The sequence below is a fragment of the Bos mutus genome, chromosome 7 (genome assembly GCF_027580195.1).
Source record: "Bos mutus isolate GX-2022 chromosome 7, NWIPB_WYAK_1.1, whole genome shotgun sequence".
Taxonomy (NCBI): Eukaryota; Metazoa; Chordata; class Mammalia; order Artiodactyla; family Bovidae; genus Bos; species Bos mutus.
This window is the reverse complement of record NC_091623.1, coordinates 82,572,505-82,644,593: the sequence shown is the minus strand read 5'-3', so window position 1 is coordinate 82,644,593 and position 72,089 is coordinate 82,572,505. Positions and strand designations below refer to the sequence as shown.

The 72,089-nt window shown below is 38.9% G+C and overlaps 3 protein-coding genes and 1 pseudogene across 3 annotated transcripts; all 4 read left to right on the top strand.

The window, feature by feature from the left end:
- Positions 1-1,313: 1,313 nt before the first annotated feature.
- On the top strand, positions 1,314-2,261 carry LOC102283010 (olfactory receptor 2M5). The gene has a single exon (XM_005892752.3). It carries the CDS (start codon positions 1,314-1,316, stop codon positions 2,250-2,252), a length of 939 nt encoding a protein of 312 aa, XP_005892814.3. The 3' UTR covers positions 2,253-2,261.
- A 28,442-nt stretch (positions 2,262-30,703) lies between these two features.
- Positions 30,704-31,671, top strand: LOC102283296 (olfactory receptor 2AJ1). The gene is given in 2 exon segments (XM_005892753.2): positions 30,704-30,998; positions 31,001-31,671. Coding segments are annotated over 2 exon segments (966 nt in total).
- A 17,193-nt stretch (positions 31,672-48,864) lies between these two features.
- On the top strand, positions 48,865-49,797 carry LOC102283576 (olfactory receptor 2AJ1-like; annotated as a pseudogene).
- Positions 49,798-54,486: 4,689 nt separating this feature from the next.
- LOC102283856 (olfactory receptor 2T29) lies at positions 54,487-55,434 on the top strand. The gene has a single exon (XM_005892754.2). It carries the CDS (start codon positions 54,487-54,489, stop codon positions 55,432-55,434), a length of 948 nt encoding a protein of 315 aa, XP_005892816.1.
- The last annotated feature ends 16,655 nt before the right edge of the window (positions 55,435-72,089 follow it).

Below are 72,089 nucleotides of genomic sequence, written 5' to 3'. Positions count from 1 at the left end.
ATCTTATTCTACTACTAGTTATTAATAGTTAGGATGGATTTTAAATCAGTATTTAGTAATTAATTTTATCAAGTTTTTGTTCTAATGTGTATACTTTTTCTTTAATCTGTTCAAATGCTTAGACACATCCATTCTTACTTTATAAACAATCTAATGTTAATTGTGCTTACATTAAATTTGGACAATTATGAGGCTTTAATACACTGTTAGAGTCACTTTGATCTTTTTTAGAATTTTTAAAACTATTTTCATGAGTACTTGTTTACAGTTTTCCCATCCTTATACTGTTTGGTCAGGTTTTTGTAACTAAGCCCTATGAATCTCAGTAGAGATGAGTAAAGTCCTCTTGTAACCCCAGCAGGAGTATGTCTAGGAATTTAAAGGGTTATACAGGTATCAAGGAGAAGGATTGTACACAGCTCAGAGAGTCTTAAAAGAAAAAGTTCCTAAGCCTGAGAGAAAGGAGCCCTAAAATTTCTCTGTGTCGATCATGCACATAAATACTGTAACTAAAATTTTAGGTAATATGAATTTTACAATATCAGGAACCCTGCTAGTTCATGTAGAAATACCTTTTTCCCTTATTGATACTTGGTATGAATTTATTGTATCGAAACCATGTAGATATAATGCATTTATTTGCCAGAGTATAAAGAAGGGTCGATTACATTAAAAGCTTAAAATAACCTTAAATGTACATAACACAAAACACAGTCCTAATGACCAGTTTATTTGTATGTTTATAATGCCCAAGGCCAGAAGCTTTGATTAAGCAGGAGCATTTAAAAATGTTTTAAATCCTTGTATAAATTAAATTAGTACTATTTTTCATGAGCAAATAAATACTATATTATATGACCTGGAAATAAATGTAAATTATTCCTCAGAAATATTGCTAAGAAAATCATTGAAAAGATAAAAATGGAAATATCATCATTTTCTAAAAACAGCAAAAAACTGAAAATGTGCAAGTGGTGATCGTGATTTCTCAACCCAGTAACAAACATTATCATTCTAAAGAAAAAACTGTAATGATCAAAAATTGTTCTTAATATAAGAAAATATATTTCAAACATTAATGATAATGAGTCATATTTAAAAACTTACACTCTGGTTTCTAAAGTACATTAGATCGTGGTTCGGGGTTACTGAAAAAAAATGTTAAGAATTGATGCAGATAATCATGGATAAACACTTTATGCTTGTCATTTTTGTTATAAATTATTTTAAACAAACTTTAAAAAACTGTTTCAGGACTGACTTTTTTTTTTTTTTTTAAATCTCCTCCCTTTGTGTTGTCATTGCAGAGAGCCATGTGGGGAGGGAATGAGACAGAATCCACAAATTTCATCCTCCTGGGATTCTTCCCTGAATTTAGATACACCACAGCTTTGGTTTCCATTGTTCTCCTCATCTACATGGCTGCCTTCATTGGCAACACTCTTCTGGTCCTCCTCATTTGGTTGGATTCCCGGCTCCATACTCCCATGTACTTCCTGCTCAGTCAGCTCTCCTTAATGGATTTGACTTTGACCTCTAGCATCATACCCAAGATGGTGGCCAACTTCTTCTCTGGATGGCAAAGCATCTCATTCCTGGCTTGTGGGACTCAAATCTTTTTCTCGCTGACAGTAGCCATTGGAGAATGCATCCTTATAACTGTCATGTGTTTTGATCGCTATGTGGCTATCTGCAATCCCCTGCGGTACCCTGTCATCATGAGTCCTAGGATGTGCTGGCAGGTGGCTGCCATGTCTTGGGCTGGAGGTGCCCTTACTTCCTTTGGCCACACTGCTTTCATCTTACATTTTCATATCTGCAGCCCCAGAGAGATTCCTCACTTTTTCTGTGAAGTCATGGCTGTTCTTAGGATTGTCTGTGAGGACATCTCAGCCTATGAGAAGGCTGTAGTGGTGACAAGCATCCTAGTCCTGCTGCTGCCCTTATCTCTCATCTTGTCCTCCTACATTCTCATCTTCCTTGCTGTACTCCGAATGAACTCCCCAGAAGGCAGGAACAAGACTCTGGCCACTTGCTCCTCTCATCTCTGTGTGGTGGGTCTCTATTTTGGTCCAGGTATGTGCATCTACATGAGGCCTGGTTCTGCCAAGACTCCAAAGTTGAACCAGGGTCTCTTTCTCTTTGGGACTGTCCTTACCCCTCTCCTGAACCCTCTTGCATACAGTCTTAGAAACAAAGAAGTTCTATGTTCACTAAAAAAGTTGATGGGGAGGTTTCAGTCCACCAGATAGAGGGCAGAGTTTTCCTTTTAGCTGCAAACAATCTTAGTGATGCACTTGCAAAGAGGCATTTTTTAATTAAAATATTATCCCTGTAAGAATTATATTTTCTAATCCCTGAAAAAGTCAACCAGTTTTTAAGAGCTGCTTCCCTCAATGACACCGCACTCCAGTACTCTTGCCTGGAAAATCCATGGATGGAGGAGCCTGGTGGGCTGCAGTCCATGAGGTCGCTAAGAGTCGGACACGACTGAGCGACTTCACTTTCACTTTTCACTTTCATGCATTGGAGAAGGAAATGGCAACCCACTCCAGTGTTCTTGCCTGGAGAAACCCAGGGACGGGGGAGCCTGGTGGGCTGCCGTCTACGGGGTTGCACAGAGTCCCTCAACCTGACTTCATCTAGAAGAAAAAACAAATGTTTGATATCCTTTCCTTTCTCCATCTTGGAATTTCTATTCAATCATCCTAGATGATACACTGATGAGGGAAAAGATATTATGCTCATCAGCCCTCTAGACCATTCATACTTGATAACCTCGTGTACCATAATATTTGCCAAGTTTCTTGTTGTTTCATGAGAGAAAGGTCAATATCTGCACCTGTAAAATGAAGAATATTGTCAAGCACACAGGTGGTGCTCAAAATCATTCACTTGTTAAATTAATGAGCATTTTAAAGTTTCCAGTGTTGTTTTGTTCCACCAAACAGGAATGTAGTACCTCTAAATAATATGAAAATGCAAAGTCTTCAATCCACATCACTGTTTACAGAGTAGTTCTTTGATCATCTGCTTTAGAATTACTTATTGCCTTTATTAATAGTATCTATAAAGTTCAGTTCTGTGTCCATCTCAGACCAGCAGAATTAGAATATACTATGTGAGCCTCAGGAATCTGAGTGGAAGACCTTCTTCCATTGATTCTTTCATGAAACACTGGGTAGGAGCCACTGATCTATTTAATGACTTAGTTTCCTAGAGCATCATTACAAAATGACTTTTCAGTCTTAAAATTTCCTGATCTGTTTATAATGAAGTATAGAATGAGTTACATAGATGGCAAAAACTGTTATTTAAAAAAAAATAGTAGAGGCTTCCCTTGTGATTCAGTGGTCAAGATCCAGCTGCCAATGCAGGAGACATGGATTTGATCCCTGATCTGGGAAGATCCTACATGCTGCGGAGCAATTAAGCCTGTGAGCCACAATTACGGTCTACAGCATGGAAACCACAATTACTGAGCCCATGCACCACAGCTCCTGAAGCCCATGTGCCTTAGATCCTATGCTGCACAATAAGAAAAGCCACTGCAGCGAGAAGCCTGTGCACTACAAGGAAGAGTAGCCTCTGCATGCTGCAACTAGAGAAGCCTGCATAGCAATGAAGACCCAGCACAACCAAGTAAATTAATTTATTAGCATAGAATGAATTAATAGTGTAGAAACTATTTCAAGCATCTTTTCTGACCACAACAGCTTGAAACCAGAAATTACCACAGGAAAAAAAATGAGGAAAAAATAATTACATGGAGACTAAATAACATGCTACCAAATAAATGGCTCAATGAAAACACTAAAAAGAAAAATTTTAAAGAAATTAACAGATACCTTGAGGCAAAAGAAAATGAAGCACAGCCATATGAAATCTATAGGATGGAGCAAAACCATTTCTTGGTAGTTCATAGCAATAAAGGCCTTCCTCAAAAAACAAAACAAAACCAAAAACCAAGAGAAACTCAAACTACCAAACAGACCACTTAAAATAATTAGATAAAGAACAAACAAAACTCAATGTTATCTAAAGGAAGGAAATAACAAAGATCAGGGAGGAAATAAATAGATATTAAAAGAAAAAACAAGACAAAAATACAATAAAACCAAGAGCTGATTATTTGAAAGGGTTAACAAAATTGACAAAACTCTGGCCAGGTTCACTACGAAGAAAAAAAGAACCTCAAAAAATAAAAACTGAAAAAGGAGAAATCTCAATTGATATCTCAGAAATAAGAAAAGAAAATACTATGAGCAGTTACATGACAACAAATTTTTGAAAGGCTAGAAGAAATGGACAACAGTCTGAGAAACATACAGCCCACCAAATTGAATCAAGAAGAAATAAATAATTTAAATAGAACAATCACTAGACATGAAATAGAATCTGTAATTTTAAAAAACAAAAACATTCCCCACAAAAAAGTCCAAGACCAGATGACTTCACAGGTGAATTCTAACAAATACACAAGGAAGAGATTATACTAATCATTCTCAAACACTTTCAAACTGTTGGAGAGAAGGGGCCACTCCCAAAGATATTCTATCAATCCACAATTACCCTAATACAAAAACCAAAGATACCACCAAAACAGAAAATTAAAGGCCATATCTTCAATGAATATAGGTCCAAGAATTCTCAACAGTATATTACCCAATCAAATGCAACAAAACATAACAACAATCATACATAACCAAGTAAAGTCAACCAAAAAAATGCAAATAAGTAAAATATCTAGGAATTGTTGTTTAGTTGCTATGTCATGTCCAGTTCCTTGAAATCACTTGGGCAGCAGGCTTTCCTGTCCTTCACTATCTCCTGGAGTTTGGTAAAACTCATATCCATTGAGTTGGTGATGCCATCCAACCACTTCATGCTCTGTCATCCCCTTCTCCTCCTGCATCTTTCCCAGCATCAGCGTCTTTTCCAACGAGTCAGTTCTTTGCATCATATGGCCAAAGTACTGGAGCTTCAGCTTTAGAATCAGTCCTTTCAATGAATATTCAAGGTTGATTTTATTTTAGGATTGGCTGGTTTTATCTCCTTGCTGTCCAAGAGACTCTCAAGAGTCTTCTCCAGAACTACAATTTGAAAGCATCAGTCTTCAGATTAAGCATTCATCCTTTTTATGGTCCAACTCTCACATCTGTACATGATTACTGGAAAAACCATAGTTTTGAATATATGCGCCTTTGTCAGCAAAGTGATGTCTTTGTATTTTAATACGCTGTCTAGGTTTCTCATAACTTTTCTTCCAAGGAGCCAACTGTCTTTTAATTTCATGGCTGTGGTCACCATCTGTAGTGATTTTGGAGCCCAAGAAAATAGAAATCTGTCACTGTTTCCATTTTTCCTATTTGTCAAGAAGTGATGGGACTGGATGCTGTGATCTTAGTTTTTTGAATGAGTTTTAAGCCAGCTTTTTCACTGTCCTCTTTCACTTTCAGCAAGAGGCTCTTTAGTTCCTCTTCAACTTTTGCCATTAGGATGGTATCATCTGCATATCTGAGGTTGTTGATATTTCTTCTGGCAATTTTAATTCAACTTGTGATTCAACCAGCCTGGCATTTTGCATGATGTACTCTGCATATAAGTTAAATACACAGGGTCAGGGTACTCCTTCCCCAGTTTTGAACCAATTTGTTGTTCCATGTCCAGTGCTAACTGTTTCTTCTTGACCTGAATGCAGGTTTCTCAGGAGGCAGGTAAGGTGGTCTGGTATTCCCATCTCTAAGAATTTTCCATGGTTTGTTGTCATACACACAGTCAAAGGCTTTACCATAGTTAATGAAGCAGAAGTATATGTCTTTTCGGGAATTCCCTTGTTTTTTCTATGATCCAGCAGATGTTGGCAATTTGATCTCTGGTTCCTCTGCCTTTTCTAAATCCAGCTTGAAATCTGGAATTTCTCACATCACATACTGTTGAAGTCTAGCTTGAAGGATCTTGAGCATCACTTTGCTAGCACATGAAAAGAGTGCTATTGTATGGTAGTTTGAACATTCTTAGGCATTACTCTTCTTTGGAACTGGAATGAAAACTGACATTTTCCAGTCATGTGGCCATGGCTGAGTTATCCAAATTTGCTAATATATTGAATATAGCACTATAACATTTATTTCTTCTATAACTACAGGATTTGAAATAAGTCAACAGGAATTCCAACACACCAATAGCTTTGTTCATAATAATGCTTCCTAAGGCCCACTTGACTTCTTACTCTAGGATATCTGGCTCTAGGTGAGTCACCACATCATCATAGTTATCCAGGCCATTAAGACCTCTTTTTGTGTAGTTCTTCTGTGTATTATTGCCTCCTCTTCTTAATCACTTCTGTTTCTGTTAGGTCATTGCAATTTCTGTCCTTTTTTTGTGCCCATCTTTGCAAGAAATGTTCCCTTGGTATCTTTAATTTTCCTGAAGTGACCTCTAGTCTCTCTCATTTGGTTGTTTGCCACTATTTCTTTGCATTGTTCACTTAAGAAGGCATTCTTATCTCTCCTTGCTATTCACTGGAACTCTGCATTCAGTTGGGTATAAATTCCTTTTCTCCTTTGCCTTTTGCTTCTCTTCATTTCTCAGCTATTTGTAAGGCCTCCTCAGTTCAATTCAGTTCAGTTCAGTCGCTCAATCGAGTCCAACCCTTTGCGACCCCATGAATCGCAGCATGCCAGGCCTCCCTGTCCATCACCAACTCCCAGATTCACTCAGACTCACGTCCATTGAGTCAGTGATGCCATCCAGCCATCTCATCCTCTGGCGTCCCCTTCTCCTCCTGCCCCCAATCCCTCCCAGCATCAGAGTCTTTTCCAATAAGTCAACTCTTCGCATGAGGTGGCCAAAGTACTGGAGTTTCAGCTTCAGCATCATCCCTTCCAAAGAAATCCCAGGGCTGATCTCCTTCAGAATGGACTGGTTGGATCTCCTTGCAGTCCAAGGGACTCTCAAGAGTCTTCTCCAACACCACACAGTTCAAAAGCATCAATTATTCGGTGCTCAGCCTTCTTCACAGTCCAACTCTCACATCCATACATGACCACAGGAAAAACCATAGCCTTGACTAGTTGGACCTTTGTTGGCAAAGTAATGTCTCTGCTTTTGAATATGCTATCTAGGTTGATCATAACTTTCCTTCTAAGGAGTAAGCGTCTTTTAATTTCATGGCTGCAGTCACCATCTGCAGTGATTTTGGAGCCCCCAAAAATAAAGTCTGACACTGTTTCCACTGTTTCCCCATCTATTTCCCATGAAGTGATGGGACCGGATGCCATGATCTTTGTTTTCTGAATGTTGAGCTTTAAGCCAACTTTTTCACTCTACACTTTCATGTCCATCAAGAGGCTTTTTAATTCCTCTTCACTTTCTGCCATAAGGGTGGTGTCATCTGCATATCTGAAGTTATTGATATTTCTCCCGGCAATCTTGATTCCATCTTGTGTTTCTTCCAGTCCAGCGTTTCTTTTTCCTTCTTGCATTTCTTTTTCTTTGGGATGGTTTTGGTCACTGACTTCTGTACAATGTCACAAAACTCTGTCCATAGTTCTTCAGACACTCTGTCTATCAGACCTAATCCCTTGATTCTGTTTGTACCTCCACTGTATAATCAATTGTAAGGAATTTGATTTAGGCCATACCTGAATGGCATAGTGGTTTTCCATACTTTCTTCAATTGAAGTCTGAATTTTGCAATAAGGAGCTCATTATTTGAGTCACAAGGGTCAGATTTTTGGCTTCCCTGATAGCTCAGTTGGTAAAGAATCCCCCTGCAATGCAGGAGGTCCTGGTTCAATTCTTGGGTTGAGAAGATCCCCTGGAGAAGGGATTGGCTACCCACCCCAGTATTCTTGGGCTTCCCTTATGGCTCAGCTGGTAAAGAATCTTCCTGGAATGTGGGAGACCTGGGCTCGATCCCTGGGTTGGGAAGATTCCCTGGAGAAGGGAATGGCTACCCACTCCAGTTTTATGGCCTGGAGAATTCCATGGACTGCATAGTACATGGGGTCACAAAGAGTCAGACATGACTGAGTGACTTTAAATGTAAATGTAATATATCTGAGTCATAGTCAGCTCCACATATTGTTTTTTTTCTGACTGTATAAAGCCTCCCCATCTTTGGCTCAAAGAATATAATCAATCTGATTATGGTGCTGAACTATGTGTATTATGGTGATGAACATGTGTAGATTCATCTCTTGTGTTGTTGGAAGAGGGTGTTTGCTATGACCAGTGTGTTCTCTTGACAAACTTCTGTTAGCCTTTGCCCTACTTCATTTTGTACTTCAAGGCCAAATTTGCCTGTTACTCCAGGTATCTCTTGACTTCCTACTTTTGCCTTCCAATATCCTATGATGAGAGCTTCCCTGGTGGCTCAAAGGTTAAAGCATCTGCCTGCAATGTGGGAGATCTGGGTTCAATCCCTTGGTTGGGAAGATCCCCTGGAGAAGGAAATGGAAACCCACTCCAGTATTCTTGCCTGGAGAATCCCATGGACAGAGGAGCCTGGTAGGCTACAGTCCATGGGTTCGCAAACAGTCAGGCATGACTGAGCGACTTCACTTTTACTTTTCATCCTATGATGAAAAGGACATCTTTTTTTGTGTGTTAGGTCTTGGAGGTCTCCATAGAACTGTTTGACTTTAGCTTCTTCAGCTTATTTGGGCATATACTTGATTTACTGTGATGTTAAATGGTTTACCTAGGAAATAAACTGAGATCATTCTCTCATTTTTTGGGCCTGAACCCACTGAGATTGCACCAAGTATTGCATTTTGGACTCTTGTATCAACTATGAGGGTATTCTATTTCTTCTAAAGGATATGTGTAAAAAATCTTATATGCTGTGGACTATAAAACATTAAAAAAGAAAACAAAGCAAATTCAAAGAAATGGAAATATATCTGAAGCTCTTGGATTAGAAAAAAATATATTGTTAAATGGCAATGCTACCCAAAGCAATGTACAAATAATGCGATTTCTATCCAATTACTCATGATATTTTTTCACAGAACTAGATTAAAAAATCCAGAATTTTATATGAAATTATAAAAGACCCAGAATTGCCAAATTGCCAGGAGCCACCATGGGAGATCCCACCCATGACAAAGGTCATGCGGAGAGGACCTGACAGGCAAAGGTGGATCAGGACTCCAGGGACCCCATGGACCTGCTAGAGCATCTACCCCAAAACCAGAATCTGTCTGTCTTAACTATTTTATGACTCTCACCAACTCCTCTGACATTAACGGGGGGCTATCCCCGACCACCTTTCTTTGAAGGACATCAACTTAGAGCTCTAGTTAATAAGTCTCCTGGGCACAATAGGAGTGTTTCAATCCAAACCCCTCAGATGGCTTTCTAACCTGCCTGACAGGTTTATCCGGACTCTTACAGCTATGCATGTGATTGTTTACAGCCTCCCAACCAGGAGAGGCACAGGAAGCTTAAGACATTCTAACAATATAGAGCCTTTTGGGGAGTTAAAAATTATTAGAATAGAACTGGTGGAGGATTTCATTGTTGAGCCAATGCTTGCTGCCAAGTTTCCATATCTCTTACCCACTGTGTCCCTGGGAGTATATTAGTTAATATAGTTGGTATATAGAAAAATAAGTAGTAGCCTAAATGTTAACAACCTTAGACCCTTGAGTTAATAAATTCTTTCCTTGTTTTCCCCCATTGCACCTTTGCCCTATAGGAATGCAACTATCTAGTGCTTTCGGAGGGTGGTGCCAAACTTTAGAAAAATTACTCTTACAGAAAATAAGTTTTCTGGTTGACTAACCTTTATCAGAGAAAAAATGTTAACAGGCCTCCTGGCCAGAAGATGATGTAAATCACCTAAAGCCTTTGTATACGATAAGTCTGCAGAAAGAAAGCCTGGTCTCAATAAGGGTCAAGGACTGCTGACCCTGCATGACTCTGTATCTTCCATTATCCTCTATGTACAACTGAAGGTATAAAAGTTCCTTTTAAAAATAAAGTTACGGGCCTTGCTCACCGAAGCTTGGTCTCCCCGTGTCATTCTTTCTTTTCTCTCTCTCTCTCTTCTTTTTCAGGATGACTCCTTGGAGCACAGGGGCTCTCTGAGTTCACTTATCTCTCCCGGGCTTCTAAGACTCAATTGGGAAGGCGCCTAGCTTCTTCAGGGGAAGGGTGCCCTGCGTCTTCACCCCACTGAGAGGGCGCCTGTGGCCTCCGTGAACAGAGCAAGTCCGGCGTCACTGGCTTTATTGGATTTCTGTGTAAACCAAGGAAGATCAAGCCTCTTTTTCTCCCCTTTACTTTCCTTATCGCTGACGCCGTCATCCTGAGGGAACCCCTGGATCCTGCCGGGGCTGGACCCCCATAAGTGGTGCCCGGAACAGGCTCCCGAAGGTAAGTCTCTCCCATTGTGCAGTTTTTCAGACGGCTAGGACCCCACTCAGGGTGTCGCAGACCCCCCTGCATAAGATAGGTAGGGTGAGAAGGGGTGGGAAGTGGAATCTTTGCGTAGACAGAAGCAAAAAAGACAGAAATTTCTGACACGGGTAAAAATAAATCAAAAGAACAACAACTCTTCATAGGAGTAATCTTGCATTTGTTAAATAAAAGAGGAATTAAAGTTAAGAAAGCTAGTATTCAATCCTTTTTTTACATTTGAACAAGAGCAGTGTCTTTGGTTTCCAGAAGAGGGCACTATTAATCTAGATACTTGGGAAAAGGTAGGAAAACAGCTAAAAACTTATTACACTTTGCATGGCCTAGAAAAAGTCCCCACTGACACCTTTTCTCTATGGAACATGATTAGGGACGCTTTAGATCATGCTCATGAATCTGAAGCGTAAATAATTTGAGACCGTAACGCGGGTCAGTTGGGATCGTACCTGCCTAACTGCCGGCAGGGTGAAGAGAGTACAGAATTAACAAGAATATTCTCTAGAAAAATGGGTTTCTCTGCATCTAAGAATAGACAAATGTTTATTGAGATATTACTTCACATGTTAGCCCATAGAGGCATTAAGAAGGCACAGGAAGACTGTCTAAATTTCTACGTTTGTTTTTTACTTTGCTTGGGCCAGAAAAGGTTCCTGTAGATGCTTTTGCTCTGTGGAATGTGATTAGAAATGTGTTAGACCCCGGTACCAAATCAATCCTGAGGGGGGAAAATCCCAAAGCAGGAGGCATAACTTCCCCAGATTTCAGAAAATATTACAAACTTGCACTAGTCAAAAATCTTGTGGTATTGGTAGAAAAGCAGACATATGTATAAATGGAACAGAATAGAGACTCCAGAAATAAACCCACATACTTAAGATCAATTAATCTTCAACAAAGAAGGCAAGAACATAAAATGAGAAAAAATCTCTTCAGCAAGTGAAGGTGAGAAAGTTAATCATTGAAATTAGGACACACTCTCACACCATGCATGAAAATAAATTCATGATGGCTTAAAGATTTAAACTAAAGGTATGACACTAGAAAACTAGAAGAGAGCATAAGAAAAACATTCTGTGCCATAAATCATACCAATGTTTTCTTAGATCACTCTCCCAAGGCAATAGAAATGGAAAAAATATAAACAGATGGGACCTAATCAAGTTGGAGCATAGACTTGGATTACCGTGATATTGAATGGTTTGGCTTGGAAATGAACAGAGCTCATTCTGTTGTTTTTGAGATTGCATCCAAGTACTGCATTTTGGACTCTTTTGTTGACTATGATGGCTACTCCATTTCTTCTAAGGGATTCCTTTACACAGTAGTAGATATAGTGGTCATCTGAGTTAAATTCACCCATTCCAGTCCATCTTAGTTCGCTGATTCCTAGAATGTTGATGTTCACTCTTGCCATCTCTTATTTGACCACTTCCAATTTGCCTTGATTCATGGACCTAACATTCCAGGTTCCTATGCAATATTGCTCTTTACAGCATCGGACTTTACTTCCATCACCAGTCACATCCACAGCGGGTATTGTTTTTGCTTTGGCTCTGGGTCTTCATTCTTTCTGGAGTTATTACTCTACTCTTCCCCAGTAGCATATTGGGCACCTACCGACCTGGGGAGCTCATCTTTCAGTGTTATATCTTTTTGCCTTTTCATACTGTTCATGGGGTTCTTAGTCATGTCTGACTCTTTGCCACCCCATGGACTATGCAGCCCATGGAATTTTCCAGGCCAGAATACTGGAGTGGGTAACCTTTCCTTTCTTGAGAGGATATTCCCAACCCAGGGACTGAACCCAGGTCTCCCGCATTGCAAGCAGATTCTTTAGCAGCTGAGCCACAAGGGAGCACCATAGATTCAAGAGATTAGATCTGGTAGACAGATTTCCTGAAGAACTATGGACGGAAGTTCATGACATTGTACAGGAGGCAGGGATCAAGACCATCCGAAGAAAAAGAAGTGCAAAAAGGCAAAATGATTGTCTGAAGAGGCCTTACAAATAACTGAGAAAAGAAGAGAAGTGAAAGGCAAAGGAGAAAAGGAAAGATATACTCATTTGAATGCAGAGTTCCAAAGAAGACCAAGGTGAGATAAGAAAGGCTTCCTCAGTGGTCAATGCAAAGAAACATAGGAAAACAATAGAATGGGAAAGACTAGAGATCTCTTCAAGAAAATTAGAGAAACCAAGGGAACATTTTGGGCAAAGATAGGCACACTAAAGGACAGAAGGTATGGACCTAACAGAAGCAGAAGATATTAAGAAGAGGTGGCAAGAATACACAGAACTATACAAAAAAGACCTTCATGACCCAGATAATCACGATGGTATGATCACTCACCTACAGCCAGACATCCTGGAATGTGAAGTCAGGTGGGCCTTAGGAAGCATCCCTATGAACAAAGCTAGTGGAGGTGATAGAATTCCAGTTGAACTATTTCAAATCTTAAAAATTGATGCTGTGAAAGTGCTGCACTCAATATGCCAGCAAATTTGGAAAACTCAGCAGTGGCCATAGGACTGGAAAAGGTCCATTTTCCAATCCAATCCCAAAGAAAGGCAATGCCAAAGAATGTTCAAACTACCGCACAATTGCACTCATCTCACACGCTAGTAAAGTAATGCTCAAAATTCTCCAAGCCAGGCGTCAACAGTATGTGAACCATGAGCTTCCAGATGTTCAAGCTGGATTTAGAAAAGACAGAGGAACCAGAGATCAAATTGTCAATATCCATTGGATCATCAAAAAAGCAAGAAAGTTCCAGAAAAACATCTACTTCTGCTTTATTGACTATGCCAAAGCCTTTGACTGTGTGGATCACAACAAACTGTGGAAAATTCTTAAAGAGATGGGAATTCCAGACCAGTTGAGCTGCCTCTTGAGAAATGTGTATGCAGGTCAGGATGCAACAATTAGAACTGGACATGGAACAACAGACTGGTTCCAAATAGGGAAAGGAGTATGTCAAGGCTGTATATTGTCACCCTGCTTATTTAACTTATATGCAGAGTACATCAAGAGAAATGCTGGGCTGGATGAAGCACAAGCTGGAATCAAGATAGCTGGGAGAAATATCTATAATCTCAGATATGCAGATGATACCACCCTTATGGCAGAAAGCGAAAAAGAGCCTCTTGATGAAAGTGAAAGGGGAGAGTGAAAAAGTTGTCTTAAAACTCAGCATTCATAGTTTCTGGTCTTATGTTTAGATCTTTAATCCATTTTGAGTTTATTTTTGTGTATGGTGTTAGAAAGTGTTCTAGTTTCATTCTTTTACAAGTGGTTGACCAGTTTTCCCAGCACCACTTGTTAAAGAGATTGTCTTTTCTCCATTGTATATTCTTTCCTTGTTTGTCAAAGATAAGGTGTCTATAGGTGCATGGGTTTATCTCTGGGCTTTCTATTTTGTGGCATTGATCTATATTTCTGTCTTTGTGCCAGTACCATACTGTCTTGATGATTGTGGCTTTGTAGTAGAGCCTGAAGTCAGGCAGGTTGATTCCTCCAGTTCCATTCTTCTTTCTCAAGATTGCTTTGGCTATTTGAGGTTTTTTGTGTTTCCATACAAATTGTTAAATTATTTGTTCTAGCTCTGTGAAAAATACTGTTGGTAGCTTGATAGGGATTGCATTGAATCTATAAATTGCTTTGGGTAGTATACTCATTTTCACTATATTGATTCCTCTGATCCATGAACATGGTATATTTCTCCATCTGTTAGTGTCCTCTTTGATTTCTTTCACCAGTGTTTTATAGTTTTCTATATATAGTCTTTAGTTTCTTTAGGCAGATATATTCCTAAGTATTTTATTCTTTTTGTTGCAATGGTGAATGGAATTGTTTCCTTAATTTCTCTTTCTATTTTCTCATTATTAGTGTATAGGAATGCAAGGGATTTCTGTGTGTTGATGTGGAGAAAAGGGAACCCTCTTACACTGTTGGTGGGAATGCAAACTAGTACAGCCACTATGGAGAACAGTGTGGAGATTCCTTAAAAAACTGGAAATAGAACTGCCATATGACCCATATGACTGCTGGGCATACACACCGAGGAAGCCAGAATTGAAAGAGACACGTGTACCCCAATGTTCATCACGGCACTGTTTATAATAGCCAGGACACGGAAGCAACCTAGATGTCCATCAGCAGATGAATGGATAAGAAAGCTGTGGTACATATACACAATGGAGTATTACTCAGCCATTAAAAAGAATACATTTGAATCAGTTCTAATGAGGTGGATGAAACTGGAGCCGATTATACAGAGTGAAGTAAGCCACAAAGAAAAACACCAATACAGTATGCTAAGTCACTTCAGTCGTGTCCAACTCTGCGACCCCACAGATGGCAGCCACCAGGCTCCCCCGTCCCTGGGATTCTCCAGGCAAGAACACTGGAATGGGTTGCCATTTCCTTCTCCAAGGCATGAAAGTGAAAAGTGAAAGTGAAGTCGCTCAGTCATGTCCAACTCTTAGTGACCCCATGGACTGCAGCCTACCAGGCTCCTCCATCCATGGGTTTTTCCAGGCAAAGTACTGGAGTGGGGTGTCATTGCCTTCTCCGACCAATACAGTATACTAACGCATATATATGGAATTTAGAAAGATGGTAGTGATAACCCTGTATGCGAGACAGCAAAAGAGACACAGATGTAGAGAACAGTCTTTTGGACTCTGTGGGAGAGGGGGGGATGATTTGGGAGAATGGCATTAAAACATATATAATATCATATAAGAAATGAATCGCCAGTCTAGGTTCAATGCAGGATACAGGAATCTTGGGGCTGGTGCACTGGGATGACCCATAGGGATGGTATTGGGAGGGACGTGGGAGGGGGGTTTAGGATGGGGAACAGGTGTACACCCGTGGTGGGTGCATGTTGATGTATGGCAAAACCAATACAATATTGTAAAGTAAAAAATAATAATAATGATAATAAAAATAAAATAAAAATGGGGCTAATAAAGAAAAATAAAGAGCTTTTAATGAGGGTGAAAGAGAAGAGTGAAATACTCACTTGAAACTCAAAACACTAGGATCCTGGCATCCAGTCCCATCACTTCATGGCAAATATTAACAGAAGGGTGAAAAGTTGAAGCAGTGACAGATTTTATTTTCTTGGGCTCCAAAATCACTGCAGATGGTAACTGTAGCCATGAAATTAAAGGATGCTTGTTCCTTGAAAGAAAAGCTATGACAAACCTAGACAGCGTATTAAAAAGCAGATACATCACTTTACCGACAAAGGTCCATATAGTCAAGTTATGGTTTTTACTGCAGTCATGTACAGATGTGAGAGCTGGACCATAAAGAAGGTTGAGTGCTGAAGAACTGATGCTTTTGAATTGTGGTGCTGGAGAAGACTCTTGAGAATCAGTGGCCCACAAGTAGATCAAACCAGTCAACCCTAAAGGAAATCATTCCTGAATATTAATTGGGAAGACTAATGCTGCAACTGAAACTCCAATACTTTGGCCATCTGATGCTAAGAGCCAACTCATTGGAAAAGGCCCTGATGGTGGGAAAGAGTGAAGGCAAAAGGAGAAGGAGCAGTGAGAATAAGATAGTTAGATAGCATCATCAACTCAATGGACATGAATCTGAGCAAAGTCTGGGAGATAATGGAGGACAGAGCAGCCTGGTGTGCAGTAGTCCATGGGGTCAGATAGAGTCACACATGACTTGAAAGTGAAAGTGAAGTCGTTCAGTTGTGTCTGACTCTTTGTGACCCCATGGACTGTAACCCACGAGGCTCCTCCATCCGTGGGATTTTCCAGGCAAGAATACTGGAGTGGGTTGCCATTTCCTTCTCCAGGGGATCTTCCCAACCCAGGGATCAAACCCGGGTCTCCCTCATTGTAGGTAGACGCTTTGCTTTCTGAGCCACCAGGGAAGTCCATGACTTCCCTTCCATGACACATGCCTTAGTGACAAAAAAATTAAAAAAAAACAAGAGTATTGAAATGGAAGAATAAATTAATGAAATATAGTATTGATTATAAAACTTAAAAATAGCACAAAAAGTCTTTTAAGCAAATTCATACAATAAAATCTACCTTATCTTTTATAAATATAAAGTATTTATAATCTAAAATACTATAACATATAAAATTGATGAATCTGATCATCTGAAAATAAAAAAAACCTTAGCTTGTCAAAAATAAAAATCTACAAGCAAAGTCAAATGATAAATGAAAAACTGCAGAAAATATGTTTACACTTGTACTACAAAGAATTAGTGTTTCTAATATTTAAAACCTTCTTAAAAATGAGAGTTAAAAATCAACAACCCCTTAGAGAAATGGCAAAAGCTTTGAAAGGACAGTTTATAGATAGGGAAATGCACATGGTTCTTAAATACTAAAAAATGATCAATCTGATGCTCATAATACAAATTAAAATAATACTATATTAAAACTGATATTAAAAACACAATGCCTCACCTACAACATTGACAAATCTCCTAAAGTTTAGCAACACATATTATTGGTGAGGCTGTGGAAAATCAGTTCAGTTCAGTTGCTCAGTCGTATCCAACTCTTTGTGACCCCATGGACTGCAGCACGCCAGGCCTCACAGTCCATCACCAACTCCCAGAGCCTACTCAAACTCATGTCCATTGAGTCAGTGATGCCATCCAACCATCTCATCCTCTGTTGCCCCAAAATAGGCACTTTCAGACATTGCTGGTAGAAACAGAATATGATACAATCCGTATACAAAGAAATTTGTATTTAGTAAAATTACACTCACAGTGCCCTCCAACCTAACAATTCCACTTCTAAAATCCTAAACTGAATTTACACGTGTAAAAATTAAAAAGGTATTTGTTGTAACACCATTTATTTTATAATAAATAAAGGAATCAAAAGAAACATCTCAAATATACCTTTCCTATTTTTTAAATTCATGCTCTCTTTAGGAATGCAATCCTGACACCGTGATGCTTCTTCAATTTTCTCCATTATCAAAGAAAAATATACTAACATAAATACACATTTATCAAATTTTACAGTTTTGTTATTCTATATGCCACGCTGCAACTTGTTCTCACTTGACATTACCTCATGGACATTTTTCTCAGTAAATAGATATGGATGTAGCACATTGCTTTTAACATATACAAAATACAAAAATATGAATGTGTGTCAAAATGTTCAGCTCATTTGCAGGATTTTGCTTCCATGGTTAATGGTAGTTACAATAAAAATTCTTAAACATGTATTTAAATTGTGGTGCTTTCATTTCTGTAGAATAGTTTTAAGGTATGTGTGTTCTAATGTGTTTTCAGGTTACTTTCTTAAAAGATTGTGACAATTTAACCTACCATCAACAGTTTATGAGAAGGTATATTTGCCTGAATCTTAACTAGCACTTGATAGGGATTATGGAAAAAGGTTGTAGTCTGTGAAGCCTTTACATTCACTCTAAAGTGAATTGGCTTAAACAGAGATTTAACCTTGGATCCTAAGGTCACTGACTCAATCATTAATATAATGATTACTCAGATATCTGCTCATGTAGATACATCCTAGACTAAAGAATATGGATTAAAATGGTGACATGATTTAGAAACACTTGGCTAAACTATCTTCCCATAATTTCCATTAGCCCTCTCCTCTATTTATTGGTTTGAATAATGCATATTTTCTCACTTTTAATTAAGTGAAAGAAAGTGAAGTTGCTCAGTCATGTCTGACTCTTTGTGACCCCATGGACTGTAGCCCACCAGGCTTCTCCGTCCATGGAATTTTCCAGGCCAGAGTACTGGAGTGGGTTGCCATTTCCTTCTCCAGGGAATTTTCCCAACCCAGGGATCGAACCCAGGTCTCCCGCATTGCAGGCAGACACTTTACTGTCTGAGCCATCAGGGAAGCGGGTTTGTATAATGCATATTTTCTCACTTTTACTTAAGTACACTGTAAACACCACATCCAGGTAAGTCACACCAGCCTCTTGTCATCCTTTGCCGTAATAATGAGTCCAGTGATGGGATAAAGCAGAAGTAAAGTTAAGCAAAATGTTGGCTAAATGTATGGCAGCCTGAAGAAAAGAATGGTGAATGGTGGCTATTTTTCTTCAGAGAATAATTGTAAATAATTAGATGTGATGAATATGTTAATTTATCACAATATGTGGGTATAAAGTCATGCTAATTAAAGCCTTTGGACAAGTTTCCAGGACATTTCCCCCTGAGGTCCTCAATTAGCAAAGCTGGACTGTCAGACACATCCTGCCTCTGATCAGTAACCTTAATTTACAGACACTACTCATATTAATGATGATTTAGGGCCTCTTGGAAGATAAAACGAGGCTCTATCTACCTACACCCTCAACCAATCCTTAGTCTTAGTTCTGACACAGGAAAGGGGAACATAGCACTTATCACCCAGGGAGAAGCACAGAAGACACCTGGATTTCCAGGTGACAGTGACAGAATTCACAAGGTAGCTAACTTTAATATTTACTTTTGCATAAGATAGCAGAATATATGCCTATAATTTTCTCATACTTCCTAAACAAAGTTAATCATATTGACATTTTACAGGTAATTTACATTAATAATGAAATCATGGGCTATTAAATACAATTTTAATTACCTGGTATATTAACTCTGATGGGCCAAGCAGATCAAAATGTCAAATTATACTGAGAATGTAGAAACAAAGTCATAGCGATATGGGTGGTTAATAAATAGTGCCTATCTTCATTCTGTATAAGAGTTTTTATTTAATGGTATTTAGACTTTTAATGTTCCATCTCTAAGACAATTTTTCCTCATAAGTTATATATTAATAATAGATAAGCCTACATGTATTTTGGGCCTAAAATTTTATATTAATGATGGTGATTATGGTCATGGGCTCCAGAGTATGATAGAATTGGGTTAAAACTTCATCCCCATCACCTATATGCTCTGTGGGCTTGGGTAGAGAGTTAACATCTTTCTATACTTTGGCTTTGACATCTGGAAATTCGATGTATCAAGAGCACCCATCTCTGAAGGTTGTCAATGGGACTGAATGCAGCAACATGTGTGAAGAGCTAAGCTGGTACTCAATAAAGGAAGGCTTGTAACTGTTATTTTCTCCAGTCAGTGAAATATATAGTGACACAGGGGGATCTGTATAACTTTCTTCTAGATTTTTTACCAAGTTGCATATTTTGGCTGATTTTGTATAGTCATGTGAAAATATTAAAAATAGAATTCATTAAAAATTCTATTGAAGGGGTTTCCCTGTGGTTCAGTGGTTAAAACTCTGCACTTTCAATGTAGGGGACTCAAGTTTGATCCCTGGTCAAGGAACTAGATCTGGCATGCCACAACTAAAGACCTAGTGCAGACAAATAAATAAATATTAACATTTTTTTCCAATAAAAATAATATTAAACCATAAATCAAAGTAGATGATTATCACATAATCCAACATGTTTTTAAAAGTTGGCTTATGAAAGCATCTTTATGTAAGAATCAACACACCAGCTAGTCTCTCAGAGATCTTGTCCAACAGTTTTTTCCTGACAGAAAACATTTGGAAGGTCATGCTAAAACCCAAGCCATCATGGGTAGGGCTATGATTTGCTTTGAGTTTTTTTCAGTTCCTGACTCATCCAGATTTAGGAGAGGTGACAGATAGGCATTCCTCTTACCAGTGAACTGTTCTGATGTCAGGAAGAAGGATAGGGGTGTGCTCACAGATAACACCTCTGTCCCAGGGTTAATAGGACTGATATGAAGCTGAGCAGAGGCAAAGATGTTTTTCAAAGAAGTAAGAATTGAACAGCCAGAAGACCACTACAGGTGTGGAGTGTCCGATCCCTCTCTGTTCTATTGGGTCTCTGGGAAAGAGGCCACAATAGATGGAGATGTCTCATGAGAATCACTGGACACCATAACAAATGGCATTTCACTGGCAGGTGGGCCAAAAGGTGCCAGGCCATGTTGGCTGTTCATTCTAAGATGTTTGTACAAAAGAGATGTGCTTATTTCCACCTGGCTTTTTGATCTGATACTCTCAAGAAGAGGAGAAAGAACTTAGGAAAAAAAACATTGATACAAAGGAGAGATACAGGGGCTGTGGTGACTGAAGAGTTAAATGTATTCTCTGAGAATATAGGTATATGATATATCATTAAAGCATTCTGATTCTCTGGAGAATTTCTACTCATCTGTTCTTAAAGATTACATTGAAATCCTTTTAAATATCCATACCCTCTTCCACATCCTAGGTTTGGATTGTGGTAAGGAAATATACGTTTTTATAAAGGTCTTTGATGCTGATGAACATGTAACTTTAGGAAATATTGAGTAAGTTGAGTTCAGGCTCTAGAATCAGGTTGCCAGGGTTAGTTTATGGCTCCTCACCTTTGGAAAATTAATCCCTCTAAGTTCCAGTGCTTTTATCAGTAAAATGAGAACACAGTTAATAATTTATATAAATTAATTCTTATGTATTGTTGAGAGAATTCAATTATAACAAATGCTTATATAATGCTAGCATTTGATGAACGATCAATAACTATTATGTTATTATCACTGCTGTTATGGTGATGAATTGTACCAAATGCTTTAGAATGACGTCAATGTGCATTCAAAGTAGTATATCCAATTGCTATAAAAAAGATGTTTTTTAAAAAAAAAAAGATGTTTTAAGTGCCATGCAAATAGATCTTAACTCTCTACTAATTCTGTAAATACTCCTAAAATGTGAGAAACAGAATCTATTTGTATGGCACCTAAAGCATTTTAGTTACAAAGGTCTCACTATAAATTGCTTATCTAAATATTTACATTGACCTAAGGCAAGAGGCAATGGAGAAGACAATGGCACCCCACTCCACTACTTTTGCCTAGAAAATCCCATGGACGGAGAAGCCTGGTAGGCTGCAGTCTATGGGGTCGCTAGAGTCCGACACGACTGAACGACTTCACTTTCACTTTTCACTTTCATGCATTGGAGAAGGAAATGGCAACCCACTCCAGTGTTCTTGCCTGGAGAATCCCAGGGACAGGGGAGCCTGGTGGCCTGCCGTCTATGGGGTTGCAGAGTTGGACACGACTGAAGTGACTTAGCAGCAGCAGCAGCAAGGCAAGAGGCAAACCCAAATCTCAGGTCTTCCTTGAAATGAACTGCATAAAAATAGACCCATCAGCAGAAACACTGTGTCTTCTATATTCATATACCTTATTATGCATTTCTGAGGGGCAGAATATATTTCTAAGTGTACAGTGATTGTTAATTAAAAGCCATCTTGGGAAAAAACAAAAACAAAAACAAAAACAAAAACAAAACATAGGCTCCTTGTTTGGCTTTTAGCGTACACCAGGCCTATTGGTAAGAAAAGAGAATAACCTCACCCTGGGCAGAAGTGAAGCTTTGCCAAGGGTTAATTTTTAGATAAGAAGTAAATATGACACAGTGTGGATGACAGTGATGAAAAAAGGCAGAAAATTAAGTGGATAAAAGATAATTTGTAGAAAATATGAAGGCAACATGGGGAAAGTGCAAAGCAAATGGTGCCATGTTGTATCACACTATTGGCAGGAGGAATGTGTGGCTACTTACTTATATCTTAACTTAGTAGAGCAAGAAGACCCTGAATTTCTGCATTGCTCTGACTCTGGTGATTGGCATTCCAGCATTAGAGATCCTTCATCTTTCTTAAGGATTTCTTAATGCTAAAAGTTTAACCTCCTCATCACCCAAACATCAGGTTAAATATTAGAGCACTGTTTACAGTCACTCAATTACTGGGACTACACTTGAGAATGACAGAAAGCTTGAGAATGTTGGGCACCGACACGGTCAAGGGAAGCCATCTGAAGAAGAATAATTAAATAGAGCAGTTGGTAGCTCTCTTCATAATTTGGCTTGTCAGGAAAATGACCGTGCATTGTTTTCAAGGTTCATATGTATGTGCACAATCATCACTGAGAATGATTTTATCTTCCTCTGCCCTCTGTGATCCCTACAGATGAATATGGAGAGTGAAAATGTTAAAGGTGCCACAGCTTTCCCAGATGCATAGAATGCAATGTTTCTAATACTAGGGCACCAACCATTTCTGTTAAAAAAAAAAAAGTTCTCATCCAAAAAAAAAAAAAAAAGACTGTATGAACCACTCATAATATGGCTCAGTGACAATCTAAGTAGGCTGCCTGCCTATGTAACATGTTCACAGAAGGCACTGGAATCCTCAGTAGGAGCACAGTGCATGATCAGGGTACCTGACACTTATTGTCAAAAACTACCAACATTCAGGAAACATTCACGAACATCTGCAATATTCCAGAAGCTGGTGAAAGACTGACCTCATAAAAGCTTTATTAAAGCCATTAGCCTTCTTCTCTCACCACTGTACCCCCTCTAGAGCAAGATCATATCAATGCGCATTGCTTCCTTTGTTTATCAGTCTCTCAGTCATGTCTGTGGAGAAGGAGATGGCACCCCACTCCAGTACTCTTGCCTGGAAAATCCCATGGATGGAGGAGCCTGGTGGGCTGCAGTCCAAGGGGTCGCTAAGAGTTGGACACGACTGAGTGACTTTCACTTTTCACTTTCATGCACTGGAGAAGGAAATGGCAACCCACTCCAGTGCTCTTGCCTGGAGAATCCCAGGGACGGGGAAGCCTGGGGGCTGCCGTCTATGGGGTCGCACAGAGTCGGACATGACTGAAGTGACTTAGCAGCAGCAGTCATGTCTGACTCTTTGCGACTCCATGGACTGCAGCATGCCAGGCTTCCCAGTCCATCACCAACTCCTGGAGCTTGGTCAAACTCATATCCATCAAGTCGGTGATGCCATCCAATCATCTCATCTTCTGTTGTCCCCTTCTCCTCCTGCCTTCAATCTTTCCTAGAATCAGGGTCTTTTCCAATGTGTCAGTTCTTTGCATCAGGAGGCCTAAGTATCGGAGCTTCAGCTTCAGTGTCAGTCCTTCCAATGAATATTCAGGACTGATTTCCTTTAGGATGAACTTGTTTGATCTCCTTGTAGTCTAAGGGACTCTCAAGAGTCTTCTCCAACAACACAGTTCAAAAGCATAAATTATTCAGTGCTCAGTTTTCTTTATAGTCCAACTCTCATATCCATATATGACTACTGGAAAAACCATAGCTTTGACTACATGGACATTATTGGCAAAGTAATGTCTCTGCTTTTTAATATGCTTTATAGGGTTGGTCATAGCTTTTCTTCCAAGGAGCAAGCCTCTTTTAATTTCATGACTGCAGACACTATCTGCAGTGATTTTGAAGCTCCCCAAAATAAAGTGCCTCACTGTTTCCATTGTTTCCCCATCTATTTGCCATGAAGTGATGAGACTGTATGCCATGATCTTAGTTTTTTGAATGTTGAGTTTTAAGACAAATTTTTCACTCTCCTCCTTCACTTTTATCAAGAGGCTCTTTACTTCTTCATTTTCTGCCATAAGGGTGATGTCATCTGCATATGTGAGGTTATTGATATTTCTCCAGGAAACCTTGATTCCAGATTGTGCTTCCTCCAACCTGACATACCACATGATGTACTCTGCATATAACTTAAATAAGCAGGGTAACAATATATGGCCTTTTCCAGATATACTCCTTTTCCAGTTGGAACCAATCTGTTGTTCCATGTCTGGCTCTAATTGTTGCTTCTTGACCTGCATACAGATTTTTCAGGAGGCAGGTAAGGTGGTCTGGTATTCCCATCTCTTGAAGAATTTTTCAGTTTGTTGTGATCCACACAGTCAAAGGCTTTAGCAGAGTCAATGAAGCAGAAATAGATGTTTGTTTTTTTTTTGTAATTCTTTTCCTTTTTCTATGATCTAACAGATGTTGACAATTTGATCTCTGGTTCCTCTGCCTTTTCTAAATCCAGATTGAACATCTGGAAGTTCATGGTTGATATACTGTTGAAACCTAGCTTGGAGAATTTTGAGCATTACTTTTCTAGCTTGTGAAATGAGTGCAATTGTGTGATAGTTCGCATTGCCTTTCTTTGGGATTGGAATGAAAACTGACCTTTTCCAGTCCTGTGGCCACTGCTGAGATTTCCAAATTTGCTGACATATTGAGTCCAGCACTTTCACAGCATCATCTTTTAGAATTTGAAAGAGCTCAAGTGGAATTCCATCACCTCCACTAGCTTTGTTCATACTGATGCTTCCTAAGGCCCACTTGACTTCACATCCCAAGATGTCTGGCTTTAGGTGAGTGATCACACCATTGTGGTTATCTAGGTCATTAGGATATTTTTTGTATAGTTCTTCCATGTAATTTCCACTCTTCTTAATATCTTCTGCTTCTGTTAGATCTATACCATTACTGTGTGTATTATGCCCATCTTTTCATGAAATGTTCCCTTGGTATCTCTAGTTTTCTTGAAGAGATCTCTAGTCTTTAGCATTCTATGGTTTTCTTCTATTTCTTTGCATTGTTCACTTAGGACGGCTTTCTTATCTCTCCTTGCTATTCTTTGGAACTCTGCATTCAGATGGATATATCTTTTCTTCTCACCTTTGCCTTTCACTTCTCTTCTTTTCTCAGCTATTTGTAAGCCCTCTTCAGACAGCCATTTTACCTTTTTGCATTTCTTTTTCTTGGGGATAGTTTTGATCACTGCCTCCTGTACAATGTCATGAACCTCTGTTCATAGTTCTTCAGACACTCTATCAGATCTAATCTCTTGAATCCATCTGTCACTTCTACTGTATAATCATAAGGGTTTTGATTTGATTGTGCCTGAATGGCACAGTGGTTTTCCCTACTTTCTTCAATTGAAGTCTGAATTTGTCAATAAGGAGTTCATTATCTGAGCCACAGCCAGCTTCCAGTCTTGTTGCTGACTGTATAGAGCTTTTCCATATTTGACTGCAAAGAACGTAATCAATTCAATTTTGGTATTGATCATTTGGTGATATCCATGTGTAGTGTTGTCTCTTGTGTTGTTGGAAGAGGGTGTTTGCTATGACCAGTGTGTTCTCTTGGCAAAACTCTGTTAGCTTTTGCCCTGCTTCATTTTGTACTCCAAGGCCAAACTTGCCTGTTACTCCAGGTATCTCTTGACTTCTCACTTTTGCATTCCTGTCCTCTATGATGAAAGGACATCTTTTTTTTGGTCTTACTTCTAGGTCTTGTAAGTCTTTGTAGAACTATTCAACTTCAGCTTCTTTGGCATTAGTGGTTGGGGCATAGACTTGGATTACTGTGCTATTGAATGGTTTGTTTTGGAAATGAACTGAGATCATTCTGCTGTTTTTGACGTTGCACTCAAATACTGCATTTCAGACTCTTATGTTAACTAAGATGACTACTCCTTTTCTTTTAAGAGATTCTTGCCCACAGTATAATCCACCCATTCCAGTCCATTTTAGTATACTGATTCCTAAAATGTTGATGTTCACTCTTGCCATCTCCTGTTTGACCACTTCCAGTTTGCCTTGATTCATGGACCTAACATTCCAGGTTCCTATGCAATATTGTTCTTTACAGCATCGGACTTGACTTTCACCACCAGACACTTCCACAACTGGGCATTGTTTCTGCCCAGAAAGGCTCGGCCTCTTCTTTCTTTCTGGAGCTATTTCTCTGCTCTTCTCCAGTAGCCTATTAAGCACCTACAAACCTGAAGAGTTCATCTTTCCATGTCATATCTTTTTGCCTTTTCATACTGTTCATGGGGTTCTCAAGGCAAGAATACTGAAGTGGTTTGTGTTCCCTTCTCCAATGGACTACATTTTGTCAGAACTCTCCACCATGACTCTTAGATTCCATAAATAGACACGATACTTTCAATATTACATCTCACTTTCTCTCTCTTTTCCTCAGAAAGTTGGAGCCCTGAAATAAAAAAAATTGCCTATAATCCTATTTCTTGTTCCTCTGCTTCATTATGTATAGAGCTCCTGACACTTGAAATGCCCTTTCTGAAATGGAAAACTTATTTGTCCATTTAATGCAATCTCATATTTTATTATATTAATGGTCTTTCTGTTTCCTCAAGCTTACTAAGCCAGAGGGGAGGATTTACTAGAGTTTGTCTAGAACAGACACTGGACTCAATAGATACGTATAGAGTGAAAGAATGACAAATGAGTCAGTGAAATGAGTCATGAAACATGTAAAATATCATGTAAGAAATGAGTTGCCAGTCCAGGTTTGATACACGATACTGGATGCTTGGGGCTAGTGCACTGGGACGACCCAGAGGGATGGTATGGGGAGGGAGGAGGGTTCAGGATGGGGAACACATGTATACCTGTGGCGGATTCATTTTGATATTTGGCAAAACTAATACAATTATGTAAAGTTTAAAAATAAAATAAAATTAAAAAAAATAAGGGATTAATTTCTAAATCTATAAACACATAAATCTTGAATTCATCTTCTTTACCATGATTATTAGTAGATGACTACATGTCTTGATGAAAATGTATAGTCTTAGATATACCCTGTAATAAAAGGGAAAAAATGATTAAGAAGTGAGACATTTTTGTTGTTCTGGAAACAACTTACAATAAAATACTGGATGTAATTGAAAGATATGTCTAGTTTTCAAGTTTTACTTGACTGACTTACCATGTGAACTAGCAAATATTGTACAGCTTTGAGTCAATTTAATCAAGTCAATTAAAATCAATGAGTTTAATTTCCTTGTTTATATAATGCAATTACTGTATTACATCTCTGTTTCTTAATCTTATCTTATTGTAAGCACTTGGAGAATATGATTTAATAAGTCTGAAGGAGGGGACAGGTGATTTTTCAATAGGCAGCTGTATGTAACTTTGGAACACTTGATTTCATGGAACTGTAAGAATCAAATATTGTATTATTAACTTCTCAGAAGCTATAAACAGAAAATATGGGAACAAAATTCATCTTGTCATGGTTATTGATAACCTGCTTCTTCAATTTACAAGCCTAGGCAATCTTGGGAGTTCAAAGTATTTTATTTAAGGGAAAAAAGCAGAACCTCTCCTCTGAAAAGGCTAACAATCTACAGGGTTAAAGATTTATCCACAAATAACTGTGCCTTAAGGCAAACTGCAACATACACTGTGATAAACTGATGAACATAAAAGAGGACAGAGAAGCAGTGGATGCTAACTGGGAGGACCACAGAGGAGGGGACATTTAAGCTGGGACTTTGAAAGTGGATAATATGATTTATTAGTTCAAGTAAAACTGAATTGCTGTCCCTCTATCCACTGGGTTTTTAAAAACATGCCTCAAATCTGTGGCTTAGTCACAACACTTCCTCCCATACAGCACTCAGAAACCTGTTATAAGTTCCTGTCCTTTACATTATTTTTTCTTCTAGTTTTATTGAGATATTGACATACAGCACTGTATAAGTTTAAGGTGTACAGCATAAAGATTTGACTTACACACATCATGAAATAATTAACAGTGAGTTTAGTGAACATCATCTCATATAGATACAAAATTAAAGAAATGCAAAAAAATTTTCTTTTGATGAGAACTCAGGATTTATTCTAGTTACAGCTTTCATATTTAACATACAGCAGTTTAATTATATTTATCATGTTGTACATTATATCCCTAATGTTTATTTACCTTATTACTAGAAGCTTGTACTTTTTAGTCAAAAGGAGCATCTTCAGCCAATTTCCTCTGCTCCTATCCCACCACCCCTAGTAACCACAAATATAATCTTTTTCTGTGATTTTGTTCATTTGATTGTTATTGAAGTATAACTGACCTACAATACAATGTTTTCCTGGTACACAACATAGTGATTCAGTCTTTCTATATACATTTTTATTGGCCATGCTGTTGGCATGTGCAATCTAAGTTCCCTGACCAGGGCTCAAACTCATGCCACCTGCAGTGAAAGCATGTATTCTTAACCACTGGACCACCAAGGAAGTCCTTATTTCTATACTTTTTAAAATGATCACTATGATAAGTCTAGTTGCAATATTACCACACAAAGATATTATTTAGATGTTGGCTATACTCCCCTCTCTGTATATTTCATGTTTGTGACTCATATTTCTCTCTGCCCCTCAACCCTCTATACTCTGGCAACCACCTGTTTGTTCTCAGTATCTATTACTCTCTGTTCATTGGTTTTTAGATCCCACATATAAGTGATATAGCACAGTATTTGTGGAGAAGGCAATGGCACCCCATTCCAGTACTCTTGCCTGGAAAATCCCGTGGACGGAGGAGCCTGGTAGCCTGTAGTCCATGGGGTCGCTGAGGGTCGGACACGACTGAGTGACTTTACTTTCACTTCTCACTTTCATGCATTGGAGAAGGAAATAGCAACCCACTCCAGTGTTCTTGCCTGGAGAATCCCAGGGACGGGGAGCCTGGTGGGCTGCCATCTATGGGGTCGCACAGAGTCGGACACGACTGAAGTGACTCAGCAGCAGCAGCAGCACAGTATTTGACTTTTTCTGACTTATTTCACTTTGCAAAATATCCTCTCAGTCCAATGCACCTTACCAGTCAACCTACAAGAAACACAGCAGAATCACTCTGATTAACTGTATTACTCAGTGTACACAGCTCTGTGTGTAATAAGGGACCAGAAGGCCTGATTCTGCCTCTTGTGCAAAGTAAACTTCAATTATGCCTACTATATGCATTTAACACTGCTGCCCAGGCAATGTCCTCAAATCTATACTCATTGATACTTTTAATCTGCATATCCCCCCTATGTTGTGGGTTTGCTTTAGTCCAGTTTTACAAAGGAGAGAAGAGAGGCACAGAAGGACGATTCTCCTAGACCAAGGATATCAGGTAGGTAAATGTGGTCTTTTAGCAGGAGCTCTAAACCATGGTACTGATCTTCTAGAAGTTATACTTTTAACTGGTCCACAATAATCTTTCTGCTTATAGAGTTAATAAACCCAACCAAAACTTTGCTAAACAGAAGATATCCTGCCTTTTAAAATAAATAATTTCTTACAAGCGGTATCCTAGCAATCTCTTTCATCTTGACCTTGTGTTTCTCCTTGTGCAACATCAGCTAGTACCAGGAATTACATTGATGATAGCTTCAAAGTTTACAAGGAGGAGGGTGACTTAGTGAAACTGGCAAAAATCATATTTTTAAGGTTCTTCCCTAAATACTGGTGCTATATATAGTTGGTCATTCTGTTCCAGTTCAGTTGACTTAAGAGATACTTGTTGCTATTGTTCAGTCGCTCAGTTGTATCTGACTCTTTGTGAACCCATGGACAGCAGCATACCAGACTTCCCTTTCCTTCACTAAATCCCAGAGTTTTCTCAATCTCATGTCCACTGAGACGATGATGCCATTCAAACATCTCATCTTCTGTAACCCACTTCTCCTCCTGCCCTCAATCTTTCCCAGCATTGGAGTCTTTTCCAATGAGTCAGCTCTTCACATCAGGTGGCCTAAGTATTGGAGCTTTATCAAAGGGGCAGCATCAATCCTTTAAATGAATATTCAGGGTTGATTTCCTTTAGGATTGACTGGTTTGATCTCTTTGCTGTCCAAGGTACTCTCAAGAGTCTTCTCCAACACCACAGTTCAAAAGCATCAGTTTTGGTGCTCAGCCTTCTTTATGATCCAGTCCTCACATCCATACATGACTACTGGAAAAATTATAGCTTTAACTATATGGACCTTTGTCAGCAAAGTGATGTCTTGGCTCTTTAATATGCTGTCTAGGTTTGCCATAGCTTGAATCAAGATCAAAGTAAGGAGAACTCATGGGAAGTGGGAAAGTTCCCCAAATGAGAGGAAAAGGTGAACATAGACCACATTCAATTCTGAAAATGTTTTTCTTTACTCAGGTTATCAAGGCTCTACTTCCCATCTTCAAAAGAATTTTTTTTTTCATAAAACCTCATAAGATTGAGTGAAAATGTTGACTTTTCAAAATGTAAAATCATCATAACTGTTGTGTTGAAGCTGTGTGGGCCTCAAGGTGATGACTAAATTAGCTCTTTAAGAATTGTCATCAAATTGACTGACTTGTTATTGATAGCACATTCAATGCATCTGTGTTCTTATTTGGTTAGTGTTAGTGGTTATAGTTTGTAACAGTAGGTACAGTGTGTAAACATTAGGTTATTAAATAATCCATGAGATAATTAATGAAAATTATATATTTTGAGAAGTTATGCATAATACTGAAGAGAGCTCAACAGGAAAAAAGTTACAAAAAAATATTCAAAGGAGTCCTGGGAGTAAGGAAAATAGACGAGCTGTGCAGTAACACATCATCAGATGGAACAGTGTTCTTAAAGTTGTTTCCTGGGCAATAATGTTCATCCATGGAGAGAAACAATAAGACTATATCCACAGATTTTATTCTCCTGGGGCTCTGGCCTGAGTTCAGCCACCTTGTGATCCTTATCTACCTTATCCTTTTGGTCTACTGTATGGCTGTTATGAGCAATGTTGTTCTCATTCTCCTCATCTGGCTAGATTTGCAACTCCACTCCCCCATGTACTTTCTGCTCAGCCACCTCTCCCTCATTGACTTGGCCTTGATCTCAACTTCTGTCCCCAAAATGGTCACAAACTTCTTCTCAGGAGAAAGAATCATATCACAGGTAGGTTGTGGAACCCGATCTTCTTCAGCTTAACCCTGGGAATTGCTGAGTGCCTCCTGCTAACTCTCATGTCCTATGACCGCTACATTGCCATCTGTAACCCACTTCGTTACTCAATCATTATCAGCGATGTCACCTGCAAAAAGATGGTCATTGTGTCCTGGACAGGGGGAGCAATAACTTCCCTGGTTCATACAGCCTATGCCATGCATTTTCCCATTTGTCACCCCCGAGAGATCCTGCATTTTTTGTGTGAGGTCATGGCCCTCTTGAAGCTCACTTGTGAGGACATTTCAGCCTATGTGAAGTCAGTGGTGGTCTCAAGCTTTCTGGTGGTCCTCATCCCTTTAAGTCTCATCCTGGCCTCCTACACCCTCATCTTTCTTGCTGTCCTCCGCATGAACTCCTCTGAGGGCAGGAACAAAGCTCTGGCCACCTGCTCCTCCCACCTTTGTGTGGTCAGCCTCTACTTTGGCCCTGCCATATTGGTCTACATGAGACCAGGGTCTTCTAAGACTCCCAAATTAAATCAATGTCTTTTTATGTTTAACGCCATCCTTACCCCTATGCTTAACCCACTCATCTATAGTCTGAGAAACAAGGATGTTATAGAAGCTTTGAAGAGTAGAGTCATCAATAGATTCCCCCTGAGAAAGATGAAAAGACATCTACATTGTTATACATGATTATAATCTTATGTTAGCATATTTATTTAAATTGCTTTCAGGAGCCTTTAAGACTTGAAAAATTCTGTTATAAATTATAGAAATGTTAAAAGTATTTATTTCAATCCTTTTGTTGTGTGCAAATAAAACATAAAAGAATCTGTCCATGGTCTCAGAGCACCATCAAAGAGCCAGTTCTTCTGACACAAAATTCTGAAAACACACTTATTTTCTAAATAACACAGGGCATCATTTTTGCTCATGTATGCCCAAATTATGAATGCACTCATCCAGTCAAATATACCTGTGAAGAAGGGATGAGCTGCTCCTCAGAACAGCGAGAAATCTCACAATTCCAGGATTGGCTCAGGAAGCAGAACTTCTGATATATACTTTCAACAACTGTGATATTAAAATAGTCTGATCTTTCTTGAATGAAGAAAAGCAGCTTTTAGATTGCCAAAATATCATACACATTCAACCTAATGTCAGCATTTTGTTTCATGAGAAACAAAGGGTAAATCTGTCTTTTCTTTCTCTTGGCTCCAACAAATGTTTCTGATTCTTTGTGCTCCTCCTTCTGAGTTCAAATCCATTGTCTAAAGCAAACATAGCACTAAATAAGACACAAAATTCTGACAATCTGAGAAACTGGGATAAAATGATGGTACCTTCTATCTAGCACTGCTAACAAGTTACAACAAGTTACAGTGTGTTAATCAGAAAAGAAAGCAGGAAATGAGTGCTACATTACAAATGTCTGTGCAACTGAAGGCCAGGCACTGAACTTAGCATTCAGTAGGGAAGTAAGAGAACTAGACTCTTTAAAGCCTTCCTCCTAGGCATGACATATGGAACTTTATTTTAAAGATAAGAAAGATTTACTATATTCACTTTAGGAGGAATGCAAAATGAGTGCTAGAATCAGCCCTAGTCAAAGCTGAGAGAAAAAAACTAAAAACTTTCTTCTACAATGTAAATAAATTCATCTGTACCATTTCTCTATACTCCATATATAATGCATTAATATATGATATTTGTTTTTCTCTTTCTGACTTACTTCACTCTGTATGACAGACTTTAGGTCATTCCACATCACTACAAATGACCTAATCTCATTCCCTTTTATGGTTGAGTAATATTCCATTGTGTATATGTAAAATAAATCTAAAATTATATTCAAAAATATAAATGGTGCTTTATTTTAAAAAGTTGTAGTGAAATTTAAAAATATTGTAATTATTGTAGAGAATGATAATTTCTCAGCATTATCAGCTCCTACAATCACTGTATGGTAAATATTTAAACCGATAAATATCTTTTACTCTTTCGATTATGTAACTAGTATTCACTTAATACCATTATATCACTATTGGTCAACATAAAACAATAGAATTCCATATCACTAAAACTACCATTAAATAGAAAAACATGTAATTATTTTAAAAAATCCAGATGCATATCAGAATTTTCTTGGAATTTTTGGAAAAATACAAATGCCCATGTATTGACTTTTTCCCCCAAGGCTCCAGGTGTGTTTTTAATGAGCAGCCATGTTTAAAATTCAAATTGTGGTGCCAGAGAAGACTCTTGAGAGTCCCTTGGACAGCAAGGAGATCAAACCAGTCAATCCTAAAGGAAATCAACCCTTAATACTCATTGGAAGGACTGAAGCTGAAACTTAAGCTTCAATACATTGGCCGCCTGATCAACTCATTGGAAAAGATCCCAATGCATGAAAGATTGAAGGTAAAAGAAGAAGAGGGTGGCAGAGGATGAGATGGTTGAATAGCATCACCAATTCAATGGATATGAACTGAGGCAAACTCCAGGAGAGTGAGGGGCAGCCTGGCATGCTGCAGTACATGGGGTTGCAAAGAATTGGACATGACTTAGGGACTGAACAACAACATGTTTAAAAACAACTGGATTACATGATGATGTTTTACTTTTTATCTAGTTTGTTTTACCTTTTCTAGTTAATACTCAGTGCTCCCATTTCATTTAGTTTAGTTTTTAAATTTCTCTCTGTTTTGTTGTTGTTCTTTCTCAAGGCTTTATCAAGCAGAGAAGAAAAGTTTTCGTATATGTATGTATGTTGTGGTCATTCAGTCGCTCAGTGGCATCTGACTCTTTGTGACCCCATGGACTGCTGTATGCCAGGCTTCCCTGTCCATCACCATCCCCAGAGCTTGCTAAAACTCATGTCCACTTAGGCAGCGATGCCATCCAACCATGTTGTCTTAGGTCATCTCTATCTCCTCCTGCCTTCAATCTTTCCCAGTATCAGGGCTTTTTCTGAGTTGGCTCTTCTCATGAGGTGACCAAAATATTGGTGCTTCAGCTCCAGCATTAGCCCTTCTAATGAATATTCAGGACTGATTTCCTTTAGAATGGACTGGTTGGATCTCCTTGCAGTCCAAGGGACTCTCAAGAGTCTTCTCCAACACCACAGTTCAAAAGCATCAAATTCTTCAGTGCTCAGCTTTCTTTACGGTCCAACTCTCACATCCATACATGACTACTGGGAAAACCATAGCTTTGACTAGATGAACATTTGGTGGCAAAGTAATATCTCTGTCTTTTAATATGCTGTCTAGGTTTGTCACAGTTTTTCTTCCAAGGAGCAAGCATCTTTTAATTTCATGGCTGCAGTTACCGTCTGAAGTGATTTTGGAGCCCAAGAAAATAAAGTCTGTCACTGTTTCCATTGTTTTCCCATCTATTTGCCATGAAGTGATGGGAACGGATGACATGATCCTAGTTTCAGGGTAGCTACAAACAAAAAGAAGATACACACAAAAGATAGAAAGAAATCAAAGCATGACATTACAGAAAATCATCAAAATACAAAGAAATGTAGCAAGAGAGGAAAAAAGTAACAAACAAACCAAGAAACAACAAGAAAACAATAAAATGACAAACATAAGTCCATGCTGCTGCTGCTGCTAAGTCACTTCAGTCGTGTCCGACTCTGTGTGACCCCATAGACATCAGCCCTCCAGGCTCTCCTGCCCCTGGGATTCTCCAGGCAAGAACACTGGAGTGGGTTGCCATTTTCTTCTCCAACTTATTAATAAATATTTAAATGCAAATAGATTAAACTCTCCAATTGATATAAATAGAGGGGCCTAATGCAGAAAATAGTTGGACTATAAAGAAAGCTGAGTGCCGAAGAATTGATGCTTTTGAACTGTGGTGTTGGAGAAGACTCTAATGGCACCCCACTCCAGTACTCTTGCCTGGAAAATCTCATGGGCAGAGGAGCCTGGTAGGCTGCAGTACATGGGGTCGTGAAGAGGTGGCCACGACTGAGCGACTTCACTTTCACTTTCCACTTTCATGCATTGGAGAAGGAAATGGCAACCCACTCCAGTGTTCTTGCCTGGAGAATCCCAGGGGCGGGGGAGCCTGGTGGGCTGCCGTCTATGGGGTCACACAGAGTCAGACACGACTGAAGCGACTTAGCAGTAGCAGCAGCAATGCAGAAAAGAGTTGGACTATAAAGAAAGCTGAGTGCCAAAGAATTGATGCTTTTGAACTGTGGTGTTGGAGAAGACTCTTGAGAATCTCTTGGACTGCAAGGAAATCCAACCAGTCCATCCTAAAGGAGATCAGTCCTGGGTGTTCATTGGAAGGACTGATGTTGAGGCTGAAACTCCAATACTTTGGTCACCTGATGTGAAGAGCTGACTCATTGGAAAAGACTCTGATGCTGGGAAAGATTGAGGGCAGGAGGAGAAGGGGACAACAGAGGATAAGATGGTTTTACGGCATCATTGACTTGATGAACATGGGTTTGGTTGGACTCCGGAAGTTGGTGATGAACAGGGAGGCCTGGCGAGCTGCGGTTTATGGGATTGCAAAGATTCAGACAAGACAGAGCAACTGAACTGACTGAATGTAGAAAAAAAAAGAAGACCAAAATTTTGCTGTCCATATGAGACTTACTTCATGTATTAGGCCACACATAGCTTCCCTGGTGGCCCAGACAGTAAAGAATTCATCTGCAAACCGGGAGACCTGGGTTTGATCCCTTGGTTGGGAACATCCCCTGGAGCAGGGCAAAGCAACCCACTCCAATATTCTTGCCTGGAGAATCCGCATGGACAGAGGAGCCTGGTGGGCTACAGTCCAAGAGATTGCAAAGAGTCAGACACTACTGAGTGACTAAGCACATAGACTAAAAGTGAAGAGATGGAAAAAGATATCCCATAGAAATAGAAACAAAAGAGATCAAGGGCAGCTATACCTATATCTGTATAAGTATATAAGGAGGAGAAGTCAAAGTATATAAGGAGAAGGGGATGACAGAAGTTGAGATGGTTGGATGGCATCAGCTACTCGATGGACATGAGTTTGAGCAAGCTCTGGGAGTTGATGATGGACAGGGAGGCCTGGCTTGCTGCAGTCCATGGGGTTGCAAAGAGTCAGACATGATTGAGCGACTGAACTGATAACTTGTATCGCATGAAACAGGCCTTAAGAAAAAACCGTAACAAGAGAAAAGGAAGATTATTATATAATAATAAAGGTGTCAATTAATCAGAATGAGGTAAGAATCATAAATGTATATTCACCCAACACTGAAAAGTGAAAGTGTTAGTCAGTCAGAGTTGTGTCTGACTCTTTGCAACCCCATGGCCTGTAGCCCACAAGGCTCCTCTGTCTGTGGAATTCTCTAGGCAAGAATACTGGAGTGGATAGCCATCCCCTTCTCCAGGGGAACATCCCGACCCAGGGATCGAACCTGGGTCTCCTGCATTGTAGGCACATTCTGTACTATCTGAGTCACAACATTGGAGCACCCAAATATATAAAGCATACAGATATTAAGGGAGAAATGGAGAACAAAAAAATAATGGCAAGGGATTTCAATAGCCCACATTTAACAATGGATAGATCATGCAGATGGAAAAATCTATAAGGAAACACTGGAATTAAACTACTTCATATCAGATTTAAGCAGTAGAATATACATTGTTCTCAAGCTCACATGGAACATTTTCAAGGACAGGATATATTAGGCTGCAAAGCATCCCTAACAAACAAAAAATGATTGAAATCATATCATACATCTTTCCAACCACAATGGTATGAAACTAGAAATCAATTACAAGAAGAAAATCTACAAATATGTGGGAATTAAACAACATACTTTTATTTTATTTTTTTACTTTACAATATTGTATTGGTTTTGCCATACATCAACATGAATCCGCCACGGGTGTACACGTGTTCCCCAAAACAACATACTTTTAAACAACCAGCTGGCTAAATAGAACTAAAAAGGAAAATCAAAAGTCAAATTCAAGTGAAAATGGAAATACAATATATCAAAACTTAGCAGCAAAAGTAGTTCTAAAATGTTTATAGTGATAAATGCATATATTAAGGGAAAGAAATCTCAAATAAAAATTACTTTATGGACATCCCTGGTGGTCCAGTGGTTAAGAATTCACCTTCCAATGCAGGGGACACAGGTTCAATCCCTGGTCTGGGAAGATTCCACGTGCCGTGGGACAACTAAGCCAGTGTGCTACAACTACTGAGTCTGTGCTCTATAGCCCATGAGCCGCAACTGCTGAGACTGCATGCCTCAACTACTGAACCCCATGCATTCTAGAGCCCAGGATCTGCAATAAGAGAAGCCACTGCAATGAGAAGCCTTCATGCCACAACTAAGGGTAGCCCCCTGCTTTCCACAAATGGAGAAAGCCCACACACAGCAATGAAGACCATAACCAATACAGCCAAAAATAAACAAATAGTAACAGCGAATTTCTTTTTTAAAAAACTAATTTTAAACCTCAAGGAAAAAGAAACACTGAGAATCATAAGAACTACTATAAACAATTACATGACCACAAATTAGATAACCTAGAAGAAATAGTGGAGAAGGCAATGGCACCCCACTCCAGTACTCTTGCCTGGAAAATCCCATGGACGGAGGAGCCTGGTGGGCTGCAGACCATGGGATCGTGAAGAGTCGGACACGACTGAGTGACTTCACTTTCACTTTTCCCTTTCATGCATTGGAGAAGGAAATGGCAACCCACTCCAGTGTTCCTGCCTGGAGAATCCCAGCGACAGGGTAGCCTGGTGGGCCGCTGTCTATGGGGTCGCACAGAGTCTGACACGACTGAAGCGACTTAGCAGCAGCAGAAGAAGAAGTAGATAAATTCCTAGAAATGTAAAACCTACCAAGATTTAATGAATAAATAGAAAATCTGAGCAGACCAATTATTATTTAATAGTAAGAAGATTGAATTCATAGTCAAATACCTCCCACCAAAGAGAAGTTCAGAATCAGATGGCTTGAAAAATGGAATCTACCAACATGTAAAGAATAATTAATGCCAGTTCTTCTCAAACTCTTTCCAAAACTGAAGAGGAAGGAATATTCCCAAACTTATTTTATGAAGCCAGAATTACCCTGATAGCAAAATCAGATAAGAACACTGAAGGACAAGGAGATTACAGACTAAAATCCCTGATAATATAGATACAAAAAGTCCTTAACTAAATAGAGTCCCTTGGACAGCAAGGAGTTCAAATCAGTCAGTCTTAAAGGAAATCAACCCTGAATATTCAGGGTTGGAAGGACTGATGCTGAAGCTGAAGCTCCAGTTTTTGGCCACCTGATGCGAGCAGCCAACTGATTGGAAAAGACCCTGATGCTAGGAAAGATTGAAGGCAGAAGGAGAAGAGGGTGACAGAGGATGATATGGTTGCTTGACATCACAAATGCAATGGACAAGAACTTGGGCAAACTCCGGGGGATGGTGAGGGACAGGGAAGCCTGATGTACTACAGTCAATGGGGTTGTGAAAAGTCAGATGTGATTTGGGGGCTGAACAACAACAAAAATACTAGTAATCATTTCAACAGCACATTAGAGGAACATATGCCATGATCAAGTGAAATTTGTGCTTAGGATGCAAGAATGGTTCTACATACTCAAATCAATAAATATAACATAACACATTAATAGAATTAAAGGTAAAAATTATATGATCATCTCAATAGATAGTGAAAAAAAACATTTGGCAAAATTCCAAATCAATTCATTACAAATACCCTCAAAAAGTGGAAATAGAAGTAACATATCTCAACATAATAAAGGCCATATATGACAAGCTAACAGCTAACATCATATCCAATAGTGAAAGACTGAATGTTTTCTTTTGGGATTAGGAATAAGAAAAAGGTGTCTATTATCAACTCTACTTTTCAAGATAGTACTAGAAGTCCTAGCAAGAGAGATCAAACCAAAAAAATGAAAGATAGATAAACTATGAAGTAAAATTATTTGTTTGCAGATGGAATCGCCTTCTATAAAGGAAATCCTAAGGACTAAAAAAAAACCAGTTGTAACTAATAAACAATTCAGTAAAGTTGTAGAATATAAAAATCAACATAGAAAAATTAGTTGTTTTTCTATGCATCAAAAATGAACTGCCTAAAAAAGTAATACAGAGAACAGTCTCATTCATAACAGAATCAAAACAATGACAGACTTAGAAGTAAATTTATCCAAAGAGGTGAAAGATCTGTACAATGAAAAGTATAAGACATTGACAAAGAAAATTGAAGAAAACACTAGCAAGTGAAGAGATACCTTCTGCCTCTTGAGAAATTTGTATGCAGGTCAGGATGCAACAGTTAGAACTGGACATGGAACAACAGACTGGTTCCAAATAGGAAAAGGAGTTCGTCAAGGCTGTATATTGTCACCCTGTTTATTTAACTTATATGCAGAGTACATCATGAGAAACGCTGGACTGGAAGAAACACAAGCTGGAATCAAGATTGCCGGGAGAAATATCAATAACCTCAGATATGCAGATGACACCACCCTTATGGCAGAAAGTGAAGAGGAACTCAAAAGCCTCTTGATGAAAGTGAAAGTGGAGAGTTAAAAAGTTGGCTTAAAGCTCAACATTCAGAAAACGAAGATCATGGCATCTGGTCCCATCACTTCATGGGGAAACAGTGGAAACAGTGTCAGACTTTATTTTTTGGGGCTCCAAAATCACTACAGATGGTGACTGCAGCCATGAAATTAAAAGACGCTTACTCCTTGGAAGGAAGGTTATGACCAACCTAGATAGCATATTCAAAAGCAGAGACATTACTTTGCCAACAAAGGTTCATCTAGTCAAGGCTATGGTTTTTCCTGTGGTCATGTATGGATGTGAGAGTTGGACTATGAAGAAGGCTGAGTGCCGAAGAATTGATGCTTTTGAACTGTGGTGTTGGAGAAGACTCTTGAGAGTCCCTTGCACTGCAAGGAGGTCCAACCAGTCCATTCTGAAGGAGATCAGCCCTGGGATTTCCTTGGAAGGAATGATGCTAAAGCTGAAACTCCAGTACTTTGGCCACCTCATGCGAAGAGTTGACTCATTAGAAAAGACTCTGATGCTGGGAGGGATTGGGGGCAGGAGGAGAAGGGGACGACAGAGGATGAGATGGCTGGATGGCATCACTGACTCGATGGACGTGAGTCTGAGTGAACTCCGGGAGTTGGTGATGGACAGGGAGGCCTGGCGTGCTGTGATTCATGGGGTCGCAAAGAGTCAGACACAACTGAGCGACTGATCTGATCTGATCAGTGGATAGAAGAATTTATATTATCAAAAATATCCATACCTCACAAAGCCAACTATAGATTCAATGCAATCCCTATCAAGATCCTAAGGGCATTTCTCACATAAATAGAAACTGCTGCTGCTGCTAAGTCACTTCAGTCATGTCCGACTCTGTGTGACCCCATAGACGGCAGCCCACCAGGCTCCCCTGTCCCTGGGATTCTCCAGGCAAGAATACTGGAATGGCTTGCCATTTCCTTCTCCAAGGCATGAAAGTGAAAAGTCAAAGTGAAGTGTCGTTCAGTCATGTCCGACTCTTAGCGATCCCATGGACTGCAGCCCACCATGGGATTTTCCAGGCAAGAGTACCAGAGTGGGGTGCCATTGCCTTCTCCGATAAATAGAAAAGACAACCCTAAAATTTGTATGGAACCACAAAAGATCCTGAATAGACAATGAAATCCTGAAAAAGAACAAAAGTGAAAGAAGACATCACACTACTTGACTTGAAACTATAATACAAAGCTATAGTAATCAAAACAGTATGATAATGGCATAAAAACTGACACATAGACCAATGGAACAGAATTGAGAATCCAGAAATATATCCAGGCGTATACAATCAACTAATACTTGAAAAGAGATCCAAGAATACTTGGTTGAAGTGATAGTTTCTTCAACAAATGATTGGATATGCAAATGCAAAGGAATGAAATTGGACCTCTATCTTGCATCATTCACATAAAATTCATAGGAGAAAACCTAGGAGAAAAGCTTCCTGACATTGATTTTGGCAGTGATTTTTTTTGGATATGACCCCAAAAGCACAAGCAACAGAAGCAAGAATCAACAAGTAGGACATCAGATGAAAAATCTCTGCACAAAAATAGAAACAATCAATAAAAATAAATAGGAAATTTACAGATTATGAGAAAAAAATTTAAAAAACCACATATCTGATAAAGCATTCCAAAATATATTGATGAACTCATAAAAACAACTCAGTAATGAAAACTCTAATAATCCATTTTTTTTAAAGGGGCAAAGGACCTGAATAGACATTTTTTCCAAAGAATACATTCAAATGGTCAACAGTTTCTTGAAAATATGCTCACCACACTAATTTGTCCCAGATGCATGAAGAAAGTAACTGAGGACAGGGATGATTATGATTCATTTTTTTGGTAAAATTTCTAACTTGAAACCATGTAGTCTGACTTCTTAATTTATCACGAGGACACAGATCTCTAATAAGGCTCTGTTTTCAGATGGTATCATCCTATTAACTCACTCAGCCTAATGTCTAACACACAAGCTGGAAAATCCAGGAAAATAAAACTTCAAAAAACAGAGCCAATGCCACTGGGATCTCTGTCTGGGATCTGGGATTTGGAACTTACTGCTCTAATCCCCAAAGGTGATTGGAAGTACCCAATAACCAGGTTGAATGGCACTTTTTCTGCAAACCCTAAACCAACAGTAATACCAAGTTAACAACTATTATTGAGCACATTTGTGGGTAAAGGCTTTGTATCAAGGCTCTGCCTATATCCATACATACTCCAGCATGGAAGACAAACACATTCAGGGTCTTTCTTTTTCACCCTTCATGTTTCCTAAGAGCAGCAGATTTAATCATCTATTGGGAGGAAAGAGGAAACAGTGTTTCTCCATGTTACCTACATATTAGAACAAGGGTGGGGAGAAAGGTTAAATTACTAGTGGTAAGGCTATACCACCCTGTTCTTGAATGATGCAGACAATTTCTGCCTGCAGCCAGCATTAAGATCTATTACCAGGAGCTCTGTCCTCTGCTATCACTTTTTGGTGATCAAATAAAATCTTCCATTAATCAGTTTTTGCCACACTTGTCTGGTGGTAATGACAAAGAGACCTTGATAAATACACATATTCCTGGCATTTTGATTCAGGAACATTAGAATTCCTGTGTTTCCTCAATCCTCAGGTGATTTCTACAGTTGGACAAGTTGGGGAGACACTGGTATAGAAAAGACACTACAGGAGTAACCTGGGCTATTTTTACCCAGTGATATCAGCAGTGGGAGGGACAGTACGCCAAATCTCAGTTGTGAGTTAAGGTGAGTTAAGTTGTGAGTTAATTAAGGCTCTTATTGGTTCTGTTATAGAGAAGATTTGTCAAATCCTGGAGAAGATTTGGCTGCACAAGGTCTTCCTGTGTTGAGCACCTTATTATTTAATCCATTGCAGTGCAGTGATGAGGCTCAAGGAGAAGTGAAATGAATAATCTTGATGAAGACCAAGTCAGTCATCCAGATGCCACCAGGTCTAGACCTGTACTGAACAGAGCAACAACACCACGAAGGGACCTTGAGGATTTCAGGTGAGGTGAGGCACAAAATGACAATACTAGTAAGGATACTTTCTAAACATTCACACTAAGATTGGAACTTTCTGCTTTCCAATTTTGACCTCACTATGTATCATATGCAGGTCAGGAAGCAACAGTAAGAACTGGACATGGAATCACAGACTGGTTCCAAATAGGAAAAGGAGTACGTCAAGGCTGTATATTATCACCCTGCTTATTTAACTTATATGCAGAGTACATCATGAGAAATGCTGAGCTGGAGGAAGCACAAGCTGGAATCAAGATTGCTGGGAGAAATATCAATAACGTCAGATATGCAGATGGCACTACCCTTATGGTAGAAAGCGAGGAAGAACTAAAGAGCCTCTTGATGAGGGTGAAAGAGGAGAGTGAAAAAGTTGGCTTAAAGCTCAATATTCAGAAAACTAAGATCATGGCATCCGTTCCCATCACTTCATGGCAAATAGATGGGGGAACAGTGGAAACAGTGGCTGACTTTATTTTTTGGGGCTCCAAAATCGCTGCAGATGGTGATTGCAGCCATGAAATTAAAAGACGCTTACTCCTTGGAAGGAAAGTTATGACCAACCCAGACAGCATATTAAAAAGCAGAGACATTACTTTGTGAACAAAGGTCCATCTAGTCAAGGCTAGTTTTTCCAATGGTCATGTATGGATGTGAGAGTTGGACTATAAAGAAAGCTGAGTGCCGAAGAATTGATGCTTTTGAACTGTGTTGTTGGAGAAGACTCTTGAGAGTCCCTTGGACTGCAAGGAGATCCAACCAGTCCATCCTAAAGGAAATCAGTCCTGAATATTCATTGGAAGGACTGATGTTGAAGCTGAAACTCCAATACTTTGGCCACCTGATGCAAAAAGCTGACTCATTTGAAAAGACCCTGATGCTGGGAAAGATTGAGGGCAGGAGGAGAAGGGGATGACAGAGGATGAGATCATTGGATGGCCTTACTGACTCAATGGACATGGATTTGGGTGGACTCCGGGAGTTGGTGATGGACAGGGAAGCCTGGCGTGCTGCGGTTCATGGGGTTGCAAAGAGTCAGACACGACTGAGCATCTGAATTGAGCTGAACTGAAGTATGCTACTACATCTACAAACCCAGGTAGAAGAGAAATGTTCTCCCTGTATGCGTTGTCCACAAAAGAATTAAGTTTTACTATCCTATTTTGTAATGGGCTTTATAAGAGTTGAGCCTTTGATCTGCCTCTCAAAGAATTGGAATATTCCATTCTTCTTCCACAGAAAGCAAAAGTGTGTCTCCTGAAATTAAAGGAGACAGAACATCCTATATCTAATGACAATGAAATTTTCTTGCCCAGATAGTGTCCTACATTTAGCAGCTATGTAGAAAATGCTATAAAATTGTTTGGGTTTACAGTGATAAATGAAAACCATGTTCTCCACCTAAACAAAGTATGCAAGAATTTTGATGTTCTCTGTTTGTTAGAGAGTGGGAGGAAGATAACCTACTGAAATATAAAGACTAAGAGGCCATCTAAAGTATACATAAGTAAATGAATCACCTAAAATATAAGTTCATACCCATGTTTACACACAAATACTCGCACACCTCCAGAGATGAGATTTTAAATAATTTCATTACAAAAACAATGACTTACAAAATGTATTTATACATACTTTTCTGTTACCTAAACAAAATATTCCATGTTAAATTAGTTACATGTCAGTCATTCTCACAAAGTGCATTCCAATTGTTTGATTCTATTCCCTTCTAGTTTGTGTTTCCTCATGTCCATGTTCTGTTTTTTTGCTCTTCTCAGCAATTTCTTTTCAATCCATCTTGTGCATTTCCTGCATTAACATTGGCATTGATCTGAGAGTTTTTGTTTTTTAGATTCCTTTTATACTTTGCTTTTAATAAGAATATAGTCTATATAATACTTTCCTTATAAGGTGCAGAATTAGCACAACTTTCATCTTCTAGATTTGACTAACTGCTCATAAGACATCTTCTATTATACCTTGGGAGAATAGCCATCCTTACCTCTTGCCCAAACTGTCTTCTACCCTGGCACTTCACTTATCTTTCACCAGCCTCTTACTACAGACATTTATTTAATGCCAAATCACTTGTTCAGAAATGAATAAGAAATAAAGACTTACTCCTCAGACTTTCAGTTTCAGACAAGAGAAAAATTCTCACTTAATTTTCTCTTGATGTTCTCCTCACTTGCCTGAATAATCCAAACTCTAATATCCCTCCGTGGCTGGAGTATTTTTGGTGTTAATTATAGAGAGCATTTTGTTAAAATAGAGAATAAAAATCACTATAATACTGTCATCTTACTTGCACAGGAGAGTGCATTTTGAGAGGAAGATACACTTGAGCACAAGATTCAGTAGGTTCAAGTATCTATTTTCTGACCAACAGCTCACTTAATTTCTTGGAGTATAAATTTCTCAATCTGTGGTGTAGAGGGGGGGAAACCCCTGCTGTCTCTATCCCAGTGGTTTTTGTGGCTCATCCAACCAGATAATATTTGTAAACAGCCAGATTCTGTACAAAAGAGAGTGATTCAGTGATGAACTTGTCAAATGCTCATTTCTCCTAAGTAGTTCTGTATCAACTGTCCCTTGAGCTAAAGCATCTCCTTCTGGACACACCAACCTCACTGTACAGCTAAAGTGAGTGAAACACTGTCATCCAGTGAATGAGTTGGACCATACTGTATTGAGCCAATGAAGTAAATTACAAACAAAAAACTTTAGCTTGGCATATCTGAACTCCCACTTCTTTACTGCCTCCTGGGGAAGAGCCAACATGCAAAATGGTTTTGCTGGTTCCTGGACATGTTGTATCTGCTCTAGACAGCCAGGATTCCAGGGATATTCATGCCTCCTACATGTGGATCATGAGAAATAACACTGGAACTTTTTTCCTTCATCAAGCCATTCAATCTAGATTAGAATCTTTTTAAAAAAGAGAGAGTAGAGATAGAGAAAGAGATAAATTCTCCTGTAGAGTCTGTGCTCCAGGGACCAGAATTAAGATATGTTAGACTTCATTTATACTGTCAGTCAACTCATATGACAGTTTTTTTTAAAGAACAAAACACTGGTATGTGGCCTCAGAATATCAAAATATTGGTAAAAGAGAAAACCTAACAAGGTTACCAGTTTCAGTGTGAAAGTATTTCACAGTATCAATTAGGTTTTGTGCTCAGTTGTCTTAGAATCAAAGAATATTGAACTAGATGAGCTCTTAGGTTCTAGACCAGAGGCTCTTAAATGTTTTACTTAAGAAGAAATGGATAATCACTAATTAAAGATTGACAAGATAAAATTGTATTGGTGGAAATAGTGTCTTGCTGTTTAACATGGTGAATAGTAGAAATGGGTTGCTACAAGTAAAATTAAATGTAACCTTAATATATGGATTAACTATTAAAAGTTGTCTTAGATACATTCTCTACTCATGAGTAAAGCTTGGTTTTGTGTATCCTTACTTTAAATTATGAGGGATCTAGGCTAAACTCACCAGCCAGGCCATATCAAGCCTTAAACTTTGGATTCTGTTTGCACAATGCTGGCTTTCTGGATGCTAGAAACCTACCTCTCACTGTTGAATGAATGAAATTAATTGTTCATACAGAAGGTGGTGAGAACATCTAGGAAGACTAGGCTTCCTTGAACTCACAGAATAGATTCCATGAAGTTTCTTGTGAGCCTGTTTCTCATACATGTTTGGTCAGTAAATGTCTGTAGGTCTGACAGAATTTAGTCTGAAACTTCCTAAGTTGCTTTCTTATTTATTTTCCCCCTGTTTTAGTGGGGTCATTGGAAAAAGAGCTAACCCTCTCTCACCTCAGTACATCTTTGGCTACTTCCATAATTTTTAATTACACACACACAAAGTGTGGTTGGTTTAGGAAGATTTATAGAAGTGGTAAAATTCATAGTGTGGGCCTATGAAACTACTTACTGGAAAATTTGGAACAACAACTTATATCAAGTCACTAATATGACTGTGCTCTCCAGAGTTTGTTAAGGTAACTCAGTAAAGCAATAAATTATTTTGGCATTGATCATTCATGCAAAGGCATCAAGCTGGTATCAGTTCACTTTGGTGGCTCTGAGAGGCAAACTCCATTGAGAGTAATAAATTCTTCATTTGAAACAGAAAATGCTGTTTTTAATCACCTGGGGATCCATGAAATGTATGGACATCAAGGTGTATAATAGCATTTTATCAGATCTACTGGCTTCAGTTAATAAATTTGATATATGACACAGAACAATAGTAATTATTCCACTACTGCCTATGGTTACAGGATCAAAGCTCTGCAGCAATCTAAAGGTACCAATCAATTCAGTTAATTATGTAGTTTAAGAGAAAATATGAAATACAATTTATGCATGTGTTTCTGGGGCTAAGAGGAGTATGTAACACAATGCACAGACATCACTACTGAATATGAGCCCTGTGCCTTAGCCAGAGGGCTTCCCAGGTGGCACTAATGGTAAAGAACCTGCATGGCAGTACAGGAGATGTAAGAGACTTGGGTTCGGTCCCTGGGCCAGGAAGATGCCCTGGAGGAGGGCATGGCAACCCACTCCAGTATTCTTGCCTGGAGAATCCCATAGACAGAGGAGCCTGGAAAGCTACAGTCTATAGGGTCACAAAGAGTCAGATGTGACTGAAATGACTTAACACGCATACACAGAACTTATCCAGGATCAGGCTTCTCAAGCACAGCCTATATTTCCAATATCAGAATCACATGGGCTCCACTTACAGATGAAGGTTTCAGGATCTCATCCTAGACCTAAGCATCCAATTCTCTGGGAGTACATTTTATTAATAGTAAGCAGTCCATGTGGTCCTGATACATAGTAATGTCTAAGAGCCACAAGTAAAAGCTCAAAGTGGTTCAAGAAACCAAGTAGAAAGAAAGAGATAGGGCAGCACCTCCTCCCTCTGGCTGAGGGACTCAAGGCAGAGGCTACTGTGTTCACAGAGATTCAATAAACTACTTTATCTGCATTTCACTCAGGTATCTGGGTATTTCTTTTTCTGATGGATTAGGTTGGCCATCAGTGCAAAGGGCAACTGGGGGAAGCTGTAAACCTTAAGGCAATTTCCTTGTTTCTCTCTATATAAATGAAATAAAATTCCATCCAAGTTGACTCTAAAATACAGTAAGAATGGGCATCAACTTTAAAAATTGTGTCCTTTATTATCCTTCTGAGAGATATCAAATTTAATCTTTGCTGCTTGTTTAATCTCTGAATACATTTGGTGCAGGAAGACTTAGAAAACCCATTCTACTAAGAGGGAAAAATTTTCTGAAGCCCTAGTATATTTCAGCATTCAATGGCCCCAGTTGGACTGTGAAGAAGGCTGAGCACCGAAGAATTGATGCTTTTGAACTGTGGTGTTGGAGAAGACTCTTGAGAGTCCCTTGGACTGCAAGGAGATCCAACCAGTTCATTCTGAAGGAGATCAGCCCTGGGATTTCTTTGGAAGGAATGATGCTAAAGCTGAAACTCCAGTACTTTGGCCACCTCATGCAAAGAGTTGACTCATTGGAAAAAGACTGTGATGCTGGAAGGGATTGGGGCAAGAGGAGAAGGGGACGACAGAGGATGAGATGGCTGGATGGCATCACTGACTCGATGGACGTGAGTCTGGGTGAACTCCGGGAGTTGGTGATGGACAGGGAGGCCTGGCGTGCTGCAATTCATGGGGTCACAAAGAGTCGGACACGACTGAGTGACTGACCTGATCTGATCTGATCTGATCCTGAAGGAAATTCAACATCAAGTTAAATATGTGATATTAGAGTTTCCCAAAACACAATTGTTAACTTCAGTAGATGTGTTTAGTTCATATTATACCTAAACTATAGATTTATTTCATTAAACTATCCTTGTGTGATATTGAGATTGCATTGACCGAAACTATGAGTATGAAAAAATGCATAAATATTAGAATTGTTCATATTATGAGAAGAAGATAATTAAAAGTGAAAACGCTTGCCTATAGGAAGGGTTAGGACATTGATGGGGAAAAAAAATCTAGTGTCACTTTTATGCTCTAGTTATTAATTTTTCTCCTATGGTTTTAGCACCTTTATGAAGCAGATAAAATTCTGTTTTCAGTTCCCCCAAAATGTTCTATGTTATGCCATCAATTACTAAATTTATGATTCTGGTTTAATTCCTTTCTCATTTACACATGTGTTTAAAAGTCTCCGTTTTCTTTCAGGTGAAGCTGGTAAGGAGACAACATGGAGACAGGAAACAAGACACTGAGAACAGATTTCATTCTCTTGGGCCTTTTCCCAGGAAGGAGACATACTGATCTCATCCTCCTCATCTACATCATTGGAAATACCAGCTTGATCCTTCCCATCTGGACAGATCCCTACTTTCATACCTCCATGTATTTCCTCCTTAGCCAACTCTCTCTCATTGACCTGATTTTCATCTCTTGCACAGTCCCCAAAATGGTGGTCAACTTTTTCTCAGGGAAGAGAAACCATTTCCCTGATTGGCCATGGGGCCCGAATCTTCTTTACCTTGACTCTTGGGATAGCAGAGTGTCTCCTCCTGACACTCATTGCTTATGACCACTATGTGGCTACCTGTCATCCTCTCAAATACTCAATCATCATCAGCCACTGGGTTTTCCAGCTGGTGGCTGTGGGGTCCTGGGTGGGAGGGGCTCTGGCACCCTTGATCCACACGGCTTATGCCATACACGTTCCCCTCTGTGGCTCCTGAGAGCTCTACCACTTTTTTTGTGAAGTCAAAGCCCTTGTGAAGCTGTCTTGTGAGGACATATCTGCCTATGAGAAAGGAGTAGTAGTGACCAGCATCGTTGTGGTTCTTCTCCCCACAAGCCTCATTCTGACTTCCTATACTCTCATCTTCCTCCAGGTCCTGCAAATGAACTCCCCTGAAGGCAGGAACTAGGCCCTGGCTGCTGCTCCTCCCATCTTACTGTGGTCACGTTTTACTATGCCCCAGCCATGCTACTATACATGAGGCCTGATCTTCTCACACCTCTGCTCTGAACCAGGCTCTCTTTGTTTGACACCATCCTCACCTCGATGCTGAACCCCCTCATCTATAGGCTAAGGAACAGGGAAGTTGTGGGCTCAATAAGGAAGATGCTCAGGATGCACCCTATTTCAGAGCAGGCTCCTATGTCCCATTGAGTAGACAGTTCAGAGTTAAGATCTACCTGAGAGGTGGTAGGATCTGATAAAACCCAATGAAACTCTCCCTGTCTTCATCTTCTCTCTACAAATGTTGAATTTATACCCTCTCTCCTGATAAAGTCAGTTTGAAATATCTAAATCAATGAGTTCTCTGAGAGTAGAGGAGCACAAAACTATACCACTTTGAAGTAAATATATATGAGGCCTGAATAACAACCAGTTCTCTGTAAAAATAGCCTTTCTCCTAATCCTGTGAGCTTGCTTCATTTGTGTTGCTGGAATGATAGATCCCTCTTCTTTTGTTCATTTTTTAAAACTTATTTGATGACTGGAGGAAAATTGTTTTACCATGTTGGGTTGGTTTCTACCACACAACAACCCAATTCAGCCATCAGTTCAGTTCAGTTGCTCAGTCGTGTCTGACCCTTTGTGACCCCATGGACTGCAGCACGCCAGGCCTCCCTGTCCATCACCAACTCCCAGAGTTTACTCAAACTCACGACCATTGAGTTGGTGATGCCATCCAACCATCTCATCCTCTGTCGTCCCCTTCTCCTCCCGCCTTCAATCTTTCCCAGAACCCAGGTCTTTTCCAGTGAGTCAGTGATTCACATCAGGTGGCCAAAGTATTGGAGTTTCAGCTTCAACATCAGTCCTTCCAATGAACACCCAAGACTGATCTCCTTTAGGATGGACTGGTTGGATCTCCTTGCAGTCCAAGGGACTCTCAAGAGTCTTCTCCAACACCACAGTTCAAAAGCATCAATTCTTCAGTGCTCAGCTTTCTTTATACTCCAACTCTCACATCCATAAATGACTACTGGAAAAACCATAGCCTTGACCAGACGGACCTTTGTTGACAAAGTAATGTCTCCGTTTTTTTAATATGCTATCTAGGTTGGTTATAACTTTCCTTCCAAGGAGTAAGTGTCTTTTAGTTTCATGGCTGCAATCACCATCTGCAGTGATTTTGGAGCCCCCCAAAATAAAGTCAGCCACTGTTTCCACTGTTTCTCCATCTATTTGCCATGAAGTGATGGGACCAGATGACATAATCTTAATTTTCTGAATCCAGGTTAAATCAATATTCGATATTTTGTAATGTAATTGACTCCTAAAAATTCATCTTAAGGCTATAATGGCCAATTAGGATATATTGTTCACACTCAATATTACATTTAACCATAAGGACAATTCGATGAGAAAGTCTATTGTTATCACCAATTTGTAGATGAGGAAACAGAAGTGAGGAAGTCAATGGAAATTTCCCAGGTCATGCAGGTACTAAAAAGTGGTGAATCAGAGTTTAAATCTCACTTTGCTTTTTAACCACCATCCTGCTGAGCAGACGGCTGAGAGTGACTTTTTTCCCTGAATGAATTTGGCTTTGCCCCCTGGTAGCTGAGCTAATTACCTACCAGGGCTGGACTGAGCTGACACATTCCCCAGAGAGTTCATAGTATCTCTCTTGTCCACAGTGCTGTATTTAATCTCTGCTTCATGGCCTACCAGAGATATTCTGGATCAGCTATGAGCTTGCAGTACCAACTTCACCAAGATCATCAGTTATAAGACTTTATTCTACTCACAAAGAGCCTAATGTTTGACTTGATGAGCTTCAAAATACAAAGGAAGATATAGAAGAATTAAGAATCTCCAGGAGGTGACAAGGATGACAACACATATGATAACAAGGTAGCCCACAGTGGAGAAACAAGTAATTGTCTTGCACTCTTGTGGGGAGACACAGGAATTAGAAATAATTTGTGACGCTCTGTGTGGGGTAACATCTTCAAAGTGCTTCAGAATAAACTCCCAGCTGTATGATAAAACCCTCCTGGAGAGTTGAGCAGCTGCATGAGAATTTAGTGAATTGCCAGACCCTGAGGCAGATTATCGGAGAAGGCAATGGCACCCCACTCCAGTACTCTTGCCTGGAAAATCCCATGGACGGAGGAGCCTGGTAGGCTGCAGTCCATGGGGTCGCTAAGAGTCAGACACGACTGAGTGACTTCACTTTCACTTTCATGCATTGGAGAAGGAAATGGCAACCCACTCCAGTATTCTTGCCTGGAGAATCCCAGGGAGGGGGGAGCCTGGTGGATTGCCGTCTATGGGGTCGCACAGAGTTGGACACGACTGAAGCGACTTAGCAGCAGCAGCAGAGGCATTATATGTGATAAGTTCATGGGTCATTTGTATTTACATATACACAGTGTATAATGCTATTAAACTGATCAACTACTAGTTAGTTAGTAACTGGTGAGTTTAAGAAAAATAGTTAAACTCTTTGTGTTATAAACATAGGTGCAATCCTTTGTTCTCAGAAATGTGGTTTAGAGTCTCTTTTTTGCCCACCTGAAAATAAACATTGTTAATTGTCTATATTCCAATATAAAATAAAAAGTTTTTTTTTTTTAAGTCATCTTTGTTGTTTTCTAGGCTTTGGAAAGAAGTTCTAACTAAGTCAAGTTTCAAAAAGAGCATCTTATTATTCAGGCTTCCTTCGTGACTCAGTGGTAAAGAATCCACCTGCCAATTCAGGAGCTGTGGATTTGAACCCTGGGTCAGAAAGATCCTCCACATATATATGGAATTTAGAAAGATGGTAATGATAACCCTGTATGCGAGAGAGCAAAAGAGACACAGATGTACAGAACAGTCTTTTGGACTCTGTGGGAGAGGGCAAGGGTGGGATGATTTGGGAGAATGGCATTGAAACATGTATATTATCATATGTGAAACAGATCGCCAGTCCAGGTTCGATGCATGATATGGGGTGCTTGAGGCTTGTGCCCTGGGATGACCCAGAGGGATGGGATGGGGAGGGAGGTTGGAGCGGGGGTGGTTCAGGATGGGGAACACATATACACCCATGGCAGATTCAAGTCAATGTATGGCAAAACCAACACAATATTGTAAAGTACTTAGCCTCCAATTAAAATAAATAAATTTATATTTAAAAAAATAAAAGAAAGATCCTCCAGAGAAGGAAATGGCAACCCACTCCAGTATTCTTGCCTGGGAAATTCCATGGACAGAGGAGCCTGGTGGGCTACAATCCACAGAGTCCCAAAAAGAATCAAACACATCTTAACATCTTTGTTGTTTTCTAGGCTTTGGAAAGAAGTTCTAACCAAACCTAGTTTCAAAAAAAGAATCATATTATTCAATATAGTCATAACTATTTAAAATACTGGCTTCAGATTTACACATTCACCAATGTATGCTCAAATTCATGCTTGAATTTGTAAATTCAACATACAATCATAAAGGCCAGGGCAGGGCTGCATAGAACCCTCTCCCTAGTCACTCGTTTGTGAGATGAACTCAGTTCATTTGCTTACTTTAACACAATGCTATCATGTTGGAAAATCACTTTTTCAATTCTTTAAACTTAGATATATGTATGAGATAGCCATATCCAGAGCTGGAAAATTCATGCTGTTCATTTTGATTTTGCACAGGCCACCTCCCCTTAGTCGAAAGTCCAGCTCCACTCCACTCCCTGCTGAGCAGCTCTGGGACCTTAGTTGTGCATAGAAGTTGGAGGAGCTGAAGAATGAGGCCAACTTGGATTTGGAAAATCATGGAAAATGCCAGCAGATAAAGAGTTTCTTGGGAGTAGAACATCAATGTCAGCACCAGGAGCATGTGATTAAGCCATTTATATAATGATACTCTGCTAGGAATTCTGGTCTTTATCTTTGTTTCTTCAACTCTCTCTGTATGTATAGAAGCTTTTCATCCTTTTCTGTGTCCCATAAATTCTGACTGAGTGCCTGGTACCTGCTGTGTTCTTTACTGGCACTGAGGAAACAATACTTAATACTTTGCTCTCAGAGAACCTGCATTTTCATGGGGGGAACAAACAATAGATAAATAAACATGCAAATAATAGTAAGATTTCAGATGGTGAAGGAATGCAAAATAAGGGTTAGGGAATAAAGCAAGCCAGTGATATGCTTTCAATAGAATGGTCAGGCAGACATATGGTGCGAATAATGCTCATGAGAAGATGGATTGAAAAAGGATACTTCTTCCATCACCAGTTGTTACTTGTCATTCTGTCTTGCCATCATGTCTCTCCACTTCCCAGATTTCTCCCTTATCCTTACTTATCCCACTGTCTCTTCTTGACATTTTCTACAGAACTAGGCAGTTAAATTTCTCACCCATAACCAGGCCACCTGCTTGTGATCTCTGAGCTCCCTAAGGATAAATCTAGACTTAGTTGGAGAATCTACAAGCAATAAATATGCCGACATCCCAGATCCCAGTGGTGGCTGTGCATTAAAATCCACTTTGGAAGAAGTCTGGGTGTATATCACACCACCAAGATGTATGAAATTTTCATACTGAATGAAGATCACACTTCTAATCCTTAACACAATTATAGCAACAATTTGCCAAACAATGCTAAACAATATGACCAAAATATATTTTCTTCATTTGCATTGACTATCCTGTCAGATGGATTGCTAAATAATGTTTTTAAATATCAGTGGATGCCAAATCATTAATCTGGCCCACATTTAAATATACTACTATATATTTGAATTCACTTCATAAATATTTGATTTTTGGGAAAAGATAAAAGTCAGTGGTATATTTACAAAGGAAGAGCAGTCTCACTTTCTGTGTTTTTCTCCCTTGATCCTCCAGATCAAACCAGTCAACTAAGACATGAAGCAAGGAAATGAATCCTCCATTACTGACTTTATTCTCTTGGGCCTCTTCTCAGACTCCAGGCATCCTGGCCTTCTTGTCACCATAATTCTCTTCGTTCTTGGGGTTGCCATCACTGGAAACTCAGTCTTGGCCCTACTGGTGTGGCGTGATGCCCACCTTCACACCCCTATGTATTTCCTACTCAGCCAGCTCTCTCTCATGGACCTCACCCTAATCTCCACCACTGTCCCGAAGATGGTCACTGATTTCTTCTCTGGACAGAGTTTCATCTCTCACATTGGCTGTGGAGCCCAACTCTTTCTTTACTTGATGCTAGGAGTGGCTGAGTGTGTTCTCCTGACACTCATGGCCTTTGACCGCTATCTGGCCATCTGTTACCCCCTCAGATACCCAGTCATCATGACCCCTAGAGTCTGTTTGCAAATGGCCATTGGTTCATGGGTTGGGGGTATGCTCATCTCCCTTATGCACACAGTTTATGCCATGAATTTCTCTACTTGTGACTCCAGGGAGGTTCACCATTTCTTCTGTGAGGTTATGGCCCTTCTGAAGCTCTCTTGTGAGGATACCTCAACCTATGAGAAGGTGGTGTTGGCATCTGGCATTGTTTTCCTCCTCATACCTTTTGGACTCATCTTGACGTCCTACATCCTCATCTTTCTCACTGTCCTCCATATGAATGCCCCTGAGGGAAGAAACAAAGCTCTGGCCACCTGCTCTTCCCACCTCAGTGTAGTGAGCCTGTACTTTGGTCCAGCTATGATCATCTACACGACCCCAGGTTCCTCTCTCCCCGCAGATGTGGACCAGTGTCTCTTTGTGTTTGATGTTATCATCACCCCCATGCTCAACCCCCTTATCTATAGCCTGAGGAACAAGGAGGTATTGGAGGCTCTGAGGAACATTCTATGGAGAAAGCTGATGTTTATAGTGAAAAGATGATGCCACTTTTTTTTTTTTTTTTAAAGAACTCCTATTCTCTATTGTTCCCCATTTAATGCTGATGCTATTAGGAAAAATTTAACTCTGGATTTCAGTTTTCAACAATATTAAAGAAATGACACTTTTTCTTTCAGATTTCAAGTAATGTGAACCATACTACAATGGCAACAGGGGAATTCCTATTTAACAGTGTTATGCTACTTGACTGATCATAACATACATATCCAATTTTCCCAGAGCTCACAAATCAAATTCGTAAGGAAGCTGATGTAGGCATATATATTCAATAAGCTTTACAAAATTCAAGATAACCTGATAAATAACATGGTCCTAATGTACCTTTTCTAGCTGCTTTGGTGGCTCAGATGGTAAAGAATCTGTCTGCAATGCAGGAGACTCAGGTTTAACCCCTGGGTTGGAAAGATCCCCTGGAGAAAACAATGACTACCCACTCTAGTATCCTTGCTTGAAAAACACCATGGACAGAGGAGCCTGGCAAGCTACAGTTCATGGGGTTGCAAAAAGTTAGACATGACTGAGAAACTAACCATGCACGCACAATGTAGCTTTTCAATCACATGTCCTACACTTACCATCGATACACTCTAATTTGCACCATATTGGTATATTCAGGTTTGCACTTTTCAGATGATTTCATGAGTTCTCAATTTTATTATTCAGTTCAGTCCCTCAGTCATATCCAATTCTTTGCGACTCCATGGACTGCAGCATGCCAGGCTTCCCTGTCCATCACCAACTCCTGAAGCTTGTTCAAACTCATGTCCATTGAGTCAGTGAAGCCATCCAACCATCTCATCCTCTGTCATCCCCTTCTCCTCCTGCCTTCAATCTTCCACAGAATCAGGGTCTTTTCTAAGTCAGTTCTTCGCATCAGGTGGCCAAAGTAGTGGAGCTTCAGCTTCAGCATCAGTCCTTCCAGTGAATATTCAGGACTGATTTCATTTAAGACTGAATGGTTTGATCTTGCAGTCCATGGGACTCTCAAGAGTCTTCTCCAACAACACAGTTCAAAATGTACTCTGCATCATGTAAGGCTCACCACACTGAGGTGGGAAGAGCAGGTGGCCAGAGCTTTTTTTCTGCCCTCAGGAGAATTCATATGGAAGACAGTAAAATAAGTTAAATAAGCAAGGTAACATGATACAGCCTTGACATACTCCTTTCCCAATTTGGAACTAGCCCATTGTTCCATGTCCAATTCTAACTGTTGCTTATTGGCCTCCATACACATTTCTCAGGAGGCAGGTAGGTTGGTCTGGTATTCCCATCTGTAGAATAATTTTCCACTGTTTGTTGTGAGCCACACAGTCAAAGGCTTTAGTATAGTCAATGAAGCAGAAGTAGACAGAGCAGGATCACTCTGATGGACTATGTGAGTGTGCACAGCTCTGTGATTTACAAGGGATCTGAAGGTAGTGATACCATCTCTTGTGCAAGGGAAACTTCTAATTATGCCTAATATAAGCATTTAACACTGTTGCCTGTGCAATGTTCTAAAATATATACTCAGCAATTCTTTTAATCTGCACATCATTCCTGTGTTGTGGATATGTTTTAGTCCAATTTTAAAAAGGAAAGAAGAGAGACATCAAAGGACAATTCCTCTAGATCAAGGATATTAAGTATATGTAGTCATTTGGCATGCACTTCACACCCTGGTACTGATCTTTTAGAGATTATATTTTTAAATTGTTCCACAACACTGTTTCTGGTTATAGAGTTTATAAATCTAACTAAGTGTTTGCTAAACAGAAGATATTCCACTATTTAAAATAAACCACTTCTTGCAAGCTGTTTCTTAACAATCTCCCCCATCATGACCTTGTGTCTCTCCTTGTGCAGCATCAACTAGTACTAGGAATTAACTTAATAATAGGTTTAAACTTTACACAGACTAGGGTGACTTCTGGGAAACTGGAAAAAATCATATTTTTCAGATTCTTCCCTAAATACTGGTGTTATGATTAGTCATTCTGTTCTAGTTGAGCTGACTTAAGAGATGCTTGAATTGGGAGGATTCATGGGCAAATGGGAAAATTCCATATGTGAGAAGGAAAAGGTGAACACAGACCATATTCAATTATGAAAATGCTTTTCCTAACTCAGATTATCAAGGCCTCTACTATTCATCTTCAAAAGAATCTTTATTTTCCATGAGGCATCATAAGACTGAGTGAAAATAATGACTTTTCAAAATGTAAAATCATAATACTTCTGTTGAAGCTGTGTCTGCAAAGGACCTCAGGTGATGATTGGATTAGTTCTTAAAAAAATACACATGATGCATGTGAAATAGAGAGCTAGTGGGAAGTTGCTACATAACACAGGAGCCCAGTCTGGCATTCTGTGATCACCTAGAATGTGAGACTGGAGGAGTGGAGGTAGGGGAGACACACACACACACACACACACACACACACACACACACACACACATATATAATTACTTTGTCAACAAAGATCCATCTAGTCAAGGCTATGGTTTTTCCAGTAGTCATGTATGGATGTGAGAGTTGGACTATAAAGAAAGCTGAGCGCTGAAGAATTGATGCTTTTGAACTGTGGTGTTGGAGAAGACTCTTGAGAGTCCCTTGGACTGCAAGGAGATCCAACCAGTCCATCCTAAAGGAAATCAGTCCTGAATATTCATTGGAAGGACTGATGTTGAAGCTGAAACTCCAATACTTTGGCCACCTGATGCAAAGAGCTGACTCATTTGAAAAGACCCTGATGCTGGGAAAGATTGGAGGGCAGGAGGAGAAGGGGACGAGAGAGGATGAGATCATTGGATGGCCTCACCTACTCAATGGACATGGGTTTGGGTAGACTCTGGCAGTTGGTGATGGACAGGGAGGCCTGGCGTGCTGCAGTTCATGGGGTCGCAAAGAGTTGGACGCGACTGAGCAACTGAACTGGAACTGGATATATATATGTACAGGTATACATATATATAAGAAGAAAGAAAGAAAAGATGGAGATCTCAAATTAACAAAACATAATGAAAGAGAAAAAATAATAACCAATATATCCCAAAATACAAAAAAAATAAAAAATAAAAAATCTATACAAGAGAATGCTATGAACATTTGCCAACAAATTGCACAACCTAGAACAAATGGACATGTTTCTAGAAAGTTTCTAGACATATACAGCTGACCAAAATTTAATCAAGAAAAAAACTAGATAATTGGAACAAATCCATCACTAGACATACAATAAAATTTGCAGTTAAAAAAAAAAAAACCTCCCTGCAGACAGAAGTCCAGGACTGAATGGCTTCACTGGGGAATTCTATCAAACATACAAAGAAAAACTTATATCAATACTTTTCAAACTTTTCCAAAATATTGAATGAAAAGGAACATTCCCAAAGTCATTCTAAGAGACCACAATCACTGTGATTCCAAACCAGACAAACACACTCCCAAAAATATATACATAGGCCAACATCTTTGATTAATATAGATGCAAGGATTCTGAACAAAACATTAGCAAACTGAGTCCAACAGCACATAAAAAGAACCATACACATGTACACCTGTGGCGGATTCATGTTAAAACCAATACAATATTGTAAAGTAATTAGCCTCTAATTAAAATAAATAAATTTAATTAAAAAAAAACCATACATCATGATCAAGTCAGATTCATCCCAGGGTCACAAGGATGATTCAACACATGCAAATCAATCAGTGTGATACACCACACGAAACACCACAGAAACACATGATCTCATGAAACATGATACACCAGAGAAACCACATGATCATCTAAATAGATGCAGAAAAATCATTAGATAAAATTCAACATCTAGTCATGATAAAAACTCTCACCAAAGTGGGAGTAGAGGGAACATAGCACAATAAAAAGCTCTACATGGCAAACTCACAGCCAGCATAATACTCATCAATGAAAAGCTGAAACCATTCCTGCTAAAATCTGAAATAAGACAAGATGCTCACTCTCACCACTTCAATTCAACATAGTACTGGAAGTCTTAGTGATAGCAATCACACAAGAAAATAAAATAAAATATACCCATGTTGGAAGAAAAGAGGTAGAATTTGTCATTATATGCAGATTACAAGATACTCCATATAGAATACCCTATAGACTACACACAAACACTATTAAAAAGGATAAGCAAACTCAATGAGGTAGCAGGATACAAGATTAACATACAGAACTCTATTGCATATCTTCACACTAATAATGAAATATCACAAAGTAAAAAAAAAAAAAAACTTTAAAAATCACATCAAAAAATTAAATGAAATACTTAGGAATAAACCTGACCAAGGAGGTGAAAGACTCTATGCTGAGAACTGTTAAACACTGATAAAGGGAATATTCCATGCTTTTGGATTGAAAGAATTCATATTGTTAAAATGTCTATAATACTCAAAGCATTCTACAATTAAATGTGATCTAGAAGGCACAGTGGTAAAGAATCTGCTTGCCAATGCAGAAGATGCAAGAGACATAGGTTTGATCCCTGTGTCAGGAAGATCCCATAGTGTAGGAAATGGCAACCCAATCCAGTATACTTGCCTAGAACATTCCATGGATAGAGACCATTTATGAGACCATAGACTCAGATTCGGACATGACTGAGCACACATGCAATGCACTATCAAATTATCCGTGACATTTTCACAGAACTAGAGCAAATAATCCTAAAATTTATATAAAACCACAAAAGATCCAGAATTGTCAAAGCCATTTTGAGGAAAAAGAATAAAGCTGGAGGCATAACTTTTCCACACTTCAGACAATACTACAAATAGATAGTAATCAAAAAAGCATGGTATTGACAAAACAGACACATAGTTCAGTGGAAAAGTATAGCAGGCCCAGGAGTAAACACTCACACCTACAGTTATTCATTCTTTGACCAAGGATGCAAGAATATACAATGAAGAAAAGACAGTGTATCAAGAATGAGTGTTGGGAAAGCTGGACAGCTCAGGTAAATCAACAAAATTTGAAAGTTCCTTCACACCATACACAAAAATAAGCTCAAAATGATGTAAAGACTTAAAAATAAGGTGTGCCACCATAAAACTCCTGGAAGAGAACATAGGCAAAACATTCTCTAACATAAATTGTAGCAATAATTTCTTAAGTCAGTCTCCCAAGGCAAAAGAAACAAAAGCAAAAATAAAAGGAACCTAATCAAATCTAAAAGCTTTTGCACAGCAAAGGAAACCATATATAAAATGAAAGATAATCTATGAGCTGGGAGAAAATATTTGCTAATGATGCAGCTAACATGGGTTTAATTTCCAAAATATACAAACAGCTATTACAGTTCAATATCAAATAAACAAACAATCCAATTGAAAAATGGGCAGAAAACTGAAGCAAAGAGAACATTTCTTCAAAGAAGACATACAGATGGCCAAAAAAAAAAAAAAAAAAAAACAAAAAAAAAACACACATGAAAAGGAGCTCAAAGTTACTAATTATTAGAGAAATGCAAATCAAAACTACAATGCAGTATCACGTCACACCAATTAGCCTTGCCATCATCAAAAAGTCTACAAATGATAAATGCTGGAGAAGGTGTGAAGAAAAGGGAATGCTCCTAGACGATTGGTGGGAATGTAAATTTGTACAACCACTATAGAGAACACTATGAAAATTCCTTAAAAACTAAAGATAGAATTATCATATGATTCAATAATCCCACCCCTGAGCATACATTCGGAAAACACAAAAGCTCTAATTTGAAACATACATGCACACCAATGTTCATTGCAGCACAATTTACAACAGCCATGACATAAAACAACTTAAATTTGCATTGATAGATGAATGGATAAAGAAGATATGGTACATATATACAATGGAATATTATTCAGCCATTAAAAATTAAATATTGACATTTGTGGCAACATGGATTGATCTAGAGATTATCATACTAAGTGAAGTAATTCAGACATAGAAAGAAAAATATCATATGATATCACTTATATGTGAAATCTAAAAAACAACGATACTAATGAACTTATTTACAAAATAGAAACAGACTCACAGCCATAGAAAACAAACGGTTATCAAAGGGGAAGAAGAGAGACAGATAAATTAGACGCTTGGAATTAACAGATACACACTACTGTATACGAAATAGATAAACAACAAGAGCCTATTGTATAGCCCAGAAAATAATATTTAATATCTTATAATAACCTATAATGGAAAAGAATATGGGAAAGAATATATATAATAATTACTTTGCTGCATACCAGAAAATAAAACAACATTGGAAATCAACTATACTTGAATACAAAATTTAAATAGAAGAAAGATTTCCCCAGAATATAAAATATCAAGGTTTTTACATTATGAAGTAATAATAAAAATTTTAAAATTAACCAAGTGAACACATTACTCCCTTCATTACAGAATGAGAGGGCAACAAAATGCATGATCTTGTCAGTGGAGGCAGAAAATGATTTGACAACATTTAACATATTTTCATGATTAAAAAAACACTCAATAAACTCGAGTTAGAAGGAAACTACTTGAATATAATAAAAGCCATCTGTGAAAATCCCAGGGTGAATGTCATACACAATGGTGAAAACCTAAACTTATTTTTCTAAGATTAGGGACAAAACATTGATGTGCACTCTCACCATTTTTTTTCAACATGGTAATGAAAATCTGGCTGGAGTAATTAGTCATAAACAAATAAACAAATGTATAGCTTTCAAGTTGGAAAGGAAGAAGTAAACTCATCTCCATTCATGCCTAGAGACATTCCTTCAGCATTTGTTGTAAAGCTGGTTTGGTGGTACTGAATTCTCTGAACTTTTGCTTGTCTTTAAAGTTTTTCATTTCTCCATCAAGTGGGAGTCTTGCTGGGTAGAGTATTCTTGGTTTTAGGTTTTTTCTCTTTCATCAGTTTAAATATATCATGCTCATTCTTCTGACATGCAGAGTTCCTGTTGAAAAATCAGGTGATAACCTTTTGACACTTCCTTTATATGTTATTTGTCATTTTTCTGTTGATGCTTTAAATGTTTTATCTTTGTCTCTAATTTTCATCAGTTTGAACACCATGTGTCTCAGTGTGTTCCTCTTTTTGTTTATCCTGCCTAAGATTCTTTGCTCTTCATGGACTTGGTTGACTATCTCCCTTCCCATATTAAGGACATTTTCAGCTAGTATTTCTTCAAATATTTTCTCAGGTCCTCTCTCTTTCTTCTCCTTCCGGGACCCTGGTAATGGAAATGTTGGTGCGTTTAATGTTGTTCCAGAGGTCTCTTAGGCTGTCTTCATTTATTATCCTTTTCATTCTTTTTTCTATATTCTGTTTTGCAGCACTGATTTCCACCTTCCTATTTTCCAGGTCATTTATTCATTATTCTGCCTCAGTTATTCTTCTATTGATTCCTTCCAGTGTATTGTTCATCCCTGTTTGTTTGTTTTATAGTTAGAGGATGAAACTAAACTAATTTAGAGGGTGAAAATTACAAAACATTGCTGAAAATTATAAAATACTGTTGAAAGTATTCAGTTTAGTTCATTTCAGTCACTCAGTCATGTCTGACTTTTTGCGACCCCATGGACCACAGCACGCCAGGCCTCCCTGTCCATCACCAACTCTTGGAGCTTGCTCAAATTCATGTCCATCGAGTCAGTGATGCCACCCAACCATCTCATCCTCTGTCATGCCCTTCTCCTCATGCCAAGTGTTAGGTTGGTGCAAAAATAATTGTGATTTTACATTGTTGAACATTGACATTTGACATTGGAATACATTCTTAAATAAGGGTACTTACGTTACACATCATTTTAATGTGCATTTCTCGCTTTATGTTTCTTGAAATGACATTACTTGCTGTTTGTTGTTGTTGTTCAGTCACTCAGTTGTGTCCAACTCTTTGCAACCCCATGGACTGCAGCACACCAGGCTTCCCTCTCCTTCACTATTAATAATAACCCCAGTTATTATTTTATATTTATTTTAGACTATAGAAATGATGGTAGACAAAAAGCAAATTCAAGAAAGTTTCTTATTCAAGTTCAAAATAGGTTGTAAAGCAAAGTCCAACATCAACAATGCATTTGACTCAGAAACTGATAATGGATGTACAGTGCAGTGGTTATTCAAAAAGTTTTGCAAAGGAAATGAGAGCCTTGAAAATGAGGAAAGTAGTGGCTGTCTTTGGAAGTGGACAATGACCAATTGAGAGCAATTATCAAAGCCGATCCTATTACAACTACACAAGAAGTTGCCAAAAAACTCAATGTCAACCAATCTATAGTCATTCGATATTTGAAGCAAATTGGATAGCTGAAAAGGTTTGAAAAGTTGGTGCCTTGTGAGTGGACCGAAAATAAAAAACATCATCATTTTGCAATGTCATCTTCTCTTATTCTAGGCAGCAACAAAAAACCATTTCTAGATTGGATTGTGATGTGCAACAAAAAGTGGATTTTACACAACAACTGGCAACAACTAGCTCAGTGGCAGGACTGAGAAGAAGCTCCAAAGCACTTCCCAAAGCCAAAATTGCACTAAAAAAAGGTCATGGTCATTGTTTGGTGGTCTACTGCCTGTCTGATCCACTGCAGCTTTCTGAATCCTGGCAAAACCATTATATCTGAGAAGTATTTTCAGCAAATCAATGAGATGCACTGAAAACTGCAATGCCTGCAGCTGGCATTGTTCCACAGAATGGGCCCAATTCTTCTCCATTACAATGCACCACCACATGTTGCACAGTCAATGCTTCAAAAGTTGAATGAATTGGGATAACAAAGCTTTGCCTTAACGGCCATATTCAGCTGACCTCTCACCAACTGACTGCCTCTCCTTCAAGCATCTCAGCTTTTTGCAGGCAAAATGCTTCCACAACCAGCAGGAAGCAGAAAATACTTTCCAAGGATTTGTCAAATTGCGAAGCATAGATTTTTACACTACAGGAATAAACAAATTTATTTCTCACTGGCAAAAAAGTGTTGAGTGTAATGATTTCTATATTGATTAGTAAAGATGTGTTTGAGCCTATTTATAGTGATTTTTAAAATTCATAGTCTGAAACCACAGTTACTTTTGTACCAATCTAAATAAATAATAACCCAAATAAATAGGAAGATATGCCATGTTTACAGACTGAAAGATTTAACACTGCTAAGATATCAAGACTATACAAAGTGATCTATGGATACAACACAATTTCTTTCAGAATCCCAATGGTATTTTTGAAGAATTTTTGAAAACCTATCCTAAAATTCATACGAAATCGAAAGGGACACTCAATAGTCAAAATCTTAAAAAGGAACAAACCTGGATGCCACACACTTTCTGATTTCAAGATATATTACAAAGTTGTTCAGTCGCTAAGTCATGTCTGACCCTTTGCAACCCCATGAATTATAGCATGCCAGGCTTCCCTGTCCTTCATCATCTCCCTGAGTTTGCTCAAAATTATGTGCATTGAGTTGGTGATGCCATCCAACCATCTCATCCTCTGTCACCCCCTTCTCTTTTTGCCCTCCATCTTTGCCAGTATCAGGATCTATTCCCAGTGAATTGTTTCGTCCCATCAGGTGGCCAAAGTATTGGAGCTTCAGCTTCAGCATCAGTCCTTTAAATGAATATTCAGAGTTGACTTTCTTTAAGATTGAGTGGCTTGATCTTGCTGTCCAAGGAACTCTCAAGAGTATTCTCCAGCACCACAGTTAGAAAGCATCAGATCTTTGGTACTCAGCCTTCTTTATGATCAAACTCTCACATCTATACATGACTACCAGAAAAACCATAGCTTTGACTATACAGACCTTTGTTGGCAAAGTGATGTATCTGCTTTTTAATACACTATGTTTGTCATAGCTTTTTTTCTAAGGAGCAAGTGTCTTTTAATGTTGTGGCAGCAGTCATTGTCCACAATGACTTTGGAGACAAGAAAATGAAATCTGACATTGTTTCTATTTTTTCCCCATCTATTTGCCTTGAAGTGATGGGCCCAGATGCCATGATCTTGGTTGTTTGAATGTTCAGTTTTAAGCCAGCTTTTCCACTCTCCTCTTTCAACTTCATCAATAGGCTCTTTAGTTCCTCTTCACTTTTGTCCATTAAAGTGGTGTCATATCCATATCTGAGATTGTTGATATTTTTCCCAGAAAACTTGATTCCAGCTTGTGAGTCATCCAGCCCAGTATTTTGTATTATGTACTCTGCATGTAAGTTAAATAAATAGGGTGACAATATACAGCCTTGACATATCCTTTCCCAATTTTGAACTGGTCTGTCGTTCAATGTCCAGTTCTAACCATTGCTTCTTCGCCTGCGTACAGATATCTCAGAGGTGACAAGAATACATAGAAGAACTGTACAAAAAACCTTGTAATGACCCAGATAACCACGATGTGATGATGTGGTCACTGATCTAGAGCAAGACATCTTCAAGTGTGAAGTCAAGTAGGCCTTAGGAAGCACTGCTACTAACAAAACTAGTGGAGGTGATGGGATTCTAGCTGAGCTAATTCAAATCCTAAGATGATGCTGTTGAAGGGTCATACTAGATGCTGGGAAAGATTGAGGGCAGGAGGAGAAGGGGACGACAGAGGATGAGATGGTTGGATGGCAACACCGACTCAATGGACGTGGGTTTGGGTGGACTCTGGGAGCTGGTGATGGACAGGGAGGCCTGGTGTGCTGCGGTTCATGGGGTCGCAAAGAGTTGGACATAACTGAGCGACTGAAATGAACTGAACTGAACTGAACTAAATATGCCAGCAAATTTGGACAACCCAGCAGTGGCCACAGGACTGGAAAAGGTCAATTTTCATTCCAATCCCAAAGAAAGGCAATGCCAAAGAACGTTCAAATTGCTATACAATTCCATTCATTTCACATGTTAGCAAGATTATGCTCAAAATCCTTCAAGCTAGGCATCAGCAGTACATACGTGAACTGAGAACTTCCAGATGTTCAAGGTGGATTTAGAAAAGGCAGAGGAACCAGAGATCAAATTACCAACATCTTCTGGATCACAAGGGAATTCCAAAAAAATCTGCTTCTGCTCTATATCACAAAGTTACAGAAATCAAAATATTGCAGTATTAAAAACAGACAGACATATATACCAATGGAATAGAAAACTGTGCAACAAGCCCAGGCATTTATGATCTTTGACAAGGATGATAAGACCATTCAATAGATTTTTAAAAATCTATTCAGGTAATGGTGTGGGTAAAACTGGAAATCTACATGAAAAAAATGCAGTTGAACTCTTATATTACACTATATACAATAATTAACTCAAAACAAGTTGAAGACCTAAATGTAACACTGAAAAAAAAAAAGTAAAACTCTTAGAAAAACATATTGGAGCATCTTGATGACACTGGACTTGTCAAGGATATAATGGATGTGACACTAGAAGCAAGGAAACAAAAGGAAAAATAGAGAATTTGAACTACATAAACATACCTTTCCATGCATCAGAAGAGAAAGCAATCAATGAAATGAGAGCATATATTTGCAAATCATATAACTATTGCAACTCGATAATAATAAAAAACAAATAACTGAGATTAAAAGTAGCTAAAATACTTGACTATTCTTCAAAAATGATATACAAATCACGTACAAGCATGTGAAAAAATGCTGAATATCATTAATCATTAAAGAAATGAAAATCAAAACCACAATGAGATATCATTTCACATCCATTAGGATCCTTACCAATGCAAATGAAAACAAGAAAATCAGAAGTATTGATGAGGATGTGGAGAAACTGGAACACACGTGTATGGTGGTGAGATTGTAAAAAGGTCTAATTTCTATGTAACAGTATTGTGGTTCCTCAAAAAATTGAAAATATGCCTACAATTTGTTGCTGTTCAATTGCAAAGTCATGTCTCTTTGCGACTCCATGGACGGCAGCATACCAGGCTCTTCTGTCCTCCACTATCTCCCAGAGTTTGCTCAAATTCATGTCCACTGAGTCAGTGATGCCATCCAAACATCTCATCCTCTGCCACCCCCTTCTTTTCCATTCAATCTTTCCCAGTATCAGAGTGTTTTCCAATGAGTCGCTCTTTGCATCAAGTGGCCAAAATATTGGAGCTGCAGCTTCAGCATCAGTCATTCCAATGTATATTCAGGGTTGACTTCCTTTAGGATTGACTGGTTTTATTTCTTTGCTGCCAAGGGACTCTCAAGAGTCTTTTTCAACACCACAATTTGAAAGCATCAATTCTTTGGTGCCCAGTCTTCTTTATGGACCAATCTCACATCTGTGCATGACTGCTGGAAAAACCATAGCTCTGACTATATGGATCATTGTCAACAAACTGATGTCTCTGCTTTTTAATACACTATCCAGATTTTTCATAGTTTTTTTCTAAGGAGCAAATTTGAATTTCATGGCTACAGTCATTGTCCACAGTGATTTTGGAGCCCAAGAAAATAAAATCTGACACTGCTTCCACTTTTTCCCCTTCTATTTGCCAGGAAGTCACGGGACTGTTTGCCATGATCTTAGTTCATTGATTGTTGAGTTTCAAGCCATTTTTTTCATTCTCCTCTTTCACCCTTATCAAGAGGGTCATTCTCTTCACTTTCTGCCATTAGCGTGGTAACATCTACATATCTGAGGTTGCTGATATTTCTTCTGGCAATCTTGATTCCAGCTTGAGCTTCACTCAGGCCAGCATTTCACATGATGTACTCTGCATATAAGTTAAATAAGCAGGGTGACAATATACATCCTTGTAATACTTCTTTGCCAATTTGGAACCAGTCTGTTGTTTCATGTCCAGTTCTAACTGTTGCTTCTTGACCCATATACAGGTTTCCAGAAGACAAGTAAGGTGGTCTGCTATTCCCATCTCTTTAAGTATTTTCCACAGTTTATTTTGATCCACACAGTAAAAGGCTTTAGTGTACTCAACAAAAGAGATGTAGATGTTTTTCTGGAATTCCTTAGCTTTCTCTATGATCCAATATATGCTGGCAATTTGATCTCCAGTTCCTCTGCCTTTTCTAAATCCAGCTTGTATATCTGGAAGTTCTTGGTACACATACTGTTGAAGTCTAGCTTGAAGGATTTTGAGCATTACCTTGCTAGCATGTGAAATGAATGCAATTGTGTGGCAGTTTGAACATTCTTTGGCATTGCCCATCTTTGGGATTGGACTAAAAACTGACATTTTCCAGTCCCGTGGCCACTGTTGAATTTTCCAAATTTGATGACATATTGAGTGAAAACCTTTCACAGAGTCATCTTTTAGGATTTGAAATATCTCAGCTGAAATTCAATCACATCCACTAGCTTTGTTCGTAGTAAGGCTTTCTAAGGCCCACTTGACTTCATACTCCAGGATGTCTAGCTCTAGGCCCAGATAATCATCATGGTTATCTGGGTCATTAAGACCTTTTTCATATAGTTCTTCTGTGCATTCTTGCCACCTGTTCTTAATATCTTCTGTTTCTGTTAAGTCCATACCATTTCTGTCCTTTATTGTGCCCATCTTTGTATGAAACCTACCTAAAGAGATAAAAGACCTATATGCAAATAATTATAAGATGAAACTTATGATGAAACTACTGATGAAAGTAATCAAAGGCAACATAAACAGATGGAGAGACATACCATGTTCCTGAATTGGAAGAATCAATATTGTGAAAATGACTATAATACCCAAAGCCATCTACCAATATAATGCAATTGCTATCAAACTACCAAGGGCTTCCCTGGTGGCTCAGATGGTAAAGAATCTGCCTGCAGTGCAGGAAACCTGGGTTTGATCCCTGGGTTGGGAAGATCCCCTGGAGGGAGCATGACATCCCACTCCAGTATTCTTGCCTGGAGAACTCCCATGGACAGAGGAGCCTGGTGGGCTATAGTCCTTGGGATCACAACTGAGTGACTAAGCACAGTACATCAAGCTACCAAAGGCATTTTTCACAGAACTAGAACAAAAAATTTCACAATTTGTATGGAAACACAAAACACCCCAGATAGCCAAAGCAATCTTAGGGAAGAAAACAATTGGAGGAATCAACCTTCCTTATTTCAGACTATACTACAAAGCTACAGTAATCAAGATAGCATGATACTAGCACAAAAACAGAAATATATACTGATGGAACAATATAGAAAGGCAAAAGATAAACCCATGCACATATGAGTAGCTTATCTTTGACAAAGGAGGCAAGAACATACAATGGGGAAAAGACAGCCTCTTCCATATGTTGTGCTAGGAAACTTAAACAGCTGTATGGAAAAGAATGAAATTAGAATAACTCCTAACACCACATAGAAAAACAAACTCATAATGGATTAAAGACCTAAATTGTAAGACCAGAAACTAGAAAACTCATAGAGGAAAACATAGTCAGAACGTTCTTTGACATAAATCACAGCAATAGCTTCTATGATACAACTCACAAAGTAATGGAGATAAAAACAAATATTAACAAATGGGATTTAATTAAGCTAAAAAGCTCCTCTGCAGCAAAGGAAACCATAAACAAGATGGAAAGACATCCCTAAGAATGGGGGAAAATAATAGCAAATGAAACAACTGACAAAGGATTTATCTCCAAAATATACAACTAGTTTATTCAGCTCAGTACCAACAAACAACCCAATCAAAAATTGGGCTGAAGAACTAAGCAGACATTTCTCCAAACAAGACATACAGATGGCTAATAAACACATGAAAAGATACTTATCATTGCTGATTATTAGAGAAATGCAAATAAAAACTATAATGAGTTATCAACTCACACCAGTCAGAATCAATTCAGTTCATTCAGTTGCTCAGTCGTGTCCGACTCTTTGAGACCCCATGGACTGCAGCACACCAGACTTCCTTGTCCATCACCAACTCCCGGAGCTTGCTCAAACTCATGTCCATTGTGTTGGTGATGCCATCCAACCATCTCATCCACTGTAGTCCCCTTCTCCTCCTGCCTTCAATCTTTCACAGCATAAGGGTCTCTTCAAATGAGTCAGTTCTTCATATAAGGGGGCCAAAGTATTGGAGTTTCAGCTTCAACATCACTCCTTCCAATGAATATTCAGGACTGACTTACTTTAGGATGGACTGGTTTGATCTCCTTGCTGTCCAAGGGACTCTCAAGAGTCTTCTCCAACACCACTGTTCAAAAGCATGAATTCTTTGAGCTCAGCTTTCTTTATAGTCCAACTCTCACATCCATACATGAATACTGGAAAAATCATAGCTTTGACTAGATGGACCTTTGTTGGCAAACTAATGTCTCTGTTTTATAATATGCTGTCTAGGTGGGTCATAGCTTTTCTTCCAAGGAGCAAGCATCTTTTAATTTCATGGCTACAATAACCATCTGCAGTGATTTTGGGGCCCCCCAAAATAAAGTCTGTTACTGTTTCCATTATCTCCCTATCTATTTGCCATGAAGTGATGGGACTGGTTGCCATGATCTTAGTTTTCTGAATGTTGAGTTTTAAGCCAACTTTTTCACTCTCCTCTTTCACTTTCATCAAGAGGTTCTTTAGTTCTACTTCACTTTCTGCCATAAGATGGTGTCATCTGTGTATCTGAGGTTATTGATATTTCTCCCGGCAATCTTGATTCCAGCTTGTGCTTCATCCTGCCCAGCATTTTGCATGATGTACTCTGCATATAAGTTAAATAAGCAGGATGACGATATACAGCCTTGATGTACTCCTTTCCCGATTTTGAACCAGTCTTTTGTTCCATGTCCAGTTCTAACTGCTGCTTCCTGACCTGCATTCAGGTTTCTCAAGAGGCAGGTCAGGTGGTCTGGTATTCCCGTCTCTTTCAGAATTTTCCATAGTTTATTGTGATAGACACAGTCAAAGGCTTTGGCATAGTCAATAAATCAGAAATAAATGTCTTTCTGGAACTTTCTTGATTTTTCCATCATCCAATGGATATTGACAGTTTGAACTCTGGTTCCTCTACCTTTTCTAAATCCAGCTTGAACATCTGGAAATTCATGGTTCACATAGTGCTGAAGTCTGACTTGGAGAATTTTGAGCATCAGTTTGCTAGTGTGTGAGATGAGTGCAATTATGCAGTAATTTGAGCATTCTTTGGCATTGCCTTTCTTTGGGATTGGAATGAAAACTGACCTTTTCCAGTCCTGTGGCCACTACTGAGTTTTCCCTATTTGCTGGCATATTGAGTGCAGCCCTTTCACAGCATCATCTTTTAGGATTTGAAATAGCTCAACTGGAATTCCATCACCTCCACTAACTTGTTTGTAGTGATGGTTCCTAAGGCCCACTTGACTTTGCATTCCAAGATGATTGGATCTAGGTGGGTGATCACACCATTGTGGTTATCTGGGTCATGAAGATTTTTTTGATATAGCTCCTCTGTTATTCTTGCCACCTCTTCTTAATATCTTATGCTTCTGTTAGATCCATATCATTTCTGTCCTTTATTGTGCCCATCTTTACATGAAGTGTTCCCTAGGTATCTCTAATTTTCTTGAAGAGATCTCTAGTCTTCCCCATTCTATTGTTTTCCTCTATTTCTTTGCATTGATCACTGAGGAAGGTTTTCTTATCTCTCCCTGCTATTCTTTGGAACTCTGCATACAAATCTTTCCTTTTCTCCTTTGTCTTTCACTTCTTTTTTTCCTCAGCTGTTTGT

Excerpts from the sequence above, each read along its gene's own strand:
- LOC102283010 (XM_005892752.3), top strand. The coding sequence starts at position 1,314 with ATGTGGGGAGGGAATGAGACAGAATCCACAAATTTCATCCTCCTGGGA.
- LOC102283856 (XM_005892754.2), top strand. The coding sequence starts at position 54,487 with ATGAAGCAAGGAAATGAATCCTCCATTACTGACTTTATTCTCTTGGGC.